Below are 72089 nucleotides of genomic sequence, written 5' to 3'. Positions count from 1 at the left end.
TGGTTAAATGCACTTGGTGTGACAGCTTCACCCTGATGTAGGCTTTAGCCAAAAAACAACCACACCATTGAGGGTTAAATGCACTTGGTGACAGGCGCAGCTTGCCCCTGATTTTGTATATGGCCAAAAAATGAACAGACTATTGCTGGTTAAATGCACTTGGTGTGACAGCTTCACCCTGATGTAGGCTTTAGCCAAAAAACAACCACACCATTGAGGGTTAAATGCACTTGGTGACAGGCGCAGCTTGCCCCTGATTTTGTATATGGCCAAAAAATGAACAGACTATTGCTGGTTAAATGCACTTGGTGTGACAGCTTCACCCTGATGTAGGCTTTAGCCAAAAAACAACCACACCATTGAGGGTTAAATGCACTTGGTCGCAGCTTGTGCTGGCGCACCACAAGACACAAAATGGCCGCCGATCACCCCAGAAAAATGAGACTGACAAACGGTCTGTGCAGCCTAAAAACAGTGAGCAATTGAGGATCAGCAGCTCAATGATCCACAGCTGCAGATCGATCAGTTAATCAAGTCCTTTGGAGGAGTTAATCTGCCTAATCTCGCCCTACTGTCGCAGCCGCAACCTCTCCCTACGCTAATCAGAGCAGAGTGACGGGCGGCGCTATGTGACTCCAGCTTAAATAGAGGCTGGGTCACATGGTGCTCTGGCCAATCACAGCCATGCCAATAGTAGGCATGGCTGTGATGGCCTCTTGGGGCAAGTAGTATGACGCTTGTTGATTGGCTGCTTTGCAGCCTTTCAAAAAGCGCCAAGAAAGCGTCACAAAAGCGCGAAGAAAGCGACGAACACCGAACCCGAACCCGGACTTTTACGAAAATGTCCGGGTTCGGGTCCGTGTCACGGACACCCCAAAATTCGGTACGAACCCGAACTATACAGTTCGAGTTCGCTCATCCCTACTTACAATGGTATTTAATTGACTTTACAATGGTATTACAACCGTATCCTTTCTGAACTGATGCAGCCAGTTATATTATTCAAACGGAAGTAAGGTCGGGTTCACATCAGCCTTATGAATTCCGTTATTGTTTTCCGTTATTACAATTTGTAAGACAGAATTCAAAACGAAAACTTTGAGAGGCATTCCGTTTTGATCCGTCATAATAGAGGTCTATGGGCAATCATAACGGCTCCGTCTGATTTCCGTTATCCAGGACGGAAAATAAGGTTCTGTCATGAGTTCCAAAGTGAAGTAGACCATATACTGTACATGAGATAACTATCAGCTAAACGCTTGTACATCCATCAACTACAGTATACCTCCCAGTTCCCCCATACTATAGAGTACCACTGGTGGGTGGCTTATCCCCCCAAGAAGGTTAAAGGGGTTGTCCCACAAAAAATATTCTGCAGTTTTCAAACCAGCACCTGGATCTGAATACTTTTGTAACTGCATGTAATTAATAATTTACAATAGCCACTGAGTTATTGAATAAAATATATCTGTATAGAGCCACCCGCCGTTAGATTTTTTCTTATTTCTTTGACCTTCTCACTGAGATGGCCGCACATGCTCAGTTTCTTCTTTCAGCTGTCTCTTGAGCTGTGATAGGGAGAACATGGACACGCCCCCTGAGCTGTGATAGGGAGAACATGGACACGCCTCCTGAGCTGTGATAGGGAGAACATGGACACACTTCCTGAGCTGTGATAGGGAGAACATGGACACGCCTCCTGAGCTGTGATAGGGAGAACATGGACACGCCCCCTTAGCTGCAGCAGAACAGACACCCCCCTTGAGCTGTCTGCTTGATATAAATCTAGCAGAGCAATGAATGGGGAGATCTCTGGATCCATGTGAGGTACAGGGCTAGTTCTAGCTTGGTTAGAAAGAGATCGTCATGTCCTATATGATGTCTTATTTTAATTTTTTACGTTAGTCATGGGATAACCCCTTTAAATCCAACATGCCTGATCCTTCTCTCCCCTGACATCTGCCATAGGAAGACATTAGATGGCTGTCCGATCCTGCTGAAATCAGCAGGTTTAACAGACATACTAATCTAATTTGTAAGGCTTTATTGTTTTGCTATACTACAGTAACTTGATGGAAAGAGAGACCATGTTTGGGCCTCATAAGCCCTGTTTGATTTGAACTGTATTGTATGTATAGGTAAATTAGGCTACTTTCAAATTAGCGTTTTTTGCGGATCCAACATGGATCTGCAAAAACGCTTCCGTTACAATAATACAACCGAATGCATCCGTCATGAACGGATTTGGTTGTAGTATGTCTTATATAGCCAAGACGGATCCGTCATGAACTCAATTGAAAGTCAATGGGGGACAGATCCATTTTCTATTGTGTCAGAGAAAACGGATTGCTCCACATCCCAGGACGGTGTCCGCCTCCAGAGTGGAATGGTGACTGAATGGAGGTAAACTGATGCATTCTGAGCCGATCCTTTTCCATTCAGAATGCATTAGGGCAAAACTGATCTGTTTTGGACCGCTTGTGAGAGCCCTGAACGGATCACACAAACGGAAAGCCAAAACGCGAGTGTGAAAGTAGGTTAAAATAAAGCAGTCATCATCAACTCTCTCATTTGATTTGTATTGTAATCCCTATGATTATGTGTTTACATCAGGCAATCCACTAGTTTAAAGGGAACCAGTCACCAGGATTTTGTGTATAGAGCTGAGGACATGGGTTGCTAGATCGCCGCTAGCACATCCGCAATACCCAGTCCCCATAGCTCTGTGTGCTTTTATTGTGTCAAAAAAACGATTTGATACATATGCAAATTAACCTGAGATGAGTCCTGTATGTGAGATGAGTCAGGGACAGGACTCATCTCAGGTTAATTTGCATATGTATCAAATCGGTTTATTTACACAATAAAAGCACACAGAGCTATGGGGACTGGGTATTGCAGATGTGCTAGCGGCGATCTAGCAACCCATGTCCTCAGCTCTATACACAAAATCCTGGTGACAGGTTCCCTTTAAAGGGATTCCTAAAGATATCTGAATTTAAAAGAAGAAACTATGCACACAGTAAAAAATGAATATTGTAGCTGTCTTCTTTCAAATTCTTACTGATATCTAGATTGAAAAGTTATTTGAATGTAATAAAAGACTAATTAAGAAAAAAAAATTAAGGGGGCACCCGGATTTGAACCAGGGACCTCTCGATCTGCAGTCGAATGCTCTACCACTGAGCTATACCCCCACCTGTGAATTTACTTTAGAACAGGTTGGGTGTAACCAATATGAGTCACCAGTGTATTTAGCATTGTTTGCATTTTACTGCTGACAGCATGGGTGATTCTCATAGGAAAAATCAGTGGCCAAGACTATGGAAACATTGTGGGAAAGGAGCCTTTTACTAGGCAGAAGCATAATTTAAGCTCTTAGGCCAAAATATAATATCTGTAGCAGGGCTCCCCAGGTGAATTATAGTTTTAGTCTCTTCACTTTTTTGCCACTTTCAGGCTCCAGGGCCAAGCTGTAATGGCAAATTCTGCACCCTCCCTATATTTGCCTTCCTGTTAGAAGGATTAATAGAGATGCCAAAAACAGATTTTTTTTCAGTCTCTGCCCAAGACATACAGATGATGTTGCTTTTATGACAGAGAGCACAGCATGGAATTAGCCAACTTCAGACAGCATGCTTCAGAAGTCATTATCCCGCCCAGGCCTGAATGTTCGCATTTTAGGCTCAAGTAGTAGACCACCATCAACAAGTTTATCATAATGCTTGTACATAAATGTTTCAAAAAAGTATTTATTTATGAAATTCCAAGTAGGTAGAAAACATGCATGAAATATGCATAAGAAAACAATAAACCCAAAAAAGTTAAAAAGTGACATGCATAAGAAATAGTACACTTCAAGGCTAAAGTATAAGACAATCCAAGTTCAGTATAACTGTTACATAACAGTTAAAACATAGAACAAAGTGGGCTTAACCCCCATGGCTCTCCCAGTCAAGTAAGCATATGAAAAGAAAAAGGGGTAGAAAGAAAAAATAAAACTGAGTCCACAGACACTGTCCTTGCAGAATCACAAAGATAAAAAGTATGTCAGGTTGGGGGATGTTGTACAACCCAACCTTTCTGCTTTTTCTTAACACTGAGAGAAAGGAGGATAGAGGAATGTGTGTTGTAGATCAGAGAGTGGAGAGGAAGAAAAGTATATAGTTCTTCGAAGAAAAAAATTAAGGGGGCACCCGGATTTGAACCAGGGACCTCTCGATCTGCAGTCGAATGCTCTACCACTGAGCTATACCCCCACCAGTGAGACTCATACAGGAACAAGGTAGGTGTAACCAATGTGAGTTACCCATGTATTTAGCATTGTTTGCATTTTACAGCTGACAGCATGGGTGATTCTCATAGGAAAAATCTGCCCCATGGCTCTTCCAGTCAAGTAAACATACGGAAAGAAAAAGGGGTAGAAAGAAAAAATAAAACTCAGTCCTCAGACACTGCCCTCGCAGAATCACAAAGATAAAAAGTATGTCAGGTCAGGGGATGTTGTACAGCTCACCTTGCTGCTATTTTTAACAGGAGAGGGGAATGTGTGTGGTAGATCAGAGAGTGGAGAGGAAGAAAATTATCTTGTTCTTCAAAGAAAAAATAAAATTAAGGGGGCACCCAGATTTGAACCAGAGACCTCTCAATCTGCAGTCAAATGCTCTCTCAACTGTACTGTATCAGAGTGCGGATAGGGAAGAATGTACACAGTCACAAATTCGTCACAAATCGCTATGTTAAAACCCTATTCAGCCTATCAATCAATGGGACCATTTTTAATGGTCGCTTAGACAGAAGTGCACCCATCTAACGGCCCTTAAAAACGGTAATATGGCCTTTTGGGTTTAAAGAAAAAAATTCACTCATCTCATCCACTTGCTCGCGCAGAGGCAGTCATCACTTATGATGTCATCACCAGTGGTAAGTCCTTACCTGTGCCTGCGCCGCGAGCCACTCTGAAACACATGCGGTCACCGGGAGCAGGCAGTTCCGAGAACAGCCTTTATCAGGCGCAGAGCAGCTTGCGCCGCAGGCACAGGTAAGGACTTACCTCTGCATCGCCGGGCTTGGGAATAAAGATGACAGATCGCATGTGTTCATCGGCGAACACTACGAACTGGCCATCACTGGTCATCACATGATCATGCTGGAAGTGCTCAGTGACATAATCGTGCTCAGAGTATGTCCTTCAGGTGTATTTTCCACTCAAGAGAGGAGCGGGCTGCCTCTGCATGAGCAAGTGGGTGAGGTATTTTTTTTTTCCGTTCTTTCTAAGACAAGTCTAGCCGCCATTTTAGGAAAAATGATTCTTTACCACAAAACATGAGGAAATTCAGCTTTGTGGTGATTTTAATTTTTCCTAAACTTCAGATCGAATTTTGCTTTGGATACTTCGATTCGCTGAACACTACTCCTCAGCATCACTGCTTGTCAGCATAAGGCCTCATGTTTTTCTCGGCCTCCGTTACGTTTTTTTTGCGGATAGGATGGGGACCCATTCATTTCAATGGGTCAGCCAAAAAATGATGATAGTTCATCCGTTTGTGTTCCGTTGTCCGTGTTTCCCTTCAGCAAAAAAAATAAATAGTGCATGTCCTACTTTTTTCACATTTGCGGACAAGGATAGGCATTTATTACTACGGATCTGTGAACAAAAAATGGATCCTCCAAAAAAAACGCATCCGTTTTTTTTAGCAGACACAATTTGCGGACGCAAAAAACAACTGTCGTGTGCATGAGGCCTAAGGGAGAAGAAATCCCGTATAGTCTTTAAAGGTAATATAAGTACAGGGATGAAGCTGTGCTGATACATGAGAGCTAGTGAAGACAGCGACATCCTGGACACAAACTGCACACACAGCATGTATTACTAGGAGGGAGATGCCACATAAAGAAAAAGTCTAATAGTCGGTGAAGTCTATACGGTTATTAGTTGTAAGACTATGGGAGATGCAGTGGACTATAAGGTAGTAACTATGCTGATGCAGACAGGTGTAGTATGCTGGAGGCTGCAGTGAATAGGCCACAAAAGCAGTGGTCAGCAACAGGATTAATCAAGGTGATCTGGGCAAGGTAAACAGTCCAGGTCATACACTGAAAAGATCATCCAGAAGGAGAATCTAGGGACCTGCAATAAGGCTACAATGTGACCTCCAACATAAATGTCACACAAAACGTCCTGAAAGAAAAGCTTCTTTGATTTTCTGGCATGTAACAGAGCTTGCTTTTCACATATTAACCTTTGAAAGTATGATGTTACTTTGAGCTCTCAGGTATTAGGGGCAAAGTATAACACAAGTTCAGACTACGGTATGATGTAAACTGGAGGGTGCAATGAGTACATTTTAACCATGCAATTTTGCATCATCTCCGTTTGATGTTGGTTCTCCTGGACCTTGAAACATATAGTTATATGTTCTCTTCTGGTCTGTAATAATAAAACATAGTCCTCCCATTTAAAACCTGATTGAGATCAAAGGGTATGTTCCTGTTTTGCAACTAACTTCTTTTTAGTGCTCCAATACATTTAAAACTGACACAACAGGCTTCGTGAAAACAGCTTTGGATACCCAGTTCCTGGGCAGAAATACAGAAAGAGACTAGAAACAAGGCCAAACCCTTTATGTAATCTGTTCCCGAGGTCAAGTATTAGTCCCTTTCATCTGCCTTTTGCTCATCTACGAGCATGCAAATTAGCTCATCTGTAGACAGCGGTTTCTGGATATTTGCCATTGCACAGCAGGGTATTGGTTGGTTGAATGAGATGCTTTAGATGCAGCCCGGGAGGGGGGTATCTAATTCTCATTTAAAAAACCCAGAAGGTGTATGGAGACCTATTTTCAGGCAAAGCTTCATAGGGAAACAATCTTAGCTAATTTCAGTAAAACCAGAGAATCCTCCAAAAGGAACAGCTGGGACAGAGACAACTCATTCAGTCAACCAGTACACCATTGCTCTTCCTTATAGAGGAAGCTCTGGTTTGACCAACATGAGATAATTCGCCTACTTTTTTTTCCCCATGGAGCAGAGCCTGGAAATAAATCTCCATATACCATACACTCTAACCAACAGAAGGAATATTGCTTTTTTTACAGAAACATATTCCACCTGAAGACAAATTTCGTTTTATGACACCAAGTTGTCTTCAAAAGTGGTGGAAGATCCTTACTTTGAAAGTTCATTGATGTTTCTTTAATAAAAAGACTAAGATACATTTAATGAGTCAACATCAATAGCTTATTATACTGGACCACTTAATGGATCAGATGGGGTTAGCCTTGTAGTTACCAATAAGATGGAAGGATTAGGTCTTCAAATCCTTTATCTTCCTGATCCATTAGAGGTTCCGGGCATACAGCAATATTCTTTGTGGTGGATGACACACAACATGCTTTGATGTAATGTTATGTCAAAGTGAAATTAGAGATACACAGAGATACACAGACGGCTTTCTTTAAAAGCAAGTGATTCATGAAACCTTCCATTTTTCATCATAAAAAGCCTCAACAAGCTGCGTATTGATCTGCAATAACTTATTGCGTCAGCAGCGGGTCCTCATGTATTGCTAAGAAAGGGCTTGTGATGTGCTCCAGTTGTTGCATATATTCAAGTGACATTTGCTTCTTGAACAGTTTTAAGTAACATACTTTTTTATTTATTTAAATATTTTATTTGTAATACAAAAATACATATCCATATAACATTTATGCTATTATAAGATCCTGAAGTCCGTAAGTTTCTGATTTATAAACATAGTTAATAATAATTTCATTCAATTACTCATACTTATGGGGATAATACAGGTCAAATGGAGATCTCACTTGCTAAGAGGAGAGCGGGGCTCCCCCGACATCGGCAGCCCAATCGGGCAAACACATACAGCATCTAACTTAGCATGTTAGTGTCTATAAAGGGCAGAGATCGGGGGCCCGCGGCCCGGGCGGCCACCAGGGAACGAGCGCACACCCCACGCGTCCTCTCCCAAATATGGGTGAAGAAGGACAGGATTAACAATCTTAGATCCATTCACCTGGTGCTCACATTAACCATGCATAGCGGGCTTACAACGATCTTTGATCGAAAACATTTCTTGAGGCAACCTAGGGGGTCCAGCAGTCTTGTACCGCAGTGGAGAAAGAAAAAAAACCCACATGCATATTTTGGTGCCTCATCCCCAGATAGTTAAGATTGAAAGTTAATGCCCAGCTTAACCGTACCTCGCATACAATCACACCAGTATCTCAGGTGCAAGGGGACTCAGGTCGAGTATCACTCGGCAATCACCGGCATTTTAAAAGGAATGTGGACAGAAACACCACCAGAGACCGGCCCTGTCCCCTAATAGCACCCATACAACATGTATCGTATCACTGCCTACAGTCAAACCGCATATCAACAGAGAGAACCGCATTTCGGGTCGCACCCCGCCCCCGGGCCGCCCAGGGTCCCGAGCCCCGGGTCCCCGCCCACAGAGCGCACAGTGCCCTGATTTAACAAAAAACTTTGGCCATTGTTCAGTGCCGGCGAGTCCCGCTATCCTCCAGCGTTCCTGGAGTAACTTCACATCCTTCGCCAATTACAATGCATACAGAAATACCGGACTAATAAGATCATCCCCAGCCCACCCCCCCCCCCCCCCACCTTGCAGGGAAGAAAAAAAATTTTTATATATATATATATATATATATATATATATAAAAAAAAATAAAAAAATTAAAATAAATAAAAATAAAATAAAATAAATGAATAAATAAAAAATAAAAAGGATATATGATAAAAAAGGGCAGTTCCAGATTGATTGATTAACCATGTCCCAATCTTCCCAGAGTTTACCCCACTTTGAATAAGATCCTCTTTGTTTATACAAAATCCTTTCATAACTTTTCACTTTCTCGACCAGGGTCAACCAGTTACTACAATCTGGAGCGGAAGAGCAAAACCATAGCCTAGAGACCAGAAGCCTGGCCAAGAACATAACCTTAATCAATAGTTGGCGTTTTATGGGCTTGTAGTTAACCTCCGATAGGTCTCCCAGAACACATATCCTGGGAGACAAAGGAACAACAATATTAAGTTTACGAGCCAGGGTAATTTGGACCGATCTCCAATAGCTGCCCACCATTGGGCAGTCCCAAAACAGATGTAAATGATCTGCCTCGGAGTCGCCACAGTGTGGGCAGTCAGAGGAGGCTCTAAGTCCTCTCCTATATTACCACATAGGTGTCACATATATTTTGTGCAGAATATTGAATTGTACAACAGTGTGATTAAAATTCTGTGAAACAAGTTTTAAGCTTTCCCCTATGTCCTCCCATTCTGGAGGACCCACCTCTGGGAATATCGAGGACCAAGATTTCTGTCCTGGAGAAAGAAGACCCATAAAAATTTTTTCATTAAGTGTCTATAACAATGTGATATTTTAATTTTCGTGACAGCTTTCTTAGTAATTAAATCATGTAAGAATTCAGGAGTATCTATAAGAAGAAGGTGACTATTCAGAGTGCTAGAGAGTGCTGTCCTCAATTGAAAATATGCATACCAAGCCACCTCGCCCAAATCTGCCCTCTGCCCTAGCTCCATCGGGGGCAAAATTTGTCCACCACTAACCACCTGATGTAGGTACTGAACATTCTTAGTTCTCCAGTACTGGCAACAGTTCAGATCCCTTAAATTCAAAAGCTTTGGATTATGCCACAATGGGGTGCAGATAAGTGATGCCTTAACTCCACACCAACTCCTAATAACCAGCCGGGTCTTTATAGCCATTCTGCAAAAAAGTGTATACCCAATCTGTATGTTCAGTAAGTAATCGGACTCCAATACAGTAAAAAAAGTCTGTGAAACCTGAGTCTTTCACCACCCTGTTGCAGAAGTGGCTATTTTCCCAGTCATTAAAAAAGCAAAGTTGAGAGGCCATAAAGTATCCCTTAAAATAGGGGAGATTAAGACCTCCCTGGTTGTAGGGCATGGAGAAATAGAGCGCCTTCAAACTCACGCGCTTCCTCCCCCATAGTAGGTCGTTAAGCATCCGCTCTATCAATCTAAAATACTTATCTGTGATCCATACAGGCGAGTTACGCAGGACATAAAGGACCTGGGGCAGCACTACCATTTTTATTAAAGAGATTCTGTCCGCTGTTGCATATACAATTTTTTGCCATATCTTGATTTTAGCCCTCAGTTTTGTCAGCAGGGGAATCAAATTAAGTTGTAAATATTCCTGAGGTTTGGCAGAAACTGAAATCCCCAGGTACTTTATTGAATCAGAAACTGTTAGCTGGTTATCCCAGTCACCTCGCAGCTCGTCTATAGGAAGGAGAACAGTCTTCTCCCAATTGATCTCCAAACCAGACGGCACAGAAAAGGAACCAACCAAATCCATTTAAGTAACATACTTGATGGCAGTAGCACAGTCGATAGCAGGGCCATATACCCCTGCTGATCACCTATACAAAGGATAGATCAGGGATGCTCAACCTTCAGCCCTCGAGCTGTTGAAAAACTACAACTACCAGCATGCCCTAATAGTCATGCTGGGAATTGTAGTTTTGCTACAGCTGGAGGACCGCAGGTTGGGCATGCCTGGGATAGATCATCAGTAAGCAAATGGAAAAAATCTGTACATAGAGTTGCTTGAGCAGGGATGTGCTTACATATGTCCAAATATGTGAGGCATGCATATGGCCTTGTAGATTTAGTCAGTGTTAGATTTCCCATAAGTCATGAGCCTACGGGAATTCCTGCTTTAGGAACACTATCAGAAAGACCTGTGACTGTTCTGGTGTTCAAAAGGTAAGGAGAAAGCATTGCTATGACCCAGGGCTTTGGGCCTAGCAGTCATCAAAAGAAAAAGAGTGGCAGAAAGAAGTGTGACAAGGAAGAATAAGCCATGATATGATCAAGAACATATTTGTAAAGCCAACTATTGCTTTCCATTGCAGTTTCTAAGTGCACTACAAGCATATTTCAGCAGAAGAGGTATCCATGTGGACAGAACGGTCCCCTCATACATCATCTTGTCCTCAAAGCCTCAAAGTAACAGAGATTCATTTCTCGATGAAGATAGACATTTAGATACGCAAGTAAGTGCTGGTGTTTCCAAGAAGGATACTCAGTGGGTAAGTTGGGTTAAAAAGAAGCATTTAATGAGATTAGGAACAGTTAAGTAGGAGGCAACACAACCTATTCTTAAAGGGACTGTGTCAGCTATAAAATTGTCTGCCAGTTAAAACCAGATAGTGACACATGTTTTTTTTTTTCAAATCTTTTTTTATTTTTTGATTGTAGATTTTTTTATATTCTGTTTCCTGAACATTATTATGGGGGCTGCCATCTTTCCTGAGCTGTTATTAGTAGCATTTAGAGATATGCTTTTATGGCAGCCACCAAGGGCCATAGACACAATGGACGGGAGGGGACCTCATTGACCCATGGGCAAGTTTTCTAGGCATGATCTGTGACCTGTGCAGAGGCAGGAGGGAGTAGATAAGCTGTGATATTACCTATTGTATATGGTGGATCACGTGTTATCTATATACAGAAGGGATATCTGTCATTCTAATACTACCTGTGATGATAATGACACTACTGAAAAGTGATTTGGACAGACCATGAAATAACACATATTATTAGGCTTACTGGCCAGTGCATAAACTGCAGGATTGTAAGATTTTTTTAAATATAGAGAGTGACATGGAAAATTAAATATACCAACCAAAAATTCTGTAAATATATATTTAACACAAAAAACGTAATTTAAACAATGGGTAATTTTCTGATGACACATTCCCTTGTATGAAAGTTCCTATGTTGTAGCACTGAATTACATCCTAATCTCATCCAGAAATGGATTCCAAATTCTGCATATTGAGAAATGTAGTCTTATCAGAATATTATGTACTAAATCAAATCCTAAAATGCAGTGCAGCAAAGGGCATTCTTGTTTAGGAGACTAGATGCATTTTGTATTATTGGGAGGCATTGAAGGAGACACTCAACCTTATGTTTTACACATAACATCCATACTAAAGAGTGACAGAGGCTCCTTGTGCTGCCATACAGGCTCCATGCACATAGGTCCACTATATAGATAAGGCCCCTGGTAATGTCTCTAACTGCCCCCGGTAATATCCCCCACTGCCCCAGCAAGTAGTGCCCGCAACTGCCCCAGTAATGTCCCCTTCTGCCTGAAGTAGTGTCCCCCACTTCCCCCAGTAATGTCCCCAGTAGTGTCCCCCAGTAGTGTCCCCACTGCCCCAGTATTGTTCCCCACTGCCCCCCAGTAGTGTCTACCACTGCCCCCAGTAGTTCCCCCCACTGACCCAATAGTGCCCCCCACTGCCCCCAGTAGTGTCCCCCACTAATGTCCCTAGGTAGTGTCCCCCACTAATGTCCTCAAGTAGTGTCCCCCACTAATGTCCCCAGTAGTGTCCCCTACTGCCCACTGTCTTCATGTAAAGGGGCCCAGCATTTTCACTGTACATAATGTCGGGCCCCAACAGAGAGCTCAGCTCACCTGCATGATATGCGCTCCAGCATCAGGCCCCAGCGCTGCCCTACTAAGACTAGTCACAAATTAAGCAGGTGGGTGGAGCCTAACTAACATAGGCTCCTCTGTGACCGCAATCGTTACGCCCCTGTTAGTATAGGTCTTTAATATGAGATCATCAGGGGTCTGAATCCTTGCACCCCCGTCGATCAGCTGTTTGAAGAGACTGCAGTCTCTTCACAGTTTACCAAGAATAGCCCTGTACTTTGTATAGCGGCTATGCTTGGTATTGCAGCTAAGCCCTATTCACTTGAATGGGGCTGAGCTGCACCTGGGCCATGCAACCAATGTAGGTGACGGCACTGGCCTAGGAAAAGGCTGAGCCACGACCTCTTCGAACAGCTGATCGTCAGATGTCTGAGAATTGGACACCAGCCAATCTAATATTGACCTAGCCTGAGGATCAATATCAAATTCCCAGATAACCTCTTTAAATGATCAGTGCTGCTGGGATCATCTAGAGCAGGCATGCTCAACCTGCGGCCCTCCAGCTGTTGCAAAACTACAACTCCCAGCATGCCCTAATAGCTGTAGGCTGTCCAGGCATGCTGGGAGTTGTAGTTTGGCAACAGCTGGAGGGCCGCAGGTTGGGCATCCCTGATCTAGAGATATAGAGGCTTTGGCTACATGCACACGACTGTATGTGTTTTGCGGATCCGCAACAAAAAAAACGGATGACATATGTATGACATCTGTTTTTTTGCGGATCCATTGTAACAATGCCTAAAACGGACAAGAATAGGACATGTTCCATTTTTATGCGGGGCTACGGAACGGACATACTGATGTGGACAGCACACAGTGTGCTGTCTGCATTTTGAAATGAATGAGTCCGCATCCTATCCGCAAAAAAACGGAACGGACACGGAAACAAACAACGTTCGTGTGCATGTAGCCTTTGTAGCACTTCTGGTACTTGGATAGAGTCAGGCAGGGTGCCTTCCATTCTCACTGGGGTGATGGCAATAGCCTGTCTCTTTGATGTACCCTACAGCCTCAGTAACAAAAAAAAAGCCAAATGGCCCACTAGTTCCTCTGAAATTTGCTAATGTTCCAATTGAATGTGACATCATCCTTATGATGATGTACTGAGATTAACAGGCTATCTATTTTTTTATTTCAGCCCCAGGAAAATTTCTACTAATCAACATCAAAGAATATCGCTATGGACCATGTCACTTTTTTCATTGCATTATTTATTTCTATTTCAAATGAATGAATTACAAAATACAAATGGAATGGATGTCCTACATTATGTAGTATAGAATAAGTAATAAAGTTTCACTAGTAACTGGTACTGTATTCAAACTGTTTTATATATGTGTATTGGATGTAAAATAAATATTTGCAGAAATAAATTAAATCAAACATCCAAATAAATTACCCTAGATGCTATTATGGCTTTCCCATAATTTACGTCATGGTTATTTTTAGAGATGAGCGAAGTTTTGAAAAATTCGATTTGGCAACTTTGCCGAAGTTTGCCAAGAAATTCGATTTGTTCTGAATTAATTCAGAATGAATCGCTATAAATCAGGTATACCCAGGCCACTCTGCCTTAGGGTACGGTCACACGGAACGGCCGTGTTGCGGGTGGGTTGCATCCATGCTGCCTTTCATTTAATAATGAAGACCACACTGTATAGTCAGTCTTCATTGTTACTGGCCGCAAGGCACCTTTAATGCACCTTTAAACAGGGGCTGTTGCTAGTATGGGGTTTGGCTGGTTTTAGTGGGGACACAATAAGCAAATTACTGCTGTTTCGGCCTCCAATCTCCTGCAGGTTATTTGAAAGTAAACGCAGAATATTAATCAGCTGTGGCATTCCCACTTCTCCAACCCCTGCCCTACAGGTGGGAGCTCTTCTTCTGCTTTTCCTCCTTTTCCCTATCATCTAATATAGATGAGAATATGTCATCAGGAACATCCAGCTCCTCCTCTCTCTGCATCTTGCTGACTTTCCTAGGACATGGAGACTTTGAAGGATGATTTTGAAGAAGTAAAGCCAGCAAAAGATGAGGATAGTCATCATTAAGACCTGGCCATGGGTGTAGGAACCCACAAAAATCTGGGGGGGCAGCATTTTTGCTCACCAGGGTATATTCTGATTCAGTAAACTGCGAGTTGTTTATATTGTTAAATTTTAAGTGTGTGTGTGAAAAATCCCTCCCCCCCCCCCCCCCTCCCGCGCCGAAACAATAATCTCCCCTTATAAATAATTTACTTACAGTTCTGAAGACTCAGGGGTGCTGGCTGGCTTGGCCGGGCAGAAGGAGTGTGGGAGACTGTGAGGCCTCTTTCTCCAAGCTGCTCCGGATCAGTGCTCTGGGCTCCGGGCTGGAAGTGGGCACAATAAGAAAAAAATATTTTTCATTACACCTCAGGTCAGACCATCAATCAGACCCCCAATGTTAATCAGACCTCAGCTAACAGCCCCAATAAGATCCCCAATGTTAATAAGACCTCAGATCACACCTCAGCTCAGACCCCAAAATGAATGACCCCCAATCAGACCTCAGATAAGAGCCCCATGCCTCATAGCAGCCCCCAGTGCCTCTCAACACCCCCCGGCGCCTCTCATCAGCCAGTGATAACAGCCCCCCCCAAGCATGTGCCAGTAATAACAGACCCCCCAATCATGGGCCAGTAATAACAGACCCCCCAATCATGGGCCAGTAATAACAGACCCCCCCAATCATGTGCCAGTAATACCAGGGCCCCCCCAAATTCCCCAATCATGTGCCAATATAATACCAGGGCCGTACCCCATTATGTGCCAGTAAAAAAAAACGAAGTATTGTATATAGTTAAAAAAAATAATTAACACTTATACTTACCTCTTTTGGAGCGATGCGATGCAGGCCTCTTCCGGCCTGTGTCCCGACTCCAGCGCTGTACGGCTCAGGTGGCGCGATGACGTCATTGCGCCGCCTACGCCAGCCTCTGATAGGCTGCCGGCCTAGTAGTGCCGGCAGCCTATCAGAGGAACAGGGTAGGGACACACCTCCCTGCCCTGCTCCTCCACACAGCCTTCTGTATGTATCGCTGTCCTGAGGACGGCGATACAAACAGAAACAGATCACTATGGAGATGAGTGCTTCACTTCCACAATGGAAGCGCACATCTTAGTGCCTGCCCCACCGCCTCCGCACACACTGCCACCGGCCTAGCTGGGGGGATATTTGACCATACCTGTCCCCCCCCGCATTATTTCCTGGGGGGGAATCCGTCCCCCCCCCCCCCCCCCCCCCCCCACTTCCTACGCCCATGGACCTGGCGCCTCTAAGGGATGCAAACTGGATGGTATTGGTTGGCACGCTGGCAGTGGAATACTAAAGGAATCCATCTTATTGGTATAGAATTACATATCTCATATGTACAGCGCTATGGAATGAATGGCGCTTTAATAATAAATAATAATAATATCTTACTTTACGGCTGTAATGTAGGAATAAATAAATAAAACTGATGCAGCATAAGTCCCCCTGCAGAGAGGAAGAGGAGGCGAGTTCAGAGCGAGAGACACAGCAGCAGATAGGGAGGAGAAGGAGGAGAAGCAGGCAGAACTCGCAGTCCACAGGAGGCAAAAAGCAGACTGCAAATGCATCTGGAGCGAGACATCCACCATGCACAGTCACATCTCGTGCTCCCAGGACACCGGCACATGGCTCCACAGTGTATTTTTTTTTTTAACGTGTCAGCTGCTGATAATAGTGTTGCCAGCCACACTCCCGGTGCTCCACGTCCTGCCTCTTATCCTTCACCTCTCTCCTCCCATTTGTCCTCCATTCCACCTTCCACCGTGCTGTTGTCGCGTTCATCTGGCACAAGGCAGGCTTCCGTGGCCCACATGTTCGAGCGTAAAAGAAAATGATGAAGTTGGATAATCTTCTTGCCCAACAGCTGATCGCTGGCTTGTCGGAACTGCTAGCCTGCCAACTACTGCCATATAAATTGGTGGACTCAGAGGCCTTTAGAAAATTTGTGGCCATTGGCACACCGCAATGGAAGGTCCCCGGAAGGAAATATTTCTCCCAGAAGGGCATCCCAGAGCTATATGGCCACGTTCAGCGGCAAGTGAATATATCTATGGCACACAGTATCGATGCCAAGATACATCTGACCACAGAAACGTGGTCTAGCAAATACGGGCAGGGAAGGTACATAACTTTTACTGCCAACTGGGTGAACCTTCTGATGGCTATCAAGCATGTAACCCGTGGCTCCCGTGTGGATTTGGTGTTACCGCCAAGGATTGCATGCAGCCTGCCTCTTCTTTTCCTCCTACTTCATTCTCCATCTCCTCCTCGGCTGACTCCTGCTTTTCCACTGCTACTGCCTCTTCCACTATTCAACATCCCAGGTGAGACGTTGTCATGCTTTGCTGCAGCTATTGTGCCTGGAAGCCAAGAGCCACACCGGTCCTGCACTGCTTTTAGCTCTGCGGTCATAGGCCGATCAGTGGCTAACCCCGCTGAAAGTGGTGTGCGACAACAGTGCCAATCCCCTGAGCACACTGAAACAGGGGGAAAAATGACACACGTGCCGTGCATGGCACACGTCCTGAACTTAGTCGTGCAGCGATTTGTTGCCAAATACTATAGGGTCCAAGACGTCTTGCGGCAGGCCAGGAAAATCTCTGGCCATTTTAGAAGATCTTACACGGCCATGGCTCGCCTTGCTAAAGTTCAGCGGCGACACCACTTGCCCGTCAGATGTCTGATTTGTGACAGCCCGACGAGCTGGAACTCCACCTTGTATATGCTTGATAGGCTGCTCCAGCAGCAACGTTCCGTTAATGACTACCTGAACAAGCTCTGAAGCAGGACAGGTTCTGGGGAGCTTGGTTTCTTTTCACTGCGCTAGTCGCTGCTCAAGCTCAATACATGTAGACTTCTATGGCCATTTGATGAGATCACCAAACTGGTCAGTCAGAGCCAGGGAGTCATCAGTGACATCGTACCTTTGCCTTCTTTCTGGAGCGTACATTGCATCGTGTCATTGATCAAGCCATCGAGAAACAGGAGCTGGAAGATGAGGAAGTCACAATGCTGAATTAATTCCCAGAGGGGGCTACTCCATCTGAGACAAGTCAGCAGGAGTCTGAAGAGGAGTCAGAGAAGGATGGTGGCTGGGGGGAGGAGGAGAAGGAGCAAGAAAAGCAGACTTGAAACTTTTCGGGGATCCCTGGTGCTGTCCATGGCTGGGGGGAGGAGACCGAGGACGACATTCTCCTGGGTGATGAGCAGGAGCCAGGGCTCTCCACCGCTTCCAATTTAGTGCAAATGGGGGTCTTGATGCTCCAGTGTTTGAAGAGAGACCCCCGTATAAAAAGCATAAAGGTCATGGACATGGGCTGTCAGAATGCAGCATTACCAGATCTTGCTGCGAGAGATGCTGCATTCTGCTGTTGCGGGCACTGGCAGAGGAATTTCCACCCACAGTGAAACAGGTGCGGGTACCAATCCTACCACGCCTGCAAAAAGAGGGCGGTTTGAAGATGTGTAGTTAACTTCGGATATGAGATCATTCTTGCAGCCAACCCATCGACAGTTGCCCTCCGCATCCTGCCTCAGGGAACGCCTAGACCGATAGGTGTCCGACTACATCGGGTTAAAGGCCGATATGGACGCTCTGAGAAGCAAGGAACCCCTTAACTACTGGGTGTGCAGGCTTGACCTGTAGCCAGAGCTGACACAATTTGCCATGGAACTCTTGGCTTGCCCCTCGTTGAGTGTCCTGTCCGAAAGGACGTTCAGCGCAGCAGGGAGGATTGTGACCGATAAGTGCACCCGCCTAGCTCACAACAGTGTGGACTACCTCACATTTTTTTTAAATGAATGAGGTACGGATCTCAAAGGAATTCAACACCTGTGATGACCACGTGTAATTGAATTTCCTCATGGAAGCCCACACATATCCACCGCCACCACCAAGAACAAAGAATGGTCCTTGCCTTATGTACATACAGTGGCATAAAAGGGCTTTTATGTCAGGTAAATGCCTAATTTTTGGGGCCTGTACTGGCTGACAGTTACATACAGGTGAAACTAGAAAAATTTGAATCTCGTTCAAAGTTCATTTATTTCAGTAATGCAACTTAAAAGGTGAAACTAACATATGAAATAGACTCATTACATGCAAAGCGAGATATTTCAAGCCTTTGTCTGGTATAATTTGGATGATTATGGCTTACAGCTTATGAAACCCCAAAGTCTCAATTTTGAGGTTCCCTTTGCTCAGGGGGTATGGATTAATTAGCTGACTTGAGTGTGACACTTTGAGCCTAGAATATTGAACCTTTTTTACAAAACTCTAATTTTAAGCTGTATTAATGCAATTTCATTTTAATTTGCATTACTGAAATAAATGGACTTTTGCACGATATTCTAATTTTTCGAGTTTCACCTGCATTTATCCTGTAACCGCCTAATGCACCTCCAGCCACAGAATCCAAAGTTCTTTGCTGTCAGGTGAATGCCCATTGCCTAATTTTTGGGGCCTGTACTGGCCGACAGTTACATTTTTTATCTCTAGCCACATAATCACACCCCTGTCTCACTCCTCTGCCTCTCATTATGGTGGCGTATGAACTGCATTCACCATAAGGACCTTTTAATGTCACAGGGTCATGTGACTGTGCCCCTCACCCCGTACTGTGCCCCCTTTTTCCATACATTGTGCCCTCTTACCACACCCTGTGCAGTGCCCCTAGTCATTCCCTGTACTGTGCCCTCTTATACCCTTTTATCCGATCACAGGTATGGCGGTGTTATCTGGTCACTGTACAGAGGTGTTATCCGGTCAATGTATGGCGGCGGTATCCAATAACTGGATGGCCATAACTGTATCCCTTATCCTGCCCACGCCATCCTTTTTTAGACCTGGCATGAGCGGGAAAAATATGCAGATTGCGGTGCTAAGGACCTTTGCGCCACAATCTGTGTCAGAAATACACCTAACATAGACTGTATTTTTCTCTATAATAAATGACCACCTTATTGTATTATTATTCGGGGGTAGGGCTATTATCTTTATATTATATATACTATAGTGTATTATACTGTGCCCTGTATTTCCCAGTAGTAAATGATCCTTGGGAAACACAGTCCTCATCCCTGACCACCAGGACCAGGTAGCGCTATGTCAGTACATGGCGGCCTCCCCTCTCCGCCACGCTGCTCCGCTGTGTACTGGTACTTATTATGACACTACGGCTGAGTTCACATCCTATTTTTGCCATCCATTTAATGCATACCAAAAATGTATGCGTTAACAGATGCCTCAGACTGATGCCGTACAGTGGCGTCCGTTCACCATACAGTTTCATGGTAGAAACAAAATGTACGTTAACGTATGCATTTTTTTAATGGACTCTGCAGGATACAAAAAGTGGAGTGCTGCACATTTTTTTCCATCAAACCGATAGGAAATAAAAAATTTCTAGGCTCCAGCAGGGCACATTTTTGAGAGTTTCCCTTTAAGACGCATAAAAATGGCCACTGATTAAAATACATATATTTTGTGGGATTTTTTGCGAATGATCCCCCTCTGGTATGTCACTGTCCATGTTGTGGGACTATTTGTGTACTTCTAGTAAGTGTTTGCTGGCTGAAAATATGACCTGAAGGTTTTTCAGGTTCGCCTGCCATTAAAGTGAATGGGGCCCGCCGCGAACGCGTGGTTCGCGGGAACGCGCTTTCGCGAATCGTCCCAGCTGATGTTCGTCCTTCACTACTCCTGACATGCCTGTTTTAATAGCTTCATGCATTCCCCGTGTAATAACAATTCAGGAACATCTATTCTTATGACTCTATGTTGTGCCATTCCTTTAATATTGCTACTAGAGATTATGAATGAATTGCTATCAGTCTTCAGTAAGGGTACAGAGGGGCGGTAACCAGTTGGGGGGGTGTACCTGCACAGACTCACTCTATCCAATCAGTGCTGCCATTTTCAGACTGTGCAGGTACACACCCCAAACTGGATACCACCCATCTGTACACTTACTGAAGGCTAATAGCAATCCATCTATAACTTGTAGAAGAAAAAATAAAGGAATGGCACAACCTGGAGCCATAAGAATAGATGCTCCAGAATTGTTATTCCACAGGGAATGCATGTAGCTATTAAAACAGGCATGACAGGAGTCAGCGGTGAAAGGTCCTCTTTAAAGCTGGATTTACACGGCTCAATGTTTGGGTCGATTATTGGGAACAAACATTCCTAAAAACGCTAGTTCCTGATAATCTGCCTGTGTAAAGGTGCTACAGATCACCTGATGAATCAGTGAAACGCTTGTCAATGGTTTAAAATCATCTGAGGTGCGGACACCTCAATCATTGTTCCAGGGCAGCAGATCGAGCTGCCTAAGGCCTAAGGCCTCATGCACACAGCCGTAATGAAATAAACCAGAAACCTAACACTCACATAGATGGCTCTGGTACTGGGGCAGGCAGAAAACCCGGAAAAATCTTCACTACTTCGGTGAGCCCCAAGAAATCATACGCAGGCCAGTTTATTCATACCTTATGACTGAGCATTTCTCTTTCTATATCCATCCCCCATCCTGTGATGTAACTGTGGAGGATTTGAGAATAGCTAGATTCTTGAGTTTTATGACGCCAGCCCTGAGTTATCTTGGGTTGTTGAGCTGTGACTAGCTAGAAGACAACTTGAAAGGCCCTAGATGACCAGTCGCAGATCTGCACACACAAACATATATATGGGACTCACCAGGTTGGGGGGAAGAGCTGGACCCAAATTAATATCAATATTTTCAACTTCTCACAAAAAGTTAGGGGTATTTGGTTTGTGGGTGAAATTTCAGGAATTACCTAAAATGCACTCTAACCTTTACAGGTGAACTTAATGTGACCTTTTTTTATTATTATCTTTTATTATTATTAAAGAGCCATTCATTCCATAGCGCTGTACATATGAAAAGGGGTATAAATACATAATACAGACAATTGCACTAATCATAAACAAGACGAGTTACAAACTGGTACAGACGGAGAGAGGGCCCACAATCTACCTGGTATGGGAGAAGGACACAGTAGGTGAGGGTAAAGTTGGTCATGGCGGTATAGAGGCAGCAGGGTCACTGGTTGTAGGCTTGTCTGAAGAGGTGGGTTTTTAGGTTTCTTTTGAAGGATTCCACTGTAGGTGAGAGTTCGATATGTTGGGGTAGCGAGTTCCAGAGTATGGGGGATGCACGAGAGAAATCTTGGAGGCGATTGTGGGAAAAGGTGATAAAAGGAGAGGAGAGAAGGAGGTCTTGTGAGGATCGGAGATTGCGTGTGGGGATGTATCGGGAAAGTAGCTCAAAGATGTAGGGAGGGGACAGGTTGTGGACAGCCTTGTATGTATTTGTTATTTTGAACTGAATTCGCTGGGCAATGGGAAGCCAGTGAAGGGATTGGCAGAGGGGAGAGGCAGAGGAGTAACAGGGTGAGAGGTGGATTAGTCGGGCAGCAGAGTTGAGGATAGATTGGAGGGGTGCGAGAGTGCTAGATGGAAGGCCACAAAGGAGAATGTTGCAGTAGTCTAGGCGGGAGATAATGAGGGCATGTACAAGCATTTTCGCAGACTCAAAGTTAAAGAAAGGACGGATGCGGGAGATGCTTTTGAGTTGGAGGCGGCAGGTGGTGGAAAGGGCTTGGATGTGTGGTCGGAAGGAGAGGGCAGAATCCAAGGTAACTCCAAGGCAGCGGACTTGGTTGACTGGGGAGAGTGTGCAGCCATTGAACGTGATAGATAGGTCTGTTGGGGGTGTTGAGCAAGATGGGGGAAAGATGATGAATTCTGTTTTATCCATGTTAAGTTTTAGAAAGTGAGAGGAGAAAAAGTAGGATATGGAAGATAGGCATTGTGGGATTCTGGATAGTAAGGTGGTGATGTCTGGACCAGATAGTTAGATTTGTGTGTCGTCAGCATAGGTTAAAGAGATGAGTTAGGGCTGGGATAAACACTGTGGTGAGGTTAGGGATGAGGAACTTTTGAATGCACATGTCCAACTGTTCAATGTTTCAGTACTTTTTGCACAACGTGCTGTTCTCTAACAAGGAGTTTAACTGCAAAATTCACAACAGGTGTTTGATCCATGAATCGCCCAATAAATTTCCTGGTTCAATTAGAATTGGTATTTAAACAGTCCTCCTCATCATGCTGTTCACATTTTGACATCACAAGACCAAGGCGACACATAACAATTGATCAACAGTAGCTCGCCATTGCGAGGCTTCAAACAGGATGTTCTCAGACAGAAGTGGCCACTGAGCTTAGAGTGTTGTCAGCAGGTTGTAACAGAAATACAGAGAGACTAGAAGAGTCACAGAAAGGCATAGAAGTGGACGTCCTTTGGCCACATCCCACACTGATTGTGGAACCAGATGATGAATGCCACACAACTCCAGGCACATTTAAGGGAGGTGAAAGGCACTCAAGTGTCACATCAGACCATTCGAGACCGTTTATATTAGCGTAGCGTGGTCTGTGAGCTAGATGACCTACAAGGGTACCTGACCACACCACCAGGCACAGGCGTCATCGTCTTGCATGGGCCAGGGACCATCTGCACTGAATGAGGGACCAGCGCTGTTCACTGATGAAAGTCAATTCACGCTTAGCAGAAATGATGGCCACCAACGATGTTGGAGACGACAAGGAGAGTGCTATGCATCAGCCACTGTTGTTACCAGACGAGCCTTTGATGGTGGTGGTGTTACAGTGTGCGCAGATGTGTCTAGTCAATACAGAACTGCCCTACACTTTGTGAATGGTACAGTGACAAGTCCATACTACTTAAATAACATCATTAATCCAGTCATTGTGCCTCTGCATGAACAACACAGGCCTAATTTCATCTTCATGGACGACAATGTGCCAGCTCTTCGAGGATGTATCAGTATAGGGAACAGCTGCTGGAGAATGGGGTACCTTAAATGGAGTGGCCTGCACTTTCTCCAGACCTGAATCCCATTGAAAACCTATGGGATCAGATGTGTCGCCGTGTAGAGGCTCATAACTCTATACCCCAGAACCTCAATGACCTGAGGGCCGACCTTCAAGAAGAGTGGGATGACATGCCTCAGCAGACAATAAGTCGACTTGTTAACAGCATGAGACGTCGCAGTGAAGCTGTAAATTGATGCTCAAGGCCACATAACAAGTTTCTCAAGTTTTTCATAAATTTCCCCAACTTTTTGTGAGTAGTGTATCTATTTATCTATCCATACACATGGCTTCCAGATTTTACTATGTGTATACTTGTTACACCCCTCAACTTTGTCATATATAAAGTAGCACTTCACTTTAATCCATACTGCCTGGAATCTAGTTATTTCTGGTCAGCATCACTGCACTAATATTCGGGGAAATATCAACCACACTAGTGTAGCAAAACACACAGGGTGATTTTGCCCATAATCGCAGTGTAGCAGTGCTTTCATAGAAATGAATGAGGTCGCAGCAGAGCCAGGGGCAGATTGGCCATAGACCGTAAAAAGAAATTTCCCGGTGGGCCGATCCTCATGGTCAGCCAGAAGGAGTTTTTGGGGATGTATTTTGTGCTGCTGGCAGTATTTTGTGATGGACTGTGGTATTTGGCTCTGCTGGTTGGTTTAATGTGCCACAATATGGTATTGCTGGCCCTGCCTTCCATCCATTTGGATCTAACTACAAAATGGGACCACTTTTAGTAATTTTTCAAGGGCCACTTTAAGTTCCCAGTCCGCCCCTGAGTTGAGCTCACACCTGTGCTGCGACTATAACCCAAGAATTGCAAAAAAATCCAGGAAGGATTTATACTTCTACCTGGTGCATACACTTCTGACTTAGGCTACATGCACACGACAGTGAAAAATGGCTGTGTGACGGCTGTCTAAGTAACGTCTGTCACGCGGCCATTTTGAGCAGCAGTGAAAGTCTATGGGGTTATTCACATGGCCGTTCTTTTAAATGCCAGTGAATAGCGTCCGTCCAAAAATAGGACTTGTCCTATTTTTGGCCGTTTTCCCAGCCGGACAATGGGACCATTTTTAACGGCCGATTGACAGGAGTGCACCCGTCTAACGGCTGTTAAAGACGGGTACACAGGCCATTTAGGGGTTAAAAAAACCTTACCTCATCCGCTTGCTCGCTGGGCGGCAGTCTGTTCTCTCTTCATTGAGCAGGACCTGCCGAAGGACCTCCGATCTGTGTGGTGACGTAACCACGTGGGAGCGCGCAGTGACGTCATCACGCACCTTCAGCAGGTCCTGTTCTGTGAAGAGAGAAGAGACTGCTGCAGCGCGAGCAAGTGGATAAGGTGAGGTTTGTTTTTTTTTGTTTTGTTTTTGGCTGTGGGACTCTATGGGGGCATTATATAAACCATGGGGGACATTATAAAGCTGGGGGCCCTAAAAAAAGAAAACACACACACTATGGGGGACATTATTTAAGATGGGGCTCTACATTAGGGGAATTATTAAAGCTGGGGGCAGCAACAACAAAAAATCCTTCTCTATGGGGGCCATTATTTTAGCTGGGGGACTACCATCCTGTGGGTGTTCTCAGAAGGGTGGGTCTATAAATAACCACCAATCAAATTCATCCACTTTTCATGTCTGTTTTTAACGGACATGAAAAACGGATGCAAAACGGACATTAAAAACGGACACACGGCCAGAAAATAGATGCACACGCTGATGCAAGATGGCAATGAAAAACTGACAGTGTCCATTTTTTTATTTATATTTTATTGATTGATTTTTTTTAAAAAATTTTATTGATTGATTTTTATTTATTTACAGTGTCCATTTTTAACAGACGTTTTTCTTCCCTGTCGTGTGCATGAGGCCTTAGGCTGAAAATCCTGCAGGCAGATCAGCCTCAAAAACTCATCTGAAAAAAGAACTGTGTGTGACTGTGACTGTACCCTGCTTCTATCACGTGCTCTACTTTTGGACGCCGACAAAATGGCCGCCTCCTGATGCTTCCCGGACAAAACCAGCAACGCTGTTGTTCCTCTCGTAACTGTCTGTCACGTGACCACGGTGCTGGCGTAGCTCAGCCCACTTTTGTCATTTTATATAAAGTTATTGAAGAAGAAAAAATTAAATAAGGTAGTCAGACCTGTCAAAGAGAGACGTGCAGAAGAGCCGGGAGGTGAAGGAAGAGGGGGACCCGGGGAATCGGGGCTACCTGGGGGCGGCGTGCTGGAGCAGTCACCTCCGTGTATGTATGATCCGTGCACATGCCGGGGTCCTTGCTGTGTATACTTCGTGTGCATGCACCGTCTTGTGTGTGATGTGTCATGTGATAATAGGATCAGCTCTGCGGGATACCATGTAATAAGCCCACTGTGTGTACATTCAAGAAGTCTGCAGAACTGGGGCCATGGACAGTGTTATATTGTGAATGGACACTGTTTAGACAGCAATGGAATAAGAGAAAAGCCATCATGACTGCTGGAGAGCTAGGGACTGCAGATCGTGATATAGCGGCAATATATATATAATTTATTGCAACCCAGCTCCCTGCAGATGTGACGCTTTCATGGCAGGAAGCAGCAGGTTAGCACGGTTAAATGGCGCCCGGCTGCAGCTCTGGAACTTGTTGGCAAAGTATGGATGACTGTATGCTAATAGCCACACATCATCTTCAGGCGATAGGACGTTGTGGATGGCGGATCCCACCGGGTGATAGAGATCTGTTGTCGTCACCCCCCTGCATGCATGGACGGTTGCTATACAAGGCCGCTTTCACACAGAATTTGATCAGTGATTGTAAGGCTACTTTCACACTAGCGTTTTAGTTTTCCGGTATTGAGATCCGTTATAGGGGCTCGATACCGGAAAAAAAACGCTTGAGTTTTGTCCCCATTCATTGCCAATGGGGACAAAACTGAACAGAACGGAATGCACCAAAATGCATTCCGTTCCATTTAGTTGCATTCCCATACCGGAGAGCAAGCCGCAGCATGTTGTAGTTTGCTTTCCGTCATAACGGATCCGTCTTGGCAATGTTAAAGATAATACAACCGGATCCGTTCATAAAGGATGCAGATGGTTGTATTATCGGTAACGGAAGTGTTTTTGCTGAACCCTGCCGGATGTGAAAGTAGCCAGAACCAGAAGTGAAGCCTGTACATCACTGCTGAAAATCAGAGATCAAACACTGGAGGTCATTTACCAGTATTTGTAAGGCAGTTTTTGACATAAAAAAAGTTGCAAGACCCTTCTGCAACTTTTTTTAACGCCCATTCGACAATATTTTGTCGCATAGGTGTTTTTACACCGTCCTTGACACTTGTGAATGCCAGGGGCTGGGACTTTGGCACCGGCAAATTTACTACACCTGAAAACTGGCATAAAAGAGGAGTAAAAACTACAACGGTCACAGATTTCCGGAGGTACACCTAATTTATAATGAGGAGAGCGCCTCGTCATATATTAGGGCAATCCTCTGGCAGCGCAGGGGGAAACAAAGAGCGGGAGTAAAAAAAAAACTGGTCTGTGTAAATGACCCCCACTGACACTGTGAAAGTGACCGAACAGCCCAGGTAAAATCCAGTATATCGGTTAGTATGCAAAACATCTGCACAGGGCTTAAAAAAATATAATTTCAGGTAGGACTTCACAAGAGGAGTGCATGTTCCTGGAACCTCCTTGACATAGCCTATGGATAGCTGTGGCTCTTTTTCTGAAAGTTTTCACGTTGCGGCCATGGAAACGAATTGGAGTCAGTCAATGCATGCTACTTGATGCCACCGTGATGTGAAGGCCACTTTTTGTACCATAGATGTTGTCTGCAAAGTCACGCTCTATTATAGAGGTTGATATAACTCTTGAGTAAAGTTGAATACAATACAACATAAAAAACATGTAATAATAAAGTTATTTCAATGTTTTTCTGTTTCAAGGTGATTTTCGGCAATGTCTGTCTTTCGTTCGGGTGTGCTGGTCTTAACATCTCCCCTCTCCGCCTTGTCTATGAGATTGGCGCCTATTCTAGCCTCTGCAGCAAAAATTGTCCAAGATACCTTGTACGTCCATCTCCAACCTGGGCTTCTACTGACTGATTCTTCTCAGCCCGCTTCCACCTACATCCCAGCAACCCAGGAAATCTGCAGCCTCATATCCAAGCTGTATTCTGATGCAGATCTCCATAGCAATCTGGATGTTCGTGTGCTCTTAACGAATATTAAAAACCAAAGCAACAGCCAGCACTTTCTTTCCTCTGTTCAGAACCTCTCTCACCCCCCAGAGGTGGTTCTCACGGACTTCCAGACTAGTGACGGTGGACAATATAACCCAGCTAAGCAGCAGCTGGAGAGATATGCAACTAACTGTTACAGTTGTAATCCTCACCTAGTATCAGTGTTATTGTACTCAGAGTATGGAATAGAAGATGATGATGATGATATTAATTTGAAGGAAACAAATTGTGAAGGAAACCCTCTACAGAGTCACAGCAATGTTGTAGTTGGAGGCACCTTCGATAGGCTACATAATGCCCATAAAATCTTGTTGAGTGTTTGTTGTTTGCTGTCAGAAAGGCGTCTTCTCATTGGTGTCGCGGACAAAGAACTGTTGGACAGTGAGTAGCCTCTTCGTTATTTCTGACATTCTCTGTATGGAAGCCTAGTTAGATGCAAGCAGTCCCTAAACTTGTGGTCCTGCAGATTAGGTTCTGCAGCCCATCCTACAGCACATCAATATGGACAGCACTGCCATGTTCCTGCATGCTCCTGCATAGCAAACGATCCAGATGAACATGTGGTTCATGGTCATTCATGGTGCCAGGACCCTCATCAATGTGGTCATAATTCTCTACTGAAAACCAGGTAAGGGTACTTTCACACTAGCTTTTTCTTTTCCAGTGTTGAGTTCCGTCCTAGGGGCTCAATACCGGGAAAGAACTGATCAGTTTTATCCTAATGCATTCTGAATGGAGAGCAATCCATTCAGGATGCATCAGTTCATGCTGCAGTTTTCTCTCCGGCCAAAAATCCTGAACACTTTCCGGAATGCCGGATCCGGCATTAATTTCCATTAAAATATATTAGTGCCGGATCCAGCATTAAGTGTTTCCGGCAAAACGGATCTAGTTTTTTTATCTGCGCAAGCGCAGACTTTTATGAGTGCAAAAGAAATAAATACCGGAGAGACGGATCCGGTATTTCAATGCATTTATCAGACTGATCCGGATCCATCTGACAAATGCCATCCGTTTGTGTCCAGATTGCCGGGTCCGGCAGGCGACAGAACTGCCTGCCGGAATCCTCTGCCACAAGTGTGAAAGTACCCTAAAGGAGACACTAATTCAGGACATAGTTAGAGCTGCCAGAAACCCACCAATATGATCTTCTGACATTTATATTTGATGTGTTACAAGGTCCTATTGTGGGAACCCATACACAGCAGAGGAAAGTTGGCCCAACCTATCAACTATCTCAGGGGTGTCCTGACTCTTCCCTGAGAGCAGATATATTGGACTTAAAGGGAACCTGTCACCGGGATTTTGTGTATAGAGCTGAGGACATGGGTTGCTAGATGGCCGCTAGCACATCCACAATACCCAGTCCCCATAGCTCTGTGTGCTTTTATTGTGCAAAAAAACAGATTTGATACATATGCAAATTAACCTGAGATGAGTCCTGTCCCTGACTCCTCTTACGTACAGGACTCATCTCAGGTTAATTTGCATATGTATTAAATCTTTTTTTTTTTTTTTTTTTTTTTACACAATAAAAGCACACAGAGCTATGGGGACTGGGTATTGCGGATGTGCTAGTGGCCATCTAGCAACCCATGTCCTCAGCTCTATACACAAAATCGAGGTGACAGGTTCCCTTTAAACATGCCCCATCCTTTATTCCCACAGGAGATAAGTCGTGCCGAAGGTGCCTGGCAGCAGCTTATACACTTCCTCACATAATTAGCACATGTATGCTTAGCTGGGCTTGCACGTGTATGAAGGAACTGGGGAAAAATGGCTGCTAGCCAATGGCTATTAAAGGTCTATGGGCACCTTAAAGAGGTTGTCTCACTTCAGCAAACTGCATTTATCATAAAGATAAAGGTAATACAAGACACTTGGGCCTCTTTCACACGGGCGTTCTGGGAAAAGGTGCGGGTGCGTTGCGGGAACATGCGCAATTTTTCAGCGCGAGTGCAAAACATTGTAATACGTTTTGCACGCGCGTGAGAAAAATTGGTACCCGAACTTCTTCACAGAAGTTCAGGCTTGGGATTGGTGTTCTGTAGATTGCTATTATTTTCCCTTATAACCATGTTATAAGGGAAAAATAATACATTCTGAATACAGAATGCATAGTACAATAGCGCTGGAGGGGTTAAAATTTTTAAACTCTCCTTAATCCACTTGCTCGCGCAGCCCGGCTTCTCTTCTTTGCTGTGTACAGGAAAAGGACCTGTGGTGACGTCATCCGGTCATCACATGGTCCATCACATGATCTTTTACCATGGTGATGGACCATGTGATGACCGGAGTGACGTCACCACAGGTCCTTTTCCTGTACACAGCACAGAAGAGAAGCAAGTGGATTAAGGTGAGTTAAATTTTTATTTTTTAACCCCTCCAGCGCTATTGTACTATGCATTCTGTATTCAGAATGCTATTATTTTCCCTTATAACCATGTTATAAGGGAAAATAATAAAAGATCGGGTCCCCATCCCGATTGTCACCTAGCAACCGTGCGCGAAAATCGCACCGCATCCGCACTTGCTTTCGGATGCTTGCGATTTTCACGCAGCCCCATTTACTTCTATGGGGCCTGCGATGCGTGAAAAACGCACCAAATAGAGCTTGCTGCGATTTTCACGCAACGCACAAGTGATGCGTCAAAATCACCGCTCATGTGAACAGCCCCATAGAAATGAATGGGTCCTGATTCAGTGCAGGTGCAATGCGTTCAACTCGCGCATTGCACCCGCAGGGAACACTCGCCTGTGTTTCGGATTTTTATGCTGCTGTTTTAAAACAAAATGCTTAAAACTTCTTTGACGCATTTTAGATGCCGATGTTTCTGAAATGCTCTCCAGTTGCAAGTATTTTGCAGGCCTGTAGGCAGTGGAAAATGCTGCTGCAAAATGTATGCACCAAAGAAGACCCTGCATATCGGAGGCTGATTTCTCTTGATGTAAGCTCTATATATTTCAGCTTGCTGTGTGTACCTGGCCTGACAGTGAAGAGTTCATGTATGTGTCCTAATAGGTTTGTAGTGTGTGTTACATGAGCCAGGTGGTACAGGCTTATGGACATTTTTAATTTGCTTAAAGTTTTTGCATAATCTTTAGCTCAAAGTGCGTAAGCTCATGTATCGGGCTATAGCAAAGCAAATGCTACTTCTTAAGTTGCAGTTAAAAAAAAGGAGAAGGCTGCTCTAGGTTATAGGGAACATAGCAGGAGCAAGTGCGCATTATTCCTGTCACCTTACACCTCGTGTATCCACTATCCTAGTGCTCTCAATTACTCTGTTAGTCTAACCTTTATTTCTTTCATTCTTCAGATAAGGTCCTGAAGGAGCTGATAGAGCCCTATGAAAAGAGAGTAGAAAAATTGTCCCAGTTCCTGGTTGACGTGAAGCCTTCTCTTGAATACGACATAGTGCCTATTTCGGATCCCTATGGCCCTTCAATCACTGACCCAGATTTGAAATGTATAGTTGTCAGCGAAGAGACCCAAAGAGGAGGACTGTCGGTGAACAAGAGACGTCTGGAAAATGTAATCCAAATGTTCAAGATTATATTAAAGGGAGTCTGTCACCAGCATAGCATGCTTACAGTTAATAAAAAACGTTACCTCTGGCATCAATCCTGGACTTATAGAACCATCAAAAACGATCTTTATAAGATATGCAAATGAGGGCTCGCAAGTGCCCAGGGGCGGCGTTACTCTCTTAGGTGCCCTGCTTGCTCAGCCTTTTCATTGCGCCCCTTCCTACCCTCCGCCCGCCCATCCTTTCCCTCTGACCGCCTTTCTACTAACTTGTAATTCTGCCGATATCCCGCGCCTGCGCACTCATTACTTTGGCCGGCGCATGCGCACTGGGATGCCCATTCCTTGTACGGCATCACAGTAACTATTGCAGATGCACCGACTAACGACGCAAAAACACAAAGGAGGCGGTCCATCGTCGCATGCGCATAAATTACTGTGATGCCGTACAAGGAATGGGCATCGCAGTGCGCATGCGCCGGCCAAAGGAATGAGTGCGCAGGATATCGGCAGAATTACAAGTTAGTAGAAAGGCGGTCAGAGGGAAAGGATGAGCGGGCGGAGGGTAGGAAGGGGCAGAGGGACGCAATGAAAAGGCTGGGCAAGCAGGGCACCTAAGAGAGTAACGCCGCCCCTGGGCACTTGCGAGCCCTCATTTGCATATCTTATAAAGATCGTTTTTGATGGTTCTATAAGTCCAGGATTGATGCCAGAGGTAACGTTTTTATTAACTGTAAGCATGCTAGAGTGCTATGGGAAGGGTTAAAAAAGTGAAATGCTGGTGACAGACTCCCTTTAACTAAAAGAGCACATAATTGCTGTATTCTGAAGGTCAATCATACGGACTTACCTTATTTATTAAGGGGTATTTCTAGGGGGGAAAAAACACTTAGGAGGGAAGTTATCATTTGTGGTGTTCTTGTTGTGAGTTTTAAGTCTTCCTTTATTTTGTGTGTCAAATTTATGAAGTGGCGCTCGGTTTTATCATCACAAGTGTGATGTGGTTTTGCCACTGTCAGGGACACTATGCCAGGAGGTTGCCTGGTGTGGAGACGAGCCTTTTTTTTTTTAAAGTAGGTCATCATAATTGAGACATAACGCTGTTCTGATCTCCAATCCTCACCAACTTTTCACTCCTCTTCTGAAAGTGGCGAGGCTCACCAAATGTTGCAAAATTTGACTAGATGACGCACAAGACATGACTTGTGACATTTTTGGGCCACAAAACTGGAATGGCAGATTTAACAATTGTCCCCCTTAGTGCCTCTGCACATGATGTCTGATTGGTAGGGGTCCTCCCGCTGTAATTCTTCATGATCACAAGAATGGTGGTCCCATTTTGAATTGAGTGGCAGTCAAGCTTGTCTACTGTCACTTTGGTCATCTTTCTCCAGCAGTGAACATGCACAAACACTGTTTCACTTAAATATGGACCCCCTTCTTTCCCCACTGTTCTATTTAGTGGAAGCTCAAGTGGTTCGGACCCTTATCCCCCTATCCTGTGGATAGGGTACAAGTGTTTACTCTAGCGAAAAAACCTTTAATACTTATTCATGGGGCCTCTCTACTTAGATACACAAATTATAAAGTCCATCATTTCCCAGTAAGCATATTTTGGTTGGGGCCCCTTTTCTATTAGGACATACAGTCTTTTATTTCTCAAATATGGGCGTACCCAAGATATCAAGTTAAAGGGTTTCTGTCATCAGAAAAATGGGCATTAACCTGGCTGACATTAGCGATATGCTAATGTCAGCTGAACATAACTATATTAGTGCCATCTCACTGCCTGCCGTCGTTATTTAGAAAAATGAGCCTCTAGGAGCGGGGGGGGCGTTGCACCGCTCTGTTCTGTTACCTCTTTCCACGCCCTTCTACACTTGATTGACAGGGCTAGGCCAGCGTTCGTCTGCTGTCTGCAAGGGAAATCTCGCGCCTGCGCCGTCTTGTTCAGTATTCGGCGCAGCGAGGGAAGGACATTTGCCGACAGCCGGCTTCCTCACTGCGCCTACGCTGAATACGTCTCGGTGAAGAAGCCGGCAGCCGGCACACGTCCTTCCCTCACTGCGCCTATGCCAAATTCTGGCGCAGGTGCGAGATTTCCCTGGCAGACAGGAGACCAACGCTGGCCTGGCCCTGTCAATCAAGTGTAGAAGGGCGTGGAACGAGGTAAGCGAACGGAGCCTCTAGGAGTAGTTGTAGTGCCCCCCCCCCCCTCACCTAGAGGCTCGTTTGCATATTATGAAAGTTTGTTTTTCGAAATAACGACGGCACGTAGTGACATGGGACTAATATAGTAATGTTCAGCTGACATTAGCACATCGCTAATGTCAGCCAGGTTAATACCCATTTTTCTGATGACAGAAACCCTTTAAAGTACAGGGTGGCCCACAAAAACATAGCCCGCCTCCAATATCTCTCAATCAAACTGCCTTATAGTAAATCTGTCTTAGTTGCCCTGTAGCAAGCAATCAGTTCGGCTTTCGGTTTCTACAGGGCTCTGAAAAAAATTAAAGCTGAGATCTGATTTGTTGCTATGGTCAACTAAGACAGATTTACTATTAGGCAGTTTGATTGAGAGATATTGGAGGTGGGCTACTTTTCCGTGGGCCACCCCGTATAAAGTGGTGTACATCGATGCCTATGGAAGAGTGTATATGCTCCACAGTAGCGTCCCCTAGACAACAATTTGTTATCTAAGTTGTGTTAAAATTAGAACATGTATTAGGCACAATCCTTCAAGCACCATTTGTGGGTCACACAATGATCTCCTAAGATGTCATAATTAGTATTGAGCGAACTTGTGTTTTAAGTTCGGCGTCTAAAGTTCGGGGTTATCGAAGAATCGCGTTATGGATTCTGCTACCAGGGACCATAACGGAATTTAGAATCCATAACGCGATTTTTCGATAACCCAAACTTTAGATGCCAAACTTAAAAAAACAAGTTCGCTCAACACTAGTCATAATGCAGAAAAGGGCAGTGATGACTCTGAGAAGACCTGACTGAAAAACAAAGTACAAGCCCAAGACATCTGCAGTGAGCACCACAAAGAAGACACATACAGCCTGTCCTGTGAGCTTTGTTGGCCAATCAGTCAGGAAAAAAGTCCCCTGTTAGCTGCATTAAGGGGTTGGCCACCATTTGGGGTATTTTTTGGCAACAAAACACCCTACTATCTCCCGGCAGACATGCTCCCCAGCCTCAGCTACCTTGCTGAGGTTCCCCGCTGTCAACATCTAATTTGTCACTGCTGCAGCCAGTCGCTGGCCATGACATGTCATCTCAATCGGTACATGATGCATGGGGAGCAGGTCATCGCTGCGGCCAGCGATTGGCTGCAGTGATGTCAAAGCATATGTTTACAGAGAGGGGCAGCTGAGGCTGGGGAGCAAAGAGCCAGGGCCCAAGCAGGGGAAACAGGTAAATTTGCTTTTGTTTGTAAGTCTGCCCAGGAAGAAGGATTTAGCAAAAAATAAAAACTCCAAAAGGTTTACAATATATTGTAACATATATTACTGTGTTGTGTCATTCAGGGGCTCGATGAGCTGACCATCCATCAGATCCACCTGGTAACAGACCCACACCATTCTGAAAATGAAGAGGAGAAAATAAGCTCTTCTAGCTTCAGGAACCGGCTGCTGGGAACTCTGCTGAACCTTCCAGCTGTAAGAATCCTCCTTTCAGTTTTGGTATTTCAAGAAACGATTCTAGGTGATTGTTTCCAATGTCCTTTGGCGTTTCTCTGGAGTGTACAGTAGATCCATGTAGAGAGAAGGCAGCTTTTCCCTGCCTTAGGCCTCATGCACACGACCGTTGTGTGTTTTGCGGTCCACAAAATACGGATGACATCCGTGTGCATTCCGCAATTTGCGGAACGGCACGGACAGCCATTAATATAACTGCCTATTCTGGTCCGCAAAACATGGACAAGAATAGGACATGTTATATTTTTTTTGCGGACCACGGAACGGAGCAACGGATGCGGACAGCACACTGTCCGCATCTTTTGGGGCCCTATTGAAGTGAATGGGTCCGCATCCAAGCCGTAAAACACTGTGGCTCGGATGCGGGCCAAAACAACGGTCATGTGCATAAGGCCTTATCTGAATTCAATGGATCGCTCTCCCAACACTCATGAATAAGGCTCTGGTCATGTCTGTGTCATGGTTTCTGTTACGGTCACACGACCGACACCAGTGGTGCCAGGTGGACCCTGCAACGATGTACATTGCGATGTCTGTTGTGACGTTGGGATTTATAGTGCTACAAGCTGCACTGTCTTTTCTGTCAAATAGGACAGAATCTGTGGTGGAGACTCCAAGTGTGTTAACAGTGCAGATGTGAACATAGTCTATGGGCTAAGTCCATGATTGGATCTATGTTGGAGCCTCCACCAGAGGTTCCATAGTTTTTGCATGCTGCGCTATATATATTTTTTTCCTTCAAAATGACGGACTTCATTATAAGTTAATTGAAACCACAATGCAGATGTGAACAGAGGCTTGTGCAGTAAGATTGTAATCTGCTGCACTGTTACCCTCATTACACTTAGCAATCTGATGGCTTCTAGCATAAGGTCCCAGCTACTGCAAAAACCTTTAAGTTGTAAAGTGCGTGTACTCTATAATGGCGCATAAGCATATAACCTTATTAATTTGTATCCTGAATGCTGGTGTCTTAGAGCGAGGGAGGTCATGGGGGCCTAAAAATCATGAGAGTACCCCATAGTCGGACATCTTATAGATTCCTGAGGTGATATAAAATGGAATCTTTTTTTCTGTAGAAGAACCCCAGCATCCCTTCCCGGCCTTATGTCATCGGTCTAACAGGAGGCAGCGGCAGTGGAAAGTCTTCTATTGCAAAGAGACTGGAGAAGCTGGGAGCTGCTTTAATAGACTGTGATAAGTTGGGACACCAGAGTTACAAGCCTGGAGGACCAGCCTACCAGCAAGTTATAGAGGAGTTTGGTTCAGGTATGTTGAATAATATTATATAAGTCTGTCCATAGAAACTCTTGGGTCATTTTAGAAGCTTTCCATATTTTGGTTTAATTGGTTGTAGTTTCTGTCACCACTAGACACCAAAATAGTCATTGATGTGACTGTACTAGTCGGCTACTTAACCTTAAGAGGTTGTCTGGTCCTTTGTGTGTAATGGACAGAGCTGGTTACTGCAGTGCGGCTCCCATTCACTTAATTGGAAGCAGCTTGTAGTAACCAGTTCTGTCTACTACACACAGTGGAAGTAGTGGGGTGTCACACGCCCGCAGATCACATATTGATAGCCTTTTCTTAGGATAGGCCATCAGTATAATAAGACCATTTAACATATATAATTTATTTCCAGATATCGTCTGTGAAGATGGCACCATAGACAGGAGGGCTCTTGCGAGCAAGGTGTTTGGCAAGAAGGTGAATATCGTTTTTACTGCGTGTTGTGATCTTCAGGATCACCAGCTTTGTACTGTAGATATTTAATTGTCAGACTTCTGGTCATTTTGATTAAACAACATTACATAGTGAAGTTTCATATTTTAATACTAGGCTTTTATCGCTTGTAGGACCAATTAAAGCGTCTGACAGACATTGTGTGGCCAGCAATAGCAGCTCTCGCCAAAGAGGCTGTGGAAGAAGCTGCTGATAACGGTAACTTCTGTATTCATTTAAGCCTATATAGTTTTGCAGTCTTCAGGTGCCTGTCACTCAAAGTATGATATCTAAAGTATGATATGTCAACCTTTATATTAAGGTGACCCCCCTTTCCCCTTAACCACTTAGCAGTTCTACCTGCTGGAAGGTCAGAGGCTTCTGCTTGCATAGATATTACCATCTCTTAATATTAAATGGGTTTCTTGTCATCAACATTTTTAGAACTGTTTTACAAGAGAAGTCTGTCTGTTCTGATTTCTAATCCGTACTAATGTAGCAAGTGAGATAACTTTCAATACTGATAGATTTACCATAGGGCTACATTGCAACCTTCATGTTGTGTGACCAAAGTTGCCATGTAGCCTTAAGCTTGCCATACACATTAGATACTTGCCAGCTGAACCTGCCAATTTTGGTGGGATTGGCTGATCTAATGTGTATGGTGGACCCTATCCCAACGGCAGGTGTTGGGGGAAGATAAGGATCAGGCATGTTGGTTTTCTGCTACCCAATCCTTTTGTTCTTGGGGAGACAAGCTGAGGAGTCTGGCAGGGGCTCCTTCCTCCCCTTCTTACTGAGAACATATGCATGCTCAGCCAAGCTGCCTTTAACCTTTTTTTTTTTTACAATTCACGTATACTGATAATTGACATTTTTTGTCAAATCATAACAACAATCTCAATGTAAACTCAGATTTATTCAGTTTGATAAGAGATTACTTTGATTTGACGTCAAACGGCATCTTAACTAGCCTGTGGCCTATTGCATTCTGTCCCTGCTTAAAGGGAACGTGTCATCAGAAAATGATCTGCTGTTTATATTACTTTTTTATGTTTAATAGATTTTAAATTATTGTTTATGTTGTTGTTTTTCATATTTCCATGTTACTTTTTATAGTTAAACTAAAACAAAAAATCCTGCAGTTTTCCCACTGGTCACTATGTCTAATAATTAGCGCCACTTTTTGGTTTGTACAGATCACTTTACTGCATTACTCATTCTAATCCTGCCTGTAATGATATCACCTCTGTGTATAGATAAGACAGGATCCACCATTCCCAATAGGTGATTGTCAAATCTTATCTATTCTTTCCTTGTACAATGACCACTGCACAGGTCACAGAGCATGTCTAGAAAACTCTCCCATAGAGATCAATGAGGTCCCCCCTGACCATTGTGTCTATGGCCCATAGGGCTGCCGTAAAGCATTTTTAATATTGTGTAAATGCTGATAAGAACATCTCAGGCAAGATGGCCGCCCCCATAATAAATAAATATACATTCTGAAAATAAAAACAGAAAAAAAGGAGATCTATTACTATCTGGTTTTAACTGGCAGATAAAAATTCTGGTGACATATTTCCTTTAAGGTATCTTCTCACTACAATCAGCTACGGCTATGTTCACATCAAGCAGCTGGCACATACAGAACCATATCTATTGGCTCCCAATGTCCTGATGTATCCCAAAAGAGTGTTCAATTATGCTACTTATTACTAAGGCATCCTGGAAAAAATATTTGTTTGTTTTTTAATTCGGATCCTGTAGGCAATGTCACTCCCATACATTAGAGGTATTCGTGGAGAAATACTCTTAATATATGCAGCGCCTCAAATGTGATGCCTGCGCTGTGATGTGACTTGATTGGGTTGTCCATAACCACTCGGGAGATATAAATACATGGTGCTTATTAGTACAATGACACTAAAGCTGCTATTTTAATCAAGGTATATTGGTTTGTGTGATGGATGCTGCTGTTCTCCTGGAGGCCGGGTGGAATGAGATGGTTCATGAGGTGTGGACAGTAATCATACCGGAAAACGAGGTAAGAGTAAAGTTAGTAATATGACGGGTTCTGTTTACTTTATATGGGGCACTGTAACTCCATGTGCACACACATCGCCCCCCAAGTGGTAGCTACAGACAGCCAAGTTGAAAGGGTTTTCCAAGACTTTAATACTGATGACCCATCCTCAGGATAGGTCATCAGTATCTGATTGGTGGGGGTTGGACACCCAGGACCCCCGTCTATTAGCTGTTTGAGAAAGCATCGGCGCTCCTGTGAGCACCGGTGCCTTCTCCGTGCTTAGGAAGAACAGTGCCATACGCAGAATAGCGGCTGTGCTTGGTGTCGCGCTCAGTCCTATTCGCTTAAATGGGGCTGAGCTGCGCCTAGGCCACCTGACCGATGAACGTGTCGTCACTTGCCTAGGAAAAGCTGTGAGAAGACCACAGAGCTACTGCAAGGTGTCGGACCCCCACTGATCACATACTGATGGATAGGTCATCAGTATTAAACTCTTGGAAAAAACCCTTTAATACTCCAAAAGAGTAATGATTTGGCTTTGTTTGTTTCCCACTGCATTGGTGGGAAGTATTACAATACAAGTTAATATATAATTAGTTCTCAATATGTAACTTTGGCACCAGCCTCCACACTTTGAAACCATGCCAGCTTGCCTTCCAGCAGTATGCAAGTTGAAGACCAACTCACCTAGTCTGATCTGCTATCAATTAACAATTCTGAAATCGTGTATAAATGCCGTAATTTTGGCATGTTGCTTTTAGAGTGAAAAAATTGTTAATAATAACCTGTGTCCCTTTTGAAAGCTGAACATCCTATCTCCTCTGTGTTGGTTACTTTAGGCTATTTCCCGTATAATGAATAGAGACGGTGTCAGTGAGGAAGCTGCTAAGAACAGACTGGCTAGCCAGATGTCCAACAGTGAGCGGGTGGAGGCATCAAATGTTGTTCTGTCCACACTTTGGGAGCCAGAGATAACTCAGAAACAGGTAATATGTGTGGTGGGTTAGAGCGATCCACTGAAAGGCAAACTATATGCAAAATGTGGTGTAATTTATTAGTATGTCCTTCTACCGTGCATGAGCTCAGCTGTGGTCATGTCTGGCCTCATATTGACTAAAGTAGAGTAGTGAAAATTTGCAATAAAATCTGCAACCAATGTGTTTTTACGGATTTTACTGTGGATTTTAAATGAAAGAGGTGTTTTTTTGGCGCTGCAGAGGTTTTCAAGATAAGGTGCCACATTAAAGTGAATGTTAAAGGGGTTGTCCCAAGATTTTAAACGTATGCCGTAACCACAGAGTAAAGGATAAACATCTGGGTGGTAGTGGTCCAGCTGCCGGGACTGTCACTGTTCACAAGAACGAGGTGAGTATGCACTCTGCTGCTCCATTCATTCTTTGTAGGCAGGGCCGTCTTTACCAAGGGGCAAAAGGGGCAGCTGCCCCGGGCCCAGTTGCTTCTGGGGGGCCCAAGGCAGCTGCCTCTTGAGCCCTGCTAGCCACTGCCCCAGGTGTCAGGCTGTCAGCTTCACAGGGGGTGAGTCCCGGCATCGTACTGTGTTCAAGCTTTATATGTGATCTAGGACCTTAATGACATCATCACCATGTGACCAGTAACCTAGCAATATTACTGGTCACATGGCTATGAGGTCATCACAGGTCCTAGCAGGAGTGTTGCAGGTGAAGTTTGCCTTAACTGTGGAGCTTTTTTTTGTGAAGATTACATCAAAAAAAGGTGACACTCAGGGGCTGTTATGCTAATATAGGGGTGCTGTATACTGTGTGGTGGGCTGTATACTGTGTGGGGCCTGTATATTGTGTGGGGGGGGGGGTCTGTATACTGTGGGGGGGGGGCTGTATAGTGTGTGGGGGGCCTGTATAGTGTGGGGGCCTGTATACTGTATACTGTGGGTGCTGTATATTGTGGAGTGCTATACTGCTGTACTGTATACTGTGGGGGGCTGTATACTGTGGGTGATGTATAGTGTGGAGTGCTATACTGCTGTACTGTATAGTGTGGGGTGCTGTATCATGTATAGTTTGGGGTGCTGTATATGGTGAGGTGCTATACTGCTCTACTGTATACTGTTGTATACTGTGGGGTGCTGTATACTGTGGGCTGCTATACTATATAGTGTGGGGTGCTGTATACTATAGGGTGCTATACTGCATACTGTGGGTTGCTATATACTATAGGGTGCTATACTGCATACTGTGTGGTGCTGTATACTATAGGGTGCTATACTGCATACTGTGGGGTGCACTGTAACACTAGGGTGAGCCGAGCCCTGGTCTCCTTCCTGCAGAGCGGTGCCCACTTCCAGCCTGAGCCCAGAGCACTGATCCAGAGCCGCTGGAGTCTTCAGAACTGGAAGTATTTACAGTCATTCACTGGACTCTACCAGATGTGTGGATTTTTTGTGTGTGTGTTGTGGTGGAGGACGTGATTGCCTGCTAAGGTGTGGGAAGGTGGGATCCAGGGGGCCCAAGTAAATTTTTGCCCAGGGTCCAATCAATATTAAAGACGGCCCTGTCTGTAGGACTACTGGAGATGGCCAGGATCAGCACTTAGATGACCTACCCACCTAACCATAGAATAGATCCTTAATATCAGATGAGTGGGGGGTCTGACACCCAGTATACCCACCGATAATGCAGCTCAGCTCACATTCACTTGAATACGAGCATCAACTGCGGTATTTGAAAATGTCTACAGAAAGTCAGACTCTCACTTTTTCAACATTTTGTTATGTTGCGGCCTTCTGCGAAAATAAAAGTTTTCTCCTGTCATTCTGCACTCTGTACCCCTTAATGAGTAAGTGATAACAGAATTTTCGAATTTTTAGCAAATGTTAAAAAAAGGAAAATGTTAAATTCGACCATAAGTATTCAGACCCTTTTCTATGACACTTGAAATTTAGCTCTGGTGGCCTCCCATTTTTCTTGATCATCTTTGAGATGTTTCTAGACCTTGATTGGTGTCCATCTGTACAACATTCAGTTGATTAGACTTGATTTGGAAAGACAAAGCCATGGATATAGCTGACAATACATATCAGTAATCGGGGGAAGAACGGCCTCGTTAAGAAGAATTTGCAAAAAAAAGCACATAAAGGACTCTCAAATTGTGAGAAACAAAATTCTCTGGTCTGATTAAACCAAGATTGAACGTTTTGGCCTCAATTCTAAGCATCATGTTTAAAGGAAACCAGGCACTTCACATGACCTGCCCTATAACATCCCTTTAGTGAAGCATGCTGGTGGCAGCATTAGGGCTCATGCACACGGCCATGGTCGTCTTTCCGGTTTGCAAATTGTGGATCTGCAAACCATGGAGTTCCCCATTTTACTGAATGTCCTGTGCTTTATAGAACTGTCCTATCCGTGTCTGTAAAATGGACAAGAATAGGACATTGTCTATTTTTATTTTTTATTTTGCTGTGCCACAGAACAGACATACGGATGCGGACATCAAACCGGTGTGCTGTCCGCACCTTTTGCAGCCCCATTGAAGTGAATGGGTCCGCATCGGACCCGTAAAAAAAATGCAGCTTGGATGTGGACCAAAAATAAGTTTGTGTGCATGAGCCCTTATGTTGTGGAGGTGTTTTTCAGCAGCTGGGACAGAGAGGCTGGTCAGAGTTAAGGGAAAGCTGAATTGAGCAAAGTGCAGAGATATTCTTAATGAAAACCTGATCTTGACCTCAGAATGGGCTGAAAGTTTACCTTCAAAGGCAATGACCCTCAGAACTCAGCCAAGACAACACAGTGGCTTAGGGACAATTCTGTGAAAGTCCTTGAGGTGACCAGCCAGAGCCCCTGAATTGAACCCAATCGAAGATCTCTAGAGAGATCTTAAAATAGCTGTCCACCGATGGTCCCCATTTAGGGCTCATTTCACTCAGACGGCCGTTTGTGTTTTGCATTCCACAACTTGCAGATCCGCAAAACACAGATACCGGCCGTGTACATTCTGCATTTTGTGAAACACACAGGGCCAGCGCTATATAGAGATGCCCATTCTTGTCCGCGATTGCAGACAAGAATAGGACATGCTCCATATTATTTGCGGGGCTATGGAACTATGGATGCGGACAGCACACGGTGTGCTGTACACATCGATTGCAGTCCTATTGAAATTAATAGGGGAGTTTGCAGAATGGATGCAGACCCGTACAAACGGCCGTCTGAATGAGCGCTTAACCTTTATAGAGCTTGAGATAATCTGCAAAGAAGAATGGCAGAAAATCCCCAAATCCAGGCGTGCAAACCTTGTGGCATCATACCCAAGAAGACTGGAGGCTGTAATCACTGTAAAGGGTCTGAATACTTATGTCAATGTAATATTTTAGATATATCGGAAAGGCTCACCCTCCAAGTTGTAATGAAAAACGGTGCTCCCCCTAAAAAGGTTACCCCAAACCTTTAAAGGAAATAAAATGTAAAATAGGATAAGAGGGGCACACCTACATCCAAATCACATCGACCACTAGACAGTAATTTATTAATAAAATAATTTATTAAATATACATACGGTACCTGATAAATCTATAATACATCTAAAATACATAAAACTATACTGTAAATAGATATCAATGCAAATAAAATGCGGTCATCATAAGGGTTGATAACGTCATGCACTAAGTTCTTAGTGGTAAATGTCTCTTAGTGGAAATGCTAAGACTCGATATAGTAGATAAGAATGCAGTCACTATATTGGTCCGCGGTATGCGATTTGTTTGTAAAAGCGGTAAAGTGTTTGGGTCGTTGCGCTTAGCGTGGCGTCCCACGTGTTATCAGCGCAGATGATTGTACCTCCAATCTACTTTATCGTGAGTTATAAGCTTGCACTGAATAGACTGCTGCCAGCTCTGCTGTTCACTTCCTGGTTCCCTTCCCAGGAAGTGAACAGCAGAGCTGGCAGCAGTCCATTCAGTGCAAGCTTATAACTCACGATAAAGTAGATTGGAGGTACAATCATCTGCGCTGATAACACGTGGGATGCCACGCTAAGCGCAACGACCCAAACACTTTACCGCTTCTACAAACAAATCGCATACCGCGGACCAATATAGTGACTGCATTCTTATCTACTATATCGAGTCTTAGCATTTCCACTAAGAGACATTTACCACTAAGAACTTAGTGCATGACGTTATCAACCCTTATGATGACCGCATTTTATTTGCATTGATATCTATTTACAGTATAGTTTTATGTATTTTAGATGTATTATAGATTTATCAGGTACCGTATGTATATTTAATAAATTATTTTATTAATATATTACTGTCTAGTGGTCGATGTGATTTGGATGTAGGTGTGCCCCTCTTATCCTATTGTACAATGTAATATTTTAGTTTTTCCTTTTCGATAAATAAAAAAAAAAGCTTTCACTTTGTTATTATACGGTACTAAGTGCAGAATAATGGGGGCAAATAACTTTTATTTTAGCACAAGGCTGCTGTGAAAGGGTGTGAAGACTCTGAATGCACTGTATCCTATAGATAGGTCATCATTATCTTTTTCCCTGAAAATACCTTTACCCCTGGGCATCTACGCTGTGTTACCATGATAATTAGTGAGTGTATACAATATCTTACTTGAGTTTTTGTACCATCTAGATCCAGAAGGCTTGGGATCTTCTCCAACAGCGGATCAACCCAGACTTTTCAAATAACAAGCCCTTACTAAAATCAAGATTTTAACCTTGCTATCTTCAAAGATTTTGCTGCAGGGGAATCTAGGACGTGTGTGTTGGGGCCCAGCAGAAATCGCATGCCTTATTCCATCGGTGTAGACATCATTGTAATGTGTTGTGTCTGGACAGAGCAATGTTCTCATTTGTGCTGTAATATTCCAAATGCCCATACACATTCATTCACTTTGTATGTATTCTACATTACATGGCCATCTAATGATATTCATGAAATTTAATTGTACTCCTCTGGGTGAGTCTTCAGTTATTGATTTCATTCTTATAATCCTGGCTTATCATGGCAGAATAAAGTGAGAAGTATAATTTTTTTCTTGCTTACGGCGTACCTGATTATTTGTAGATGTACATACATAATAAAGTGGACTGATATTGAAAAACCCATAGTTGATGGCATCCAGAAGGATTGATGTGCGATGAACGTTTCTTCCTCTACTCCCGGACATCTTTCAGTATATCATTATAGCACTTTCTAAGGAACCAAGCAAAACATTCTTCTACCACAAGATGGCAATATGACTTTAACAAAAAATGCAATATGGCAGACTGCATTAAAGAAAGGGAAGCAAATGAGCTCTTAACAAGCTCTGCCTCTAATGCCACCAGATGTAAGGCATCTATCCTATAAGTCAATGTTCCACCCTTTAAGTAGGCCTTGAGACATGACTCTGGTATTAAATAAGCCAGCACCTGATCTGCAGACAGCTGTTTCGGGGTGATTGCCCCTCATCAGTGCAGAGCAGAGAGTATTGGCATAACTTGGTCTAAACAGAAGAAAGAGAAGCTCCACTTTAAAAATACTGCCGTGTAAATAATGGCATTGAGCTACCTATAAAGCAATTTCACATAAAAAATGTCCAAACCAGTTCAGCTACATCTCTACTCTTCCTGCTTTGACCAAGAAAAAATACATAGCCATAATGTTTCTATAAAATGACCATTTTATTAATTTATGTTAAAACAACCAATAATATAATATAGGGTCAGCCAAAATTTCCTACGAATGGATATCACATGCAAGAAAAGGTAACATCAAATAAAGTTCAAATACGGCATCATAACAGTCAGCTCCAGGCCAACATATACACCCTGAGGCGGTCTCATTGGTTGGTGGGACCAGATATCAATAACAACGCACAATGGATCTTTTGATGTATTTACTGTTTTCTTATAGAATATGTGACCGGGAGTTGACAGACAATGGCAGATCCCGTGTCTATATTGGATATTAAACAACCATAGCTGTCCTCATCGGCTGCTATTTTGCATTGGTAGTGTGATTGGATGCCGATGACTCCATTGTTACAAACAGCACGCCAATCCACTTCCTACATATATACTATTTAGTTACTTGTGTTTCCTTATTTAAATGGTTCCTGTGGGAAGAAGAGGCAATTAGAGATATAGGTTTTTTAGGACCTTTAGGCTGGTTTCACACGGGCGTTGCGGAAAAATGTGCGGGTGCGTTGCGGAAACACCCGCGATTTTTCCGCGCGAGTGCAAAACATTGTAATGCGTTTTGCACTCGCGTGAGAAAAATCGCGCATGTTTGGTACCCAAACCCGAACTTCTTCACAGAAGTTCGGGCTTGGGATTGATGTTCTGAAGATTCTATTATTTTCCCTTATAACATGGTTATAAGGGAAAATAATAGCATTCTGAATACAGAATGCTTAGTATAATAGCGCTGGAAGGGTTAAAAAAAAATAAAAACGTTAACTCACCTTATCCCCATGATCGTGTAGTTCCCGGTCGGTCTCTTCTTTAGCTGTGGGCTTGGGCTGAATGACCTTTGGTGATGTCAGATCACATGCTCCAATCACATGGTCCATCACCATGGTGATGGAGCATGTGATCTGACATCACCACAGGTCCTTTAGTCACAGCTAAAGAAGAGACCGACCGGGAACTAGGCGATCATGGGGATAAGGTGAGTTAACTTTTTTATTTTTTTTAACCCTCCCAGCACTATTATACTAAGCATTCTGTAGTCAGAATGCTATTATTTTCCCTTATAACCATGTTATAAGGGAAAATAATACAGTGAATAGACTGTCACCTAGAACCCATGCGTGAAAATCGCACCGCATCCGCACTTGCTTGCGGATGCTTGCGATTTTCACGCAACCCCATTCATTTCTATGGGACCTGCGTTACGTGAAAAACGCAGAATATAGAACATGCTGCGATTTTCACGCAACGCATAAGTGTTGCGTGAAAATCACCGCTCATGTGAACAGCCCCATAGAAATGAATGGGTCAGGATTCAGTGCGGGTGCAATGCGTTCAACTCACGCATCGCACCCGCACGGAAATCTCGCCCGTGTGAAAGGGGCCTTAATTTGATCATGTGACTATACCCTGATGAGCCCTTTATTTGCAGCGCCTGCGAGACATCAGGTGACTACTAAGAGCCTAGTCACATGGGACTTTAGCCATATGACTTACGTTATGAAGCATGTTACTCCAAGTACGCTAATACGCACGCGCCACCTAATAATGTAGGAGGCGGTTACAATATGACGTCCCTATGGGGAAGTTATGTATGAGTTCTAACGATGCCCTCCAAATGGAGCGGAAGTAGGAAGCACACATTGCGCAAGCGCATTGACACAGACCCCACTCTGAGATCCTCATGTGAACCAAGGTATCCATTATGGTCATGATTGATGAATTATGTGTTTTTAATCATGTTTTTATGGATCACCTGTGCACTAATTACCAGTATGTAATCAATATTTTTTCCTGATCATTAATTATACTTATATGCTGTTATACCCAGTATATATATATATATATATATTTATGGACTTGTAGCAGTATTATAGTCCTCATTTTTCCACAGGTAGTTTAGTTTCATGTAGCATATAACTATTCTGCCTATGCTATAGGGAAATAAATCTCATCATGTACCGACTTCCTTTCTCCTTGTGGTGGGTTTATGCTGATACAAAGAAGCCGATCTGAGAATACAGAGCTTCAGCATGAAGAATGAGGGAAGAAATATGCGACAGAGCAACAAACGGGAGAAAATAAATTGCAGGAATGCATTGTATATGAAGAAGTGGCTTGAAGTTTTTTTTTTTTTTTTTTTCATTTAGAGCATCCTTTAACTTTTCTCTAAAGCTCATTTATTACATTTCCAATATTAAAGGGGTTCTCCGGTATTTACATATTGATGACCTATCCTCAGGGTCTAAACACAGAACAGGTGCAAATCTCTTCATAGATATACAGTATCTGTTTCACACAGTCAGTATTTGTAAGCTAAAGGGCTCAGGCACACAAGCATGTCGTATTTTGCAGCCCGCAAAACACAGATGCCGGCCATCTGCGTTTTGCAATTTACAGAATGGGCGGCCCATGATAGAAATGCCTATTTTTGTCTGCAAAACTAACAAGAGTAGGACATGTTCCGTTTTTTTGCGGGGCCGCAGAATGGCGCAACGAATGCGGACAGAACGCAGGGTGCTGTCCGCATCTCTTGCAGCCCCTTTGAAGTGATTGGGTCCACATCCAAGCCGCAAAAAATGAGCCCAAAACCTGAAGTGGAACCTACAGAGAAATGTTTTGTCTCACTCACGTTTCTTCTTGTTGCATGTTGAAGCTCTACTTGGAACCTTGTTAAGATCCAGCCATGCTAAATATGATTTTTTTGCCATTTTTCAAGTTGTCTTAAACTTTTGATCAGGACTGTATATTTAAAAGATTTTTATTTTCCTATACACAACACAGTAAAAAGGCTTTTCCAGAATTTGTCTGGATCTCAGAAAGCTAAGAGCTCTTTCACACCTGCGTTCTTTTCTTCCGGCATAGAGTTCCGTCGTCGGGGCTCTATGCCGGAAGAATCCTGATCAGGATTATCCCCATGCATTCTGAATGGAGTGAAATCCGTTCAGGATGCATCAGGATGTCTTCAGTTCAGGACCGGAACGTTTTTTGGCCGGGGAAAATACCGCAGCATGCTGCGGTTTTTGCTCCGGCTAAAAATCCTGAAGACTTGCCGCAAGGCCGGATCCGGAATTAATGCCCATTGAAAGGCATTGATCCGGATTCGGCCTTAAGCTAAACGTCGTTTCGGCGCATTGCCGGATCCGACGTTTAGCTTTTTCTGAATGGTTACCATGGCTGCCGGAACGCTAAAGTCCTGGCAGCCATGGTAAAGTGTAGCGGGGAGTGGGGGAGCAGTATACTTACCGTCCGTGCGGCTCCCGGGGCGCTCCAGAGTGACGTCAGGGCGCCCCAAGCGCATGGATCACGTGATCGCATGGACACTTCATCCATGCGCATGGGGCGCTCTGACGTCACTCTGGAGCGCCCCGGGAGCCGCACGGACTGTAAGTATACTGCTCCCCCGCTCCCCGCTCCTACTATGGCAACCAGGACTTTAATAGCGTCCTGGGTGCCATAGTAACACTGAAAGCATTTTGAAGACGGATCCGTCTTCAAATGCTTTCAGTACACTTGCGTTTTTCCGGATCCGGCGTGTAATTCCGGCAAGTGGAGTACACGCCGGATCCGGACAACGCAAGTGTGAAAGAGGCCTAAGTCATGCAGTTCTCTCAATTATTTCTTCTACTGGAGTCACTGAAATAATGATATTTTTAAATTAGCAGCAGCATAATCTCACATATCAAGCTTTTATCAGCCGGTTAGCCTGTTTTTACAGCTGTTGCAACTATTTAGGATCTGGACCAAAGACCTTGATCCGGCCAGTGCAGTTTACTTTAGCTGTTACACAACGTTTTATTTCTGTAGCAGTCGTCTGCTTAGGCCACGTTCACTTATGCGCTAAGGTAATCTAGCAGTCTGTGCTGGAGTTACAGTATCTGGCATAGCTGATACCCTCAGGCACTGCCATATCCCCATTGACTATAATAGAACCTGACAGGGATCTGGCGGCTTTCCGGAATATATTGCAGCATACAGCATTAGTTGTCAGGCTGAAAGCCAGCATTTATGCCAGAAAGTCGTCAGATTCCATTGTAGTCAGTGGGGATCCGGTGGTGCCTGGCTAGGCTGGATATGGTAACCCTGGTAGTCGGATTACCTTAGCGCATATGTCAATGTAGCCCTAGAAGTAATTTATAGTTAATAAGAGGCCATTAATTTGCTATATTGGTATATTATTGAGGATTATATGGGCAGGACCTTTCATGTCTCGCCTGTTTTAGTAGCTACATGCATTCCCAATTTAATAATAATTCGGAAGCATCTATTCTTATTAGTCTATGTTCATATCTGTATTATTCCAGCTTGCAGTAAAGGTACAGATGAGTGTTACCAGTTGGGGGGTGTCCCTGCACAGTCTGACACCAGCCGCACTGAAGAGACCGAGTCAGACACACCCTCTTCTGGTAACACCCAGCAGTACCTTAACGCTGGGTTCAGACCTGAGCGTTCTGAAACGAGCGCTCTGTATGCGCGATTGTACGGGCGTTTACAAATGCGCATACAGAGACTGGCGTTCACACATTGTCGCGCGTTCCCGAATTTCTATGTGCGGGAACGCGCGACAAACGCCCAAAAAAAAGCTCAAGCACTTGTTTGAGCGTCAGGCGTTTTACAGCGCGATCGTACGCGCTGTAAAACGCCCAGGTGAGAACCATTCCCATAGGGAATCATTGGTTCTTGCCTGTTGTGCGTTTTACAGCGCGTAGGAACGCGCTGTAAAACGCTCAGGTGTGAACCCAGCGTTACTGCAGACTGTTGGCAATTTATTTGTGAGCTTCTAGCAGGAATAGTACAGGAATGGCACAACCAAGAGTCATAAGTATAGATGCTTCAGAATTATTACACGGGGGATGCAATTAGTTACTAAAACTGACATGTCAGGAGAGGTGACAGGTCCTCTTTAAGTAACGGCCTGAAGATTCAGGCCTCATTTACATGGCCATTTTCTAGGGTGGCCATATGCTTCACCCCGGGCACTCTAGCCAAGCCCACGACTCAGCTAAGCCGCACCCCAGCTGCCCGCAAAGGAGAAAAAGAAAGTACTGGAAGATCTAGCTCTACTGACTGACTGGGGGTGAGAGAAGCCTGTCAATCAGTCAGTTTGTGCCTGCAGCTCACATTCAGACTGCACAATGCTGCTGTCTGAGCATGAGCTGCTGAAAAGGAGGACAACCCTGCATCCATCCGAGCCCTGTGCCAGACAAGGAGTCAGAAAACCGGACTGTCTGGCCACCCTACCATTTTCAGAGCCAATAATAGTCTATGTGGCCATTTACATGTAGTTTTTTAACGGCCAGTGAATAGCCGTCGCCAAAAAATAGAACATGTCCTATTTTTGGCAATTTTCACGGACAGGCGAACCCCATTGAAATCGATGGGCCTGTTTTTAACAGGCATATAGAAGGTAGTTCACCTGTCTAACAGCTACAAGGCCCTTTCTGGAGTTAAAATAAAACATAAAATTACCTCATCCACTTGAAAGCTCAGGGACACACGCTCCTCACTCACTGGAGGCAGCAGGACCTGACGCTCCACGCGTGATGATGTCACATGATCATGCTGGGAGAGCAGGCCCTGCAGCATCAAGTGCCTGTGGTGAGGTATTTTTGTTGCCACTATACTGGTAGGCCCTAAGAGGGGCATTAAAAATACTTGGGTACACTAAGAAGAGCCTCATATATAATGGGAAGCATTAGAAGGGCTCTATATATACATGGGGCACCAAAAGGGGCCTTATATATACTTGGGGGCACTAATAGAGTCATTATTCAAAGTGGAGGCACTACGGGGGCCATTTAATGTTTAGGGGCACTATGTATACTGAGGACACTGCAGGGGTTGGGATATAAAAAAAAAAAATCTATGAAATTCATCCGTTTTTAATGGTTGTTTTTTAACAGCTGGTAAAAACGGATGCAAAGTGGCCATTAAAAGCAGATAGATGAAAATGAATGTACAAACTGACGCAAAATTGCCATGAAAAACTGACAGTTATTCTGTTTTTAACCGCCTCCGGACCACCTAACGCAGATGTGCGGTCCGGAGGCGGCAGCCCTGCGCAGAGTGACGCATATACGCGTCATCTCGCGAGGGCCGAGATTTCCTGTGAACGCGTGCACAGGAACTGAAGGTAAGAGAGTGGATCTCCAGCCTGCCAGCGGCGATCGCTCGCTGGCAGGCTGGAGATGTGATTTTTTTTAACCCCTAACAGGTATATTAGACGCTGTTTTGATAACCGCGTCTAATATACCTGCTACCTGGTCCTCTGGTGGTCCCTTTTGTTTGGATCGACCACCAGAGGACACAGGTAGCTCAGTAAAGTCGCACCAAACACCACACTACACTACACCCCCCCCCCCCCCGTCACTTATTAACCCCTTATGAACCCATGATCACCCATGATCACCCCATATAAACTCCCTGATTACCCCCCTGTCATTGATCACCCCCCTGTCATTGATCACCCCCCTGTCAGGCTCCGTTCAGACGTCCCTATGATTTTTACGGATCCAGGGATACATGGATCGGATCTGCAAAACACATACGGACGTCTGAATGGAGCCTTACAGGGGGGTGATCAATGACCGGCGGGTGATCGCCCATATAGATTCCCTGATCACCCCCTGTCATTGATCACCCCCCTGTAAGGCTCCAATATACCTGCTACCTGGTCCTCTGGTGGTCCCTTTTGTTTGGATCGACCACCAGAGGACACAGGTAGCTCAGTAAAGTCGCACCAAACACCACACTACACTACACCCCCCCTGTCACTTATTAACCCCTTATGAACCCCTGATCACCCATGATCACCCCATATAAACTCCCTGATCACCCCCCTGTCATTGATCACCCCCCTGTCAGGCTCCGTTCAGACGTCCGTATGATTTTTACGGATCCACGGATACATGGATCGGATCCGCAAAACGCATACGGACGTCTGAATGCAGCCTTACAGGGGGAGATCAATGACAGGCGGGTGATCACCCATATAGATTCCCTGATCACCCCCTGTCATTGATCACCCCCCTGTCATTGATCACCCCCCTGTAAGGCTCCATTCAGATGTCCGTATGATTTTTACGGATCCACGGATACATGGATTGGATCCGCAAAACGCATACGGACGTCTGAATGCAGCCTTACAGGGGGGTGATCAATGACAAGGGGGTGATCACGCATATAGACTTCCTGATCACTTCCCTGTCATTGATCACCCCCCTGTCATTGATCACCCCCCTGTAAGGCTCCATTCAGACGTCCGTATGATTTTTACGGATACATGGATTGGATCCGCAAAACGCATACGGACATCTGAATGCAGCCTTACAGGGGGGTGATCAATGACAGGCGGGTGATCACCCATATACAGACGTGGACAAAATTGTTGGTACCCTTTGGTCAATGAAAGAAAAAGTCACAATGGTCACAGAAATAACTTTAATCTGACAAAAGTAATAATAAATTAAAATTCTATAAATGTTAACCAATGAAAGTCAGACATTGTTTTTCAACCATGCTTCAACAGAATTATGTAAAAAAATAAACTCATGAAACAGGCATGGACAAAAATGATGGTACCCCTAGAAAACACAGAACATAATGTGACCAAAGGGACATGTTAATTCAAGGTGTGTCCACTAATTAGCATCACAGGTGTCTACAACCTTGTAATCAGCCATTGGGCCTATATATATGGCTCCAGGTAATCACTGTGTTGTTTGGTGATATGGTGTGTACCACACTCGACATGGACCAGAGGAAGCAAAGGAAAGAGCTGTCTCAAGAGATCAGAAAGAAAATTATAGACAAGCATGTTAAAGGTAAAGGCTATAAGACCATCTCCAAGCAACTAGATGTTCCTGTGAGTACAGTTGCACATATTATTCATAAGTTTAAGATCCATGGGACTGTAGCCAACCTCCCTGGACGTGGCCGCAGGAGGAAAATTGATGACAAATCTAAGAGACGGATAATCCGAATGGTAACAAAAGAGCCTAGAAAGACTTCTAAAGAGATTCAAGGTGAACTTCATGCTCAAGGAACATCAGTGTCAGATCGCACCATCCGTCGTTGTTTGAGCCAAAGTGGACTACATGGGAGACGACCAAGGAGGACACCATTGTTGAAAACGAATCATAAAAAAGCAAGACTGGAATATGCCAAACTACATGTTGACAAGCCACAAAGCTTCTGGGAGAATGTCCTGTGGACAGATGAGACAAAAATCGAAGTTTTTGCCAAGGCACATCAGCTGTATGTTCACAGACGAAAAAATGAAGCATATCAAGAAAAGAACACTGTCCCTACTGTGAAACATGGAGGAGGCTCTGTTATGTTCTGGGGCTGCTTTGCTGCGTCTGGCACAGGGTGTCTTGAATCTGTGCAGGGTACAATGAAATCTCAAGACTATCAAGGAATTCTAGAGAGAAATGTACTAGCCAGTGTCAGAAAGCTTGGTCTCAGTCGCAGGTCATGGGTCTTGCAACAGGACAATGACCCAAAACACACCGCTAAAAACACCCAAGAATGGCTAAGAGGAAAAAATTGGACTATTCTAAAGTGGCCTTCTATGAGCCCTGACCTCAATCCTATTGAGCATCTTTGGAAGGAGCTGAAACATGCAGTCTGGAAAAGGCACCCTTCAAACCGGACACAACTGGAGCAGTTTGCTCATGAGGAGTGGGCCAAAATACCTGCTGAGAGGTGCAGATGTCTCATTGACAGTTACAGGAAGCGTTTGATTGCAGTGATTGCCTCAAAAGGTTGCGCAACAAAATATTAAGTTAGGGGTACCATCATTTTTGTCCATGCCTGTTTCATGAGTTTATTTTTTTACATAATTCTGTTGAAGCATGGTTGAAAAACAATGTCTGACTTTCATTGGTTAACATTTATAGAATTTTAATTTATTATTACTTTTGTCAGATTAAAGTTATTTCTGTGACCATTGTGACTTTTTCTTTCATTGACCAAAGGGTACCAACAATTTTGTCCACGTCTGTAGATTCCCTGATCACCCCCTGTCATTGATCACCCCCTGTAAGGCTCCATTCAGACGTCCGTATGCGTTTTGTGGATCCGATCCATGTATCCGTGGATCCGTAAAAATCATACAGACGTCTGAATGGAGCCTTACAGGGGGGTGATCAATGACAGGGGGGTGATCACCCCATATAGACTCCCTGATCACCCCCCTGTCATTGATCACCCCCTGTAAGGCTCCATTCAGACATTTTTTTTGGCCCAAGTTAGCGGAAATTTTTTTTTAATTTTTTTTTTATTTATTTTTTCTTACTAGGTCTCATATTCCACTAACTTGTGTCAAAAAATAAAATCTCACATGAACTCACCATACCCCTCACGGAATCCATTCCAGACTTCTCATGCTTTCGGGCCCCTAAAATGCCAGGGCAGTATAAATACCCCACAAGTGACCCCATTTCGGAAAGAAGACACCCCAAGGTATTCCGTGAGGGGCATATTGAGTCCATGAAAGATTGAAATTTTTGTCCCAAGTTAGCGGAAAGGGAGACTTTGTGAGAAAAAAAAAAAAAAAAATCTATTTCCGCTAACTTGTGCCAAAAAAAAAAAATATTCTATGAACTCTCCATGCCCCTCATTGAATACCTTGGGGTGTCTTCTTTACAAAATGGGGTCACATGTGGGGTATTTATACTGCCCTGGCTTTTTAGGGGCCCGAAAGCGTGAGATGAAGTCTGGGATCTAAATGTCTAAAAATGCCCCCCTAAAAGGAATTTGGGCCGCTTTGCGCATCTAGGCTGCAAAAAAGTGTCACGCATCTGGTATGGGGAATGTGTTTTGGGGTGTCATTTTACATATACCCATGCTGGGTGAGATAAATATCTTGGTCAAATGCCAACTTTGTATAAAAAAAATGGGAAAAGTTGTCTTTTGCCAAGATATTTCTCTCACCCAGCATGGGTATATGTAAAATGACACCCCAAAACACATTCCCCAACTTCTCCTGAGTACGGCGATACCAGATGTGTGACACTTTTTTGCCGCCTAGGTGGGCAAAGGGGCACACATTCCAAAGTGCACCTTTCGGATTTCACAGGTCATTTTTTACACATTTTGATTTCAAACTACTTCGCACACATATGGGCCCCTAGAATGCCAGGGCAGTATAACTACCCCACAAGTGACCCCATTTTGGAAAGAAGACACCCCAAGGTATTCCGTGAGGGGCATGGCGAGTTCCTAGAATTTAGAATTTTTTATTTTCTGTCACAAGTTAGCGGAAAATGATGATTTTATTATTATTATTTTTTTTCTTACAAAGTCTCATATTCCACTAACTTGTGACAAAAAATAAAAAAATTCTAGGAACTCGCCATGCCCCTCACGGAATACCTTGGGGTGTCTTCTTTCCAAAATGGGGTCACTTGTGGGGTAGTTATACTGCCCTGGCAATTTAGGGGCCCAAATGTGTGAGAAGTACTTTGCAATCAAAATGTGTAAAAAATGGCCTGCGAAATCCGAAAGGTGCACTTTGGAATGTGTGCCCCTTTGCCCACCTTGGCTGCAAAAAAGTATCACACATGTGGTATCGCCGTACTCAGGAGAAGTTGGGCAATGTGTTTTGGGGTGTCATTTTACATATACCCATGCTGGGTGAGATAAATATCTTGCCAAATGCCAACTTTGTATAAAAAAAATGGGAAAAGTTGTCTTTTGCCAAGATATTTCTCTCACCCAGCATGGGTATATGTAAAATGACACCCCAAAACACATTCCCCAACTTCTCCTGAGTACGGCGATACCAGATGTGTGACACTTTTTTGCAGCCTAGGTGGGCAAAGGGGCACATATTCCAAAGTGCACCTTTCGGATTTCACCGGTCATTTTTTACAGATTTTGATTGCAAACTACTTCTCACACATTTGGGCCCCTAAATTGCCAGGGCAGTATAACTACGCCACAAGGGACCCCATTTTGGAAAGAAGACACCCCAAGGTATTCCCTGAGGGGCATGGCGAGTTCCTAGAATTTTTTATTTTTTGTCGCAAGTTAGTGGAATATGAGACTTTGTAAGAAAAAAAAATAAAAAATAAAAATCATCATTTTCCGCTAACTTGTGACAAAAAATAAAAAGTTCTATGAACTCACTATGCCCATCAGCGAATACCTTAGGGTGTCTACTTTCCGAAATGGGGTCATTTGTGGGGGTTTTCTACTGTCTGGGCATTGTAGAACCTCAGGAAACATGACAGGTGCTCAGAAAGTCAGAGCTGCTTCAAAAAGCGGAAATTCACATTTTTGTACCATAGTTTGTAAACGCTATAACTTTTACCCAAACCATTTTTTTTTATCAAAGACATGTAGAACAATAAATTTAGCGAAAAATTTATATATGGATGTCGTTTTTTTGGCAAAATTTTACAGCTGAAAGTGAAAAATGTCATTTTTTTGCTAAAAAATCGTTACATTTTGATTAATAACAAAAAAAGTAAAGATGTCAGCAGCAATGAAATACCACCAAATGAAAGCTCTATTAGTGAGAGGAAAAGGAGGTAAAATTCATTTGGGTGGTAAGTTGCATGACCGAGCGATAAACGGTGAAAGTAGTGTAGTGCAGAAGTGTAAAAAGTGGCCTGGTCATTAAAGGGGTTTCAGCTAGCGGGGTTGAAGTGGTTAATATACATTTTATTTTCCCTGTCCTGCGAATGTATCCTAACAGAACATGTAGAGCTTGCAAGTACATTCACAAAGTTTACACAGTGGCAAAATACACAATGAATCCATGGCAAAAATCTGAATGTGTTACATATGGATTTGTGACATAATTCATACACTCTATTCATTGCAAAGGGGGAAATAAACAGCATAAATTTATATGATATCCACAGCATATGAATGAGATTGATCAAATCTAATCTAAACTATACAGGTACTGTAATATGCTGTGGATTTTATGCATTCAGTTCTGCAATGGAAAATCTGCAGAATACTGGCCATGTTAGAACATATTCTGAGGTTTAATGCACACAACAACATTTTAGTTCAGTTTTGTACTAAGCTTTTAATCTTTATTCCTCCTCCTGTGTATAGGGGACAACTATTAGATCAATGGGGGGTCCTACTGCTGGGACCCCCACCAACCACAAGAATGGGGCCCCAAATCCCCTGCAGCCTGAAATGAATGGAGCATGCGTACAGCCGCTCCATTCATTTCTATGGGAGTTCAGGAGATAGCCGAGCACTCTTAACTAGAATACCCCTTTAAAGGGAACCTGTCATCAACTTTATGCTGATCTCACTGAGGACAGCATATATTAGTGACAGAAATGCTGATGTCAGCGGTGTCACTCATGAGCTAATAGTAAGTGGTTGCTGAGAACCAGCATCATAATCATTGCAGCCCAGGCCTTGAGAAGAGTCACATCTACCTGAGAAGAGTCCTGGTTATACATAATCTCCTTCTCTCCTCGCCCATCTGCTGATGATTGGCAGTTCTCTCCTAGAGAGAAAGGGAGAAAACTAGGTAGAAGACTGTCAGTCATCAGCAGGTGGGCAGGAGAGCAGGAATTCATGAATAACCAGGACTCTTCTCAGGTGGCCGGGACTCTTTTCCAGGCCCAGTCTGCAATGATTGTGAGGTTGGTTCTCGGCAACCACTTACTTTTAACGTATACATGACAAACCTCTGAAATCAACTCGCCTGTCTCTACTTTTTTCTGCCGGTAGTAAGGGCACCATAAAGTTGATGACAGATTCCCTTTAAAAAAGTTGGCAACCCCCTTCCTCTCCTGAGCAGACCTGCAAAGGGAGGAATACTTACCTGCTTCCCTGTGCTGGCTCCCAGCATCTTCATTCAATGATCTCAACTGCTCCCTGGATTTAAACTTCCTGTTCGACGCTGCTGCAGCATTGACCTGCTCCCACGTAACCACAGGATGCAAGAGGAGCAGGTCACCACTGTGGCCAGCGATTGTCTGCAGTGGCGTCAAACAGGAAGCTTACATCCAGGGAGCCTAGCGGAGCAGCCGAGGCTGTGGAATGAAGTAGCTGTGAACCAGCGCCGGGAAACAAGTTTTTTGATTGAAACACCTTTATTACAATCAGTCGTCATACATACATACTTTAGTACTGTGACGCAGCACAGGCCACGAATCAGTACATAATAAATTACAAGTATTCGTCTTTGCGAGCATGGCATTGTTATGTAAAGTACAGGCTACCCTACACTATACATCGCAATGAATGCTACACTAGCATACCTATTCAATCACAAAACCTCCCAACAGAAGCATTTAGACAGTGATGAGGGGAGAGGAAGTGGGAAGGAGGGGGTAGGGAGGGGGAATCACATGCCCAAGGCTTTATTGAGAGGACAAATACAAACGGGGGGGAGAGGGGGGAAGGAGAGGGGTTTAGTCCTCTTCTTCTTCGTCAACGTCCGAGATGTTGTAGTCCCGCAACAGACTATGGATAAGTCTGCGGCAGTCCAGGACGGACTTGTTCTCCCTCCTGAGGATGAGCCGGTTCCTAGCAAACCAAATAGCGTCCTTAAAACAGTTCATAAGGCGCCAGGCCTCCTGGATGGCTCCAACAGTATGAATCCCAGGAAATAGTCCATACAGCACCGAAGTGCATTGCAGGCTGTTCCTGGGCACAGAGTCTTTGAGTTCATGTTCCAGGGCGTCCAACAGGCGCTGTGCAAAGGGGCACTCCCAAAACAGGTGGTAAGATGTTTCCTCCACGAAAGGGCACCTGGGGCAGTACCCGGTTTTGCACAGATTGCGGGCATGCATGAATGACCGGATGGGCAGTCCGCCCTGAATGGCCATCCATGACAAGTCCTTATGCCCGTTGGTCAACCTGTTTGACGACACATTAGTCCAAACTGTCTCTACGGTGTCGTCCTGGATCCCTGGAATTGACTCCACCACGTCCTTTGCTCTGATGAGCTTGTGGATAGTTTTTGGCTTCCACAAGTCGGGTTTGAGGCCCTCCAGTTGGTGTTCCCTCACAAACCTGACGACGTCCCCGTAGAACCAGGGAGCGTGCCAGTTGTAAGGGATGGAGCTGTCCCACTTGTCCCAGCCCATGCCCCTCCAGAGAGGCAGGAGGAAAAAAGCGGGACATAGCCTTGCCCGCAGAGCCGTTAGCAGTTCTCAGAGTCCGACGAACGCTGTCACAAACAAAGGCGATCCGCAGTAAAGTGGGCAGGTCCGGTATGCCCTTTCCGCCCTTGCGGGGCTCTTTGTACATGATGGCTCGTTTCACTCTGTCCATCTTAGATCCCCAGATGAAGCGAAACACTGTCCTGGTGATGGCCCTGGAAACGGTGGCAAGAGGGGGTCATGCCTGTGCGGTGTACTGGAGCACAGGCAAAACTTCATTCGCAGGACGAGTGCTTTCCCTTCAATCGTGAGGTGTCTAAGGCTCCACAGTCCGATTCTTTGGTTGACTTTGGCCAAGCGTTCTTCCCAAGACTTGAGGGCTGCGCCTTCCTTCCCGAACCAGACTCCCAGAATTTTGATGAAGCCCGATTTGGTTGGTAAATGGGAAGGGGGCAGAAGAGGCCAGTTGCCAGTCCCCGAAGAGCATGGCTTCTGACTTGCCGCAGTTGACTTTGGCCCCTGAAGCTTGTCCGAACTCCTCGCAGGTCTGGACAAGTGCAGTCACCGAACGCCGATCAGTGCAGAAGACGGTCACGTCATCCATGTACAGCGAGCACTTGACCTCGTAGTGTCCTGGTGCGGTGATCCCTCTGATCTCTCCATTCTGCCGGATAGACTCCGCGAAGGGTTCTATAACACAAACAAAAAGGAGAGGTGAAAGAGGGCAGCCTTGTCTGACCCCAGAGAGGACAGAGAAGGGGTCAGTCTTCCAGCCGTTCACCAACACCGTGCTGCAAATGTCAAAGTACATCAGGTCAACAAAAGAACAGAACCTCCTGCCTAGACCTAGCCTGCGCAGCGCCTTGCCCATAAACTCATGAGAGACCCGGTCGAATGCCTTCTCCTGGTCCAGGCTGACCAGGGCGGCATGAACACGGCGGTCCTGGATGTAGTGCACCGTGTCTCTCACAAGAGCGAGGCTGTCTGCGATCCTGCGGCCTGGAATGCCGCAGGTTTGGTCCGGGTGGACGATTCCGCCGATGACGACCTTCAGCCGGTTGGCCAGTACCTTGGCGAGGATCTTGTAGTCCACGTTCAGGAGAGAGATGGGACGCCAGTTTTTCAGGTCACATCTCTCCCCCTTCCGCTTATACAGGATCGTGATCATTCCTTCCCTCAAGGATGGGGGCATTGTACCCTCCACCACCATCTCCTCATAGAGTTCCAACAGGTCCGGACAGATCAGGTCCCCCAGCGCTACATAGAGCTCCGCTGGGAGGCCGTCACTGCCCGGGGTCCTGCCGGACCTAAAGGATCTAGCGGCAGAGAGCACCTCGCCCACCGTCAGAGGGTCATCCATGGCCTCCGCACCTGCCGGATCAAGATGGTTAGTGATACCTGACAGGAATTTATCGGCGGCCTTCTGGTCGGTGTTCCTCAGGGAGTAGAGGTCGCTGTAGTAGTCTGTGACGACTCCCATTACTTCCTCCTTCCCTGAACGCATGTTGCCGTCTTTGTCTCGAAGTTCGTTCAGGGGCGTTTGGCCGGCGTGGAGTTTCCTGAAAAAGAACGAGTTACACTTCTCATCCCTATCCAGGTTTTCCACTTTGGAACGGAAGACGATTAGCTTGGATTCCTCCTCAAAGTGCCTTTTCAGGTTCTTTTTGGCCCCCTCCAGCTCCTCCCTAACGCTCCAGCCGCACCGGTGAAGGTCTTGCAGGGACCGCAGCTCCTGCTGCAGCGCTCTGAAGGCCCTTTTCTTCTCACACGCCTGGTGTTGTTGCTTGGCCTGAAAGAAACAACGAAACTGGACTTTAACATACTCCCACCAGTCACTAGTCTGTTTGAACAAGCACTTGACATTCCGCCAGGCTATGTAGACCTCCCTAAGTTCCGCAAGCACATCCTCGCGATTCAGCAGGGCGCAGTTCAGTTTCCAGGACCCTCGGCCGGGGGGAAACCCGGTGCCTAGGGTGCACTGGACCTGAATGGCCCTGTGATCGGAGAAGAAGCAAGGGACCATAGAGTGCCTACACTGCCTGACTGCCCGAGAGGTAAACACAAAGTCGATCCGAGAACGAAGTGAGCCATTGGGTCGGCTCCACGTGTAATTAATGGAGCCTTTCCCCATGGATCCCACAACGTCCTGCAGACGCGCCTCGGTCACCATCTCAATGAGCAGTTTGGAAGTGACATCAAGCTTGCTTGACGTCCCGGAGCTGCGTCCGTCCTCCTCGATCGGGCAGTTGAAATCCCCGGCCATCACTACGGTCCTAGTGGTGGCGAGTTGCAGTCGGAGGGCCTGGAAGAGCTCCAGTCGCTCACCCTTGTCAGGGGGGGCGTACACGTTGATGAGCCTAACCGGCTCTCCCGCCCAGGAGCCGTCTACGACAAGTAGTCTGCCGCAGACGAGCTCCTGGACGGAGTTAAGTGTGAACGCGTTTCCCCTGAGGAGGATGGCAACCCCGGCCGACTTACAGTCGCCACCACCGGACCAGTAGGAGGAGCCGTGGGACCACTCCCTGGCCAGATGGTTGTGTGACCTAGAGGGGGGCAAAGAACACTCCTGTAACATAAACACGTCGGCAACCTGTGCAGTAAGAAAGGTTAGTACCGTCTGACGTCTGAACCTGTCCCTGATGCTCCTAACATTGATGGTAAAAAGGTTAAAATTCGCCATCATGTGAGAGAAAGAAAGAGGTTAGCGGAAACGATACATCTTAGTTACCACTCCGGTCGTCCGGCGGCTTCTCGGTTTCTTGTCCGCTGTCTGGGGGTTGCCCCTGCAACAGCGCAAAGTTGGCTACGATCTCCTCTAGGGTTATCTGTAGCCGTATCGGGTCGGCGGTTGCTCCATTGGCCACTATTTCCTCCACCTCGGTCTCATCGAGGCTAACGGGGGGTGGAGGGTTTGCTGTTGGGGGTCCTCGTTGGTGGCCACCGGTTCTTCCGTCTGCTGCTCTGTTTCCTCTTTGTCGGGTGAGGCCCCGTCCTCTACCTCGACCATCTTCTTTTTAGAGTGGTCAGCGATGGGGCTGTCCCTCTCCTTTCTCTTCCCTTTCCTGACCTCTGGGGAGACAAGAGGGGGAAAATCCTCCAAAGAGAGGGCTGCGGCAGCTGGAGGAGGGGTTAGTGCTGCTGCAGTGGTGACAATGGGGCGGGTTGGGCTTGGGGCGGTGGGGGGTGCCACCAAGGTAATGGGCAGTTGGATAAGGGAATCCTCAGTGGTGGCAACGACAGGGCGGGAGGGGGGCCGGGAGAGGGGGGGGGGGCGGAAGCGTGGCCTAGGGCAGGTGTCTGCTTACCCTCCTTCTGTTTGGACTCCTTCACTTTGGGTCTTGTTGCTGTCGGAGGTGCGGCTACGGTGGGTTTCCCGCTGGCCGGTGCTCCAGCTGCGACCGCTGCCCAGGTGCGTTCTCTTTGTGGGCAGTCTTTGTAGATGTGTGAAGCCAGTCCGCACAGGTTGCATGCCGTCTTCTTAGGGCAGTCCCGGGTTTCGTGCCCTGCCACACGACAGATCGAGCAGGCCGCTTCCTTGCAGTCACTCTGCCTATGCCCCTTCTTGCCACATTTCCTGCAGGTCTGCGGCATGTCGGTGTAATAGATGAGCACTTGGGAGTTGCCTAGCGAGAAGGTCGGGGGTAGGTGTTGCACTCCGTCCGGGTCTGTGGGGTCCCTGTTCAGACGGACGATGACTGACCACTTGCCGGTCCAGAAGCCGTTTCCGTCAAGGATGTGGGTGGGGTCCCTCATCACGGTGCAGAAACGCTTCAGGTAGGTGACGATATCCTGGCCTGGGATGTGTGGGTTCCGCATGGCGACGGTTACTCTCCTTTCTTCTCTCTGGACTGGGCAGCTGCCCACAAAGCGTCGAAACGGGAAGTCCGGCTGTGCGGCTTTCACCATCTCCCAGTACCTCTTGCAGATGGCCACGGAAGCGAAGGTTATCCAGAACACCCCAGCGAAGAGGGAGTGGATGCTTGTCACCTCCGGTTTGGCAAATCCCTGCTCCAGGACCATCTTCTTGCCAAACACATCCTGGCTCAGGTCCGGCGCTCTCCCGTCCACTTCTTTTAGCTTTAGGACGACCGTCTGCCTCATCCAGGGCTCCAGGGGAGCGGAGCCGGGACCGGGCTTCTGGCCTTCCTGTTGCCTCGGAGGGGCGGTCGCCACCGGGTCTGCAGCCGATGAAGTGGAGGCTGAAGGGTCCTGGAGGGCCTCTGCCGTGGCCTTTCTTCGTTCTGCGGTCTTCTTAGTCTTCTTCTTGGAAGGCTTGGCGGTTGAGGTTGAGGCCATGGCTTCTTCCTTCTTCCTGCCTTCGTCTCCCAGGAACGTCTTCTTGCTGGGCAGAGCTTCTTCCGGGGAAGGGCGGAGCTTCTTCCGGGGGAGGGCTTCGCCTTTTCCTCGTCGGGGTTCCCCGAGGCCGGAGTCTTCAGGCCGGAGTCTTCAGTCCTCGTCGTCGGGGTTCCTCGTCGAGTCTTCGCAAAGTCTTCTCCTGAATCGCAGTCGGAGAAGTTCTTCCAGGCGCCGTATTCGGGCTGTCGAGATCCAAGTAAGTACTGTCTAACGTCGTACACCAAGACTATTAAGCCACAGGCCAAGAGGAGGTCGGAGACCAGAGCACTCTTGTTCCCTGGGGAATAGCCCTACACCCAATAGCAGCAGTGAGCTGAAGCTGAATTAAATCAACGATGCTCAAAGGCAGAGTGCAGGGGGTACCCACAAGGACCTGGGCCGGCAAGAAAAGGCAGACTGATAAGAACAGATACCACACTTGATCTTAGCCAAAAGGCAGAGAAGCGATCGGGACTCTTTTCCAGGCCCAGTCTGCAATGATTGTGAGGTTGGTTCTCGGCAACCACTTACTTTTAACGTATACATGACAAACACCACTGCGGCCAGCGATTGTCTGCAGTGGCGTCAAACAGGAAGCTTACATCCAGGGAGCCTAGCGGAGCAGCCGAGGCTGTGGAATGAAGTAGCTGTGAACCAGCGTCGGGAAACAAGTAGGTCTGCTCAGAACGGGGGTTTGCCAAAACCCCACCACCCTCCACAAAGTTGCACAATCCCTTTAGAGGGTTTTTCCAATCAAGATAACTTATCCCCTATTCACAGAATAGGTGATAAGTATCTGATCAGTGGGGCTCCAATCACTGGGGAATGAAGCGACAGTCACACCTGTGCCGCTGCTCCATTCAACTCAGTGGGGGTGCCAGAGATACAGTACAGACCAAAATTTTGGACACACCTTCTCATTCAAAGACTTTTCTTTATTTTCATGACTATGAAAATTGTAGATTCACACTGAAGGCATCCAAACTATGAATTAACACATGTGGAATTATATACATAACAAAAAAGTGTGAAACAACTGAAAATATGTCATATTCTAGGTTCTTCAAAGTAGCCACCTTTTGCTTTGATTACTGCTTTGCACACTCTTGGCATTCTCTTGATGAGCTTCAAGAGGTAGTCATCTGAAATGGTTTTCACTTCACAGGTGTGCCCTGTCAAGTTTAATAAGTGGGATTTCTTGCCTTATAATTGGAGTTGGGACCATCAGTTGCGTTGTGGAGAAGTCAGGTGGATACACAGCTGATAGTTCTACTGAATAGACTGTTAGAATTTGTATTATGGCAAGAAAAAAGCAGCTAAGTAAAGAAAAACGAGTGGCCATCATTACTTTAAGAAATGAAGGTCAGTCAGTCCGAAAAATTGGGAAAACTTTAAAAGTGTCCCCAAGTGCAGTCACAAAAACCATCAAGCACTACAAAGAAACTGTCTCACATGCGGACCGCCCCAGGAAAGGAAGACCAAGAGTCACCTCTGCTGCGGAGGATAAGTTCATCCGAGTCACCAGCCTCAGAAATCGCAGGTTAACAGCAGCTCAGATTAGAGACCAGGTCAATGCCACACAGATTTCTAGCAGCAGACACATCTCTAGAACAACTGTTAAGAGGAGACTGTGTGAATCAGGCCTTCATGGTAGAATATCTGCTAGGAAACCACTGCTAAGGACAGGCAACAAGCAGAAGAGACTTGTTTGGGCTAAAGAACACAAAGAATGGACATTAGACCAGTGGAAATCTGTGCTTTGGTCTGATGAGTCCAAATTTGAGATCTTTGGTTCCAACCACTGTGTCTTTGTGCGACGCAGAAAAGGTGAACGGATGGACTCTACATGCCTGGTTCCCACCGTGAAGCATGGAGGAGGAGGTGTGATGGTGTGGGGGTGCTTTGCTGGTGACACTGTTGGGGATTTATTCAAAATTGAAGGTATACTGAACCAGCATGGCTACCACAGCATCTTGCAGCGGCATGCTATTCCATCCGGTTTGATTTTAGTTGGACCATCATTTATTTTTCAACAGCACAATAACCCCAAACACACCTCCAGGCTGTGTAAGGGCTATTTGACCATGAAGGAGATTGATGGGGTGCTGCGCCAGATGACCTGGCCTCCACAGTCACCGGACCTGAACCTAATGGAGATGGTTTGGGGTGAGCTAGACCGCAGAGTGAAGGCAAAAGGGCCAACAAGTGCTAAGCATCTCTGGGAACTCCTTCAAGACTGTTGGAAGACCATTTAAGGTGACTACCTCTTGAAGCTCATCAAGAGAATGCCAAGAGTGTGCAAAGCAGTAATCAAAGCAAAAGGTGGCTACTTTGAAGAACCTAGAATATGACATATTTTCAGTTGTTTCACACTTTTTTTGTTATGTATATAATTCCACATGTGTTAATTCATAGTTTTGATGCCTTTAGTGTGAATCTACAATTTTCATAGTCATGAAAATAAAGAAAACTCTTTGAATGAGATGGTGTGTCCAAACTTTTGGTCTGTACTGTAGGTGAGCACTTGTACTCGGCTATTTCTAGCAATCCCATAGAGTTGAATGGTGTGGCTGACACAGATGTCTGCTGCTCCATTCAAACAGGGGGCATGGGCCCCCGTTCTAGTAATCGGAGAGTGGAAAAGGGATAAGTTGTCTTCGGCCTCTTTCACACTACAGTTTTTTTTTTTTAAGGCCTTTTTTTTTGCGTTCCGTATACGGTCCGTATACAGAACCATTCATTTCAACGGTTCCACAAAAAAACCTGAATGTACTCTGTATGCATTCCGTTTCTGTATTTCCGTTCCATTGAAAGATAGAACATGTCCTATTATTGCCCGCAAATCACGTTCCGTGGCTCCATTCAAGTCAATGGAGCCACGTTCCGTGGCTCCATTCAAGAAATGCATCAGTATGTCTTCCGTATCTGTTCTGTTTTTGCAGAACCATCTATTGAAAATGTTATGCCCAGCCCAATTTTTTCTATGTTATTACTGTATACTGTATATGCAATACAGAAAAACGGAATGGAAACGCAAAAACAACGGAAACAAAAAAACGGAACAACGTGAAAAACGGACCGCAAAACACTGAAATAGGCATACAGTAGTGTGAAAGAGGCCTTAATGGGACAACCCCTTTAATAAGTCAACCAACATGCCACAATAAAATCAGAGAAATATTACAGTAAAATATGTAATATTTCTTAGATTTTATTGTGGCATGTTCCATTGGATGCCATTTGCCATCCTGATGGTAATAAGTCTGCAGGTCACCACAGATGGTAGCTCCATATGGGGACTATGGTACAGGCAATGATATCAACCATCTTTGTGTTTTTATGAGATATGTATTGCCAGGAATATTTTGTAGCTGCATGCCTCCCCAAAGCAGTTAACATGTATGCCCAGGAAAGCATGGGGATCAGCTAGACACCTCTTACCAGGCAGTTATCATTAAAGGGGTTGTCTGAGTTATGAAAAAAATATATATAGCACTGAAAATCTGATATATAACTGAGTTAAAGCAAGTTTTATGCAAAAAAATATATATATTTCCTCATTTCCCTGGTTCTTTTCTGGCCCTTTGTTTACATGCAATAAAAACAATCTCTCCCCCTCCCCCTGCTCTGCTAAGGGAGTGACTACAAGAGCTGCCCTTAGTGACATGATTGCCTGCTGGGAGACTCAGCAGCATGTTGTATGTGTAGAACTACAAGTCCCAGCTGTATAATGACACTGCTAAGCGAGTGTATACAAGTGCTGCCCTGAGTGACATGTCTGCCTGCTGGGAGACTCTGAAGCATGTTGTATGTGTAGGACTACAAGTCCCAGCTGTATAGTGACACTGCTAATACACACAGGATCAGGGCCGGACTGGCCATAGGTCAGACCGGGCATTTGCCTGGTGGGCTGGGCCGAACACAATCAGCTTAGCCGCCGGCTGAGTTTTGATAAAAAAATTTATTAATGAGGCAGAGGCCGGGCAGGAGTGGAGATGAGCGCTTCCATTGTGGAAGCGCTCATCTCCATATTCATCTGTATCGCCGTCCTCAGGACAGCGATACAGATAAATGGAGCAGGGGAGAGGCGTCTCCCCTGCCCATTCCTCTGATAGGTTACAGGCACTAGGCCTGTAGCCTATCAGAGGCCGGTGCAGGCGGAGCGATGACGTCATTGCGCACGCCGCCCGAGCCGTACAGCACAGGACACAGACCGGAAGAGGCCTGCATCGCATCGCTGACAGCAGCATGGAGGTAAGTATATGAGTTTATTGTTTTTATTATTTAATTTTATACTATACTGTGGCAAGAAGGGGGGTGGGGCCCTATATACTGGCACAATATAGGGGGGGTCGGCACTATGGAGAAGAGGGGAAGCACTATGGGGCCAAATATACTGGCACAATATGGGGGGCACTATGGGGCCCTATATACTGGCACAATATGGGGGGGGCACTATGGAGAAGAGGGGAAGCACTATGGGGCCCTAAATATTGGCACAATACGGGGGCACTATGGAGAAGAGGGGAAGCACTATGGGGGCCGTATATACTGGTACATTATGGGGGCATTATGGAGAAGAGGGGAATGAGCACTATGGGGGCATCTACTGGGGGCCCTATATACTGGCACGCATTATAGGTGGGCACTATGGAGAAGTGGGGGGCAAGAGCACTATGAGGGCATTATATAGGGGCATTTAATACTGGCACCCATTTTGATGCCACTATGGGGAAGGGAGGAAAGGAGAATTATGGGGGTATCTATGTGGGGCAGTCTATAGGGGCATTTTATAGTGCCACATTATGGAGGGCACTATGGAGACGGGGAAGGAGCACTATGGGGGCATCTTCTGGGGGGACTATATAGGAGTATTTTATACTGGCACAAATTATAAGGTCACTATGGGCACCTAAGCTCAACTGGTGGCACTAAGTGTTTTTTGTAGTGGCACACAGTACGGGTCATTGGAACACATGAGGGCACTCTGGGGACATTGGCTCTACTGAGGGCACTAAGAGGAGGTATTTCTTTTTTTACTGCCACACAACGGGGCATTTTTTTGTACTGGTGCACATTATAAGGGGGGGGGGGTTCTACTGTCACACATTAGGCTACTTTCACACTAGCGTTCGATCGGATCCGTTCTGAACGGATCCGCTCATATTAATACAGACGGTGGCTCCGTTCAGAACGGATCCGTTTGCATTACCATGAACAAAAAAAAAAAAAAAAAAAATTTTTTTTTTTTTTTTTTTTTGTTCATGATAGTGCAAACGGATCCGTTTTGACTTTACATTGAAAGTCAATGGGGGACGGATCCGTTTGAAAATTGAGCCATACTGTGTCAACTTCAAACGGATCCGTCCCCATTGACTTACATTGTAAGTCTGGACGGATCCGTTTGCCTCCGCACGGCCAGGCGGACACCCGAACGCTGCAAGCAGCGTTCAGGTGTCCGCCTGCTGAGCGGAGCGGAGGACAAACGCTGCCAGACTGATGCATTCTGAGCGGATCCGTATCCACTCAGAATGCATTAGGGCTGGACGGATCCGTTCTGGGCCGCTTGTGAGAGCCTTCAAACGGAACTCACAAGCGGAGCCCCGAACGCAAGTGTGAAAGTAGCCTTATAAAGATAATTATTACTATCGGGGCATTATGGTGGGCTTTATTACAACTGGGGGACTATGGGAGCATTATTACTTGTGGGACACAATTACTGTTGGGGGCACTGTAGGAGCACTATTACTACTAAATGCACTCTGGCAAAGAAATAATTACTATTGTTGGGACTTTGGGAGCACCATTACTTTGGGGGCACCCTGGCACAGCATCAGCTTAGTACAGTTCTTTTTGCAGTATAGTTTTGGGGAGCACAGCTTCTCAGTATTGGGGGTGCATGATGGGATGTTAATTGGAGGATGATGGAAAAGTAGGAAACTAAAATGTCTGTCAAACTCTGCAGAGATGTGAGATGGCTGAAAGAAATTATCACGATGGTCTGGTCTGAATGGAGAAAATGAAGAAAGAGAACATCTACATCAGAGGAGACGTCACTGGATATAAGAGGTATGGGGCGCTGTATTAGGCTACTTTCACATCTGCGTTAGTGATCCTGGCAGGCTGTTCCAGCTGAGAATTCACTGGATCCGGCACTGCTGGATGCAGACTGAATACCCGCCAGCCCCATTAACTATAATGGGGTACGGCAGAGATCCGGCCACAATCTGGGAAAAATGCTGAGAATCAGTGGGACATAAACCGCTGCATGCTGTGCTTTGTGTCCAGTCGATTCCTTGCATTTTCTGCCGGATTAGGTGGCCGGATCATACTAAGACCCCTAATGTCACCTGGGGACCCCCAAAGAAGCTTGTGTGTTGGCTGAAGCCATCCTATCTTACTGGTGGCTGGCCCTGCCTCTCAATTGTGCTTCCAGTTTTGGCTCCGCCCCTAGACTGCAAGGGGGTGGGGCCTGTTGGGGGTCATGTGATTGGGCTGCTCAGTCAAAAATGCCCAGGCCTATTTTTTGTCCCAGTCCGGCCCTGCACAGGATCTTCCCCCTACCTTCTTGTGCAATGCTCTCTCTAGTATGTCAGCTCCAGTGCCCAGCATTGTCTCCTCACTGCCTGCAGAGCTGTGAAGCTGAAGGGGTTAAGAATCCTAGCAGAGAGTAGACGGCAGTGAAGGGGGGCGTGGCCAGCACAGTGACGTCTGGTTTACAGGCTTGTAAACTACCTTTATCAGAGCAGGGAGAGAAGCTGACATCACAGGTCATGTGACCCTCAGTGAAATCTGAGAAACCAGCCACTGGAGATAAAGTGAGTTAACTGGAAAGCTGTTACATTTGCTTAGTTAGGAACATAGAAAGAACAAAACAATAACTCGGACAACCCCTTTAAGGACCATAGTTATGACTGCACAAAACTGCATTAGGCAAATATAAAGAAGCAGAGATCACAACAATGCCATGCAGCTAATGCAGGTGTCACTAGTGGCAAAAAATATTAGTCACTTCTGTATATTAAGACGTATCATATTCTTATGTAAGATATTTATGGCAACGTATTTCCAGTCTTACGACAGCAGTATTATACTTGGCAAGAAGCACGGTGCTGCAGTTCTGTTTGCTAAAATAAACCGACGTCATTCAAGCTGATTGCAACATTATATTTCAGGGAGGATTGTTCCTGCGGTAAATGGGGGTAAGGCAAGGAGGTGACGGCTGCTCCAGCTCCCATAGGCTGCTGCTGCCACTACCTCTCTTTCCTAGCCATTTATATACGCTTGTGCAATGTCTGCTGAGACAAAGTTCACTTTTGATATGAATCAGGCTAGATGAGCCTAGTACCTGATGAAAGCTGTAAAAGAGCAGATGCCTGCTATAACACAAAGCACTCTCTCGGTGGTCACAGATAAAGATATACAGTACTTTCTAACTTTTTGGACAGTCAAGAGAGGGACACTTGTGGCTCATTGTCAGAAAGATCTTTTTTTCATGCATTGACTTATGTCTTTTTTCAACCGTATTAAGTACGTAACTAGGTTTAAATATACACATTTCTCTAAACATAATCTGATTTTAGAAACGTTTAAAAAGGTTGTCCACTCAGGTCCTCAGGATAGGCGATCAATCTCTGATCTGCAGGGGTCAGACACCCCATACCACCTCCCGATCAACTTTTGTGAATTAGCACTGTTCAATGGAACTTGAAGCTGGAAGGTGACTTACAGTTTTGGGCTCAAGATTTCCGATTCTGCTGCACGTTCGACAGAAGAACAGAGAAAAAAAGGATCCGTTATTTTGAGCATCAGCTATGATCAGTTTGTGTCACTTCTGTCAGAGATCAGTTATTTTTTACGGAAGAAAAAGTACTACATGCAGTACTTTTTCTTCTGTCAAAAATAACTGATCTCTGACAGAAGTGACACAAACTTATGCAAACTGATCATAACTGATGCTCAAAAAAGACAGATCAATTATTTTTAGTACAAACTGATGTTAACTGAGTATAAAGCTACTTTCACACTAGCGTTAAAGTTTTCCGGTATTGAGTTCAGTCATATGGGCTCAATATCCCGGGAAAAAAAGTATCAGTTTTGTCCTAATGCATTCTGAATAGAGAGCAATCTGTTCAGTATGCATCATGATGTCTACCGTTCCGTCCCTTTTATGGTATTTTGCCGGAGGAAATACCGCAGCATGCTGCGGTATTTTCTCCAGCCAAAATTCTGGAACACTTGCCGGATTGAAATGTATTAATG

General features: G+C 45.1%; 1 protein-coding gene, 2 non-coding genes and 1 pseudogene across 3 annotated transcripts; 1 reads left to right on the top strand and 3 right to left on the bottom strand.

Annotated features, from left to right (window-relative positions):
• Positions 1-3125: 3125 nt before the first annotated feature.
• Positions 3126-3197, bottom strand: TRNAC-GCA. The gene has a single exon. It is a non-coding gene; the product is annotated as a tRNA-Cys (tRNA).
• A 990-nt stretch (positions 3198-4187) lies between these two features.
• On the bottom strand, positions 4188-4259 carry TRNAC-GCA. Its single transcript has one exon. It is a non-coding gene; the product is annotated as a tRNA-Cys (tRNA).
• Positions 4260-25641: 21382 nt separating this feature from the next.
• Positions 25642-44768, top strand: COASY (Coenzyme A synthase). The gene is made up of 10 exons (XM_044299319.1): positions 25642-25769; positions 27457-28133; positions 31070-31284; positions 34815-34946; positions 36065-36254; positions 36628-36692; positions 36842-36926; positions 38657-38754; positions 39576-39722; positions 44360-44768. The coding sequence occupies exons 2-10, from the start codon at positions 27470-27472 to the stop codon at positions 44441-44443; spliced, it is 1680 nt and encodes a 559-aa protein (XP_044155254.1). The 5' UTR covers positions 25642-25769; positions 27457-27469; the 3' UTR covers positions 44444-44768.
• A 19382-nt stretch (positions 44769-64150) lies between these two features.
• LOC122942871 lies at positions 64151-64296 on the bottom strand (annotated as a pseudogene).
• Between the last annotated feature and the right edge of the window lie 7793 nt (positions 64297-72089).

The sequence above is a fragment of the Bufo gargarizans genome, chromosome 6 (assembly GCF_014858855.1).
Source record: "Bufo gargarizans isolate SCDJY-AF-19 chromosome 6, ASM1485885v1, whole genome shotgun sequence".
Taxonomy (NCBI): Eukaryota; Metazoa; Chordata; class Amphibia; order Anura; family Bufonidae; genus Bufo; species Bufo gargarizans.
Note: the sequence above shows the minus strand (reverse complement) of the source record. Positions and strands in the feature narration are given on the sequence as shown.

Bases quoted from the DNA above. Each gene is read 5' to 3' on its own strand.
- COASY (XM_044299319.1), top strand. From the start codon at position 27,470: ATGTCTGTCTTTCGTTCGGGTGTGCTGGTCTTAACATCTCCCCTCTCC. The intron at 36,255-36,627 runs GTATGTTGAATA...ATTTATTTCCAG, and splicing joins TATAGAGGAGTTTGGTTCAG to ATATCGTCTGTGAAGATGGC. The intron at 36,693-36,841 runs GTGAATATCGTT...TATCGCTTGTAG, and splicing joins GCAAGGTGTTTGGCAAGAAG to GACCAATTAAAGCGTCTGAC.